Source organism: Sciurus vulgaris, assembly GCF_902686455.1.
Source record: "Sciurus vulgaris genome assembly, chromosome: 5".
Lineage (NCBI taxonomy): Eukaryota > Metazoa > Chordata > Mammalia > Rodentia > Sciuridae > Sciurus > Sciurus vulgaris.
The window spans coordinates 72,005,345-72,077,433 of NC_136465.1; the positions used below are offsets into that span (position 1 = coordinate 72,005,345).

Below are 72,089 nucleotides of genomic sequence, written 5' to 3' on the forward strand. Positions count from 1 at the left end.
AGGCAGGAGACTCTAGCAACCAGTAAAGAAGTGTCTCCAGTTAGCTGAAGGAGCATTTTCTGCCTGTTGACAAGCCTTCAGCAGTAGGTAGAGCCCCTGAGATTTTTGCTCTCCAAAGCAGCATAGAGGCAAGCTTCCCACTTTGCAGATTCCTTTTCCATCCTACTTATCCCCTTCAAGACCCACGGGACCAGACCTTACAGATTCTAGCAAAGAGTTTCTCAGGTGACTTTGCCAGGGAGAGAGAACATTAAAAACCAAACACAGACAGAGAGAGAAAGATTAGATTCTTACCCAGGCAGCCTGAGCTTGTGCCAAGAGAGCAATCACCTCACATCTGAAGCAGAGAAAGGTGTGCCCAGGTGACCCACTGGTCACAGGGCAATTTCCAGGTACACTCCCCACACCTGATGCTGTTCAGGGGAAGCCAGGCAGCTTGTGAATTTTCCCAGTCAGAAAATCTGGCTCAGCAGGCATTTTGCCATTCTTGCAGTCACCAGAGACAAAACTTGGTGGATTAGGATCCTTGGCTCCACTGGGCAGTGACTGCTCAGTCCTGCAGAGAGTGGAAGAGCCACAGGCACAAGATGATCCCCAGGAGAAACTTCCCCAAAGTCTTCTGCATTGGTCTGATTCTGGTCACTGTCATGAACATCCTTATGGTATTTTATACCAAGGAGAGTTTACAAAACTTGATTCTGGGGAATCTACACAAGGAGTTTCATTTGCCCCAACCAGAGTGGAACGGGGCCATGATTAAGAGACTCTCTCAGCTGGAGATGGATTTGGAGCATCTGAGTAAGTTCAGCATGCTAATTTGGAGGTGATAACGTGTGTGTGTGTGTGTGTGTGTGTGTGTGAGAGCATTCATGTGAGTGTGTGCTTAGGGACACTTAGCAAAAAGGGTTGTGGAGGGAAAATGGGTGAAAAGCCATATTCTCATCTTCCAGTTGTCCTTTCAGGCTTCAGATGTTGAATTCTATGCCTCCTGATGGGATGCATTGAGAAATAGGTGGGTAGAAGTGAGTGAGAATTTAGAGCAGATGATTTGGGGAACAGGAGAAGGGGGTGTATGAAAGTGGGGTGTGTGTATACATTTGTGCATATGCATGATCACATCTGCATACAGGCAGGCAGGGGGACTGAAGCTCAGAATAAGGAGCCCTGAGAAGTTCAGAAATCTAGGAATCTAGGCTCAGGAATCAGCCCTATCTTTAGGCCTATGTGGGACAGGGTTGTTAATGAGAGGTGGCAGTGTCTAGGGTCCCTTTTGCTGGGAGCTCCTGTCATGAGTGCATACAGGCATTGTTAGAGGGCCTCAGGCTCTTGATATGACTGCTATGGCTGTGTAACTTTGAATCAGTGCTTTTCTCTCTCAGCCTCAGATTTCCGATCTGTAAATGGAGACAATGAAAGTGAAAATGATAATGATAGATAGCTGCCTGACTTCACAGGGTTAGGAAACCTGTGGAAAGTGATATATGCCCAATGTTCACCTCTTCATTTAAAGTTCTGGGTAGGATTTCCACACATTCAGGGTTGGTTTCTAAATCCGGGTATCCCCTTTGAATTGTATGCACCCACACATCTGACTTCAGGGAGAGAAGGAACAATTTTCCCTGCTCCCCAGGTAACAGAGATCAAGTGCTTGAACCCTTAAGGGAGGCGCTGATGTGTGAGCAGGGAGGCACTTGGTGCTGGAGCTGGGAAGGTGTCTTTTTAAGTGGGAAATGAACGTCGCCAAGGCTCAGGCAGAGGGATGGAAGGAAGAAAGACAGGAAGAGAAAAAGAAAGGGAGAGAAGAAATCAGGGAGAGTCAGAGAGACAGGAGAAAAGCGATGAGGACAGGAGAGAGGGAAAAAAGTGGGAGAGAGAATGAGAGCTTATATGGGGACAAGAGGGAAAAAAGGGAAAGTGAGAAGTGGTGGGGGAGAGGCTAAAAGACGAATGGGGGCAGGAAACACCCAGAGCACCCTCTGCACCCTGCTCAGGGCACTCAGTGCATTTCGCTGTGATGCAATTTTCTGGAAAGCAAGTCTCCTAGGGGTTATTCTGTGACTGTCTTATTCACCACTTAGTTCTATTCACACATGGAAATTACCTAGATGAATAAATGAACCAGTGAGCATTAGAAAGAGAAAGGACAGGTGGACAGGGATGAAGGGAAGAGTGAGACAGGGTAGAGCGGGGGTGAAATAGAGACGACTATTGACTCAGAAGCTCTGGCTTCCCTGGCCGGGGGACAGCACACCTTCACTAGAAGCCTGTGGACCCAGACTTGTGACCCCAGAGCTGCTGCCACTCCTTGGTGGAGCACATAGATGACACCAGGACTCTTCCACCTGACTCCTGCTTCCTTCTACTCCTTGGTCCCCTGAACCTTAGCATGGCAGGAGTCTTTCCTCAGCAGGGACATGACCTGAGGTGAGGAGCCATCCAGAGCCACCTGCTTACTTTCCTTCACTTGTTTACAATGATGACTTCTTCCTTTCCTTCTTATCTTGTTGATTCCACATTTTTTTTTTTTCACTCTAAAAAAAAATGTCCGAGGTCACTCCCACCAGAGCTGAACCTGTCTTCTGGAATTGTTTCCAGATCACAAATGCTCTTCCTTCCCCATAGTTCATCCTGTAACGGAAAACCTGAACAATTGCCTATTATCCTGGTTGCTCACTGCCTTCAGGATTCCAGAAAGATTGAAGAAAACCATAAGTCAATAGGAACATTTGGGCAAATCTTATAGACTATATCAAGAGTAAAAGCAAACACATAATGATAATCATGTCCCTGTTGGTAGAGGGACCAGTGACTCTAAACCAGTTTTTGGACGCTCTCTTGGGGCTCTTAAAATTCCTGTCAGAGTAATATCATTGGGTGTGTCTCCTTTGTGGCTTAAAAATTTTTATGTCAATCATGGGAATGGTTTAGTGGCACTGTATGCATCTTGCTGGATTCTTTGCATTTCCTCAAATTGACTCTAGGGTGTCCAGGTCCAAACCAGTTCCCACTGACAGTAGTGAATGTCACTCCAAAGAGGAAAGTAGAGGAGTTTTGTATGAGGTAAGGAGAACCCAGTACCACCCTGTGACCCCTAAGTTCTTAACATAGAAAAGTATGAATAATAACACTATTCAATTGCAACACTTGAAAACACTTTGCTTTTATTTTCCACCTAAGCAAATATGTATGGTATTTACACAGCCCTTCTTTGGCAGACCTTACCATTTAGATCTCTTCCAAAGTTTGCTTCAATCGTTCTCATTTTGTCTTATATACTTCAGTTGATTCTCCTTCTCCTTTTCTTTTTTCTAGGGTCAATCTTCGGCCAAATACTTTCTCCTCAGTTATAGGACTTCCCTGTTTCCCTTTAGAAAGGTTATATATGGATCTGAAATACAGCCCATATTTTGTCACCAAGCCGTGTTCTGTGGCATGGGATTGCATCCACCCAGAGAAAATTCATACAGTGGAACCATTCCTTCACCAACCTGGTGACCCTGGGCTGCAGTTATTTAGGAATAAAGGGCACTCCATTCTAACGTGCAGGAAGATGCTAGATGGGCTGAAGGTGATTCCCTCAGTTTGGTTGACATTTAATGGGGGGCTTAGGGGAGGATTAGTGGAAACCAAGTGGGTCCTATGGCAGAAAGCCTTGATCACCAACCTGAGCTTTAATGCCTGGAGTATCATAATCACTAAGCACTGCAATTGTTGCCTTTTCACTCTTTTTCTGCTGCATTTGTAGATTGAATTCAAGGTATGTGTGTTCAGACTCTCCAGAACAAATCTTATAGAGTTGTTGTAAAGGGGGGATAAATAATGGATGGGAAAGAGCTTTGAAGTTTGTAGGCCATTTTTCAAACACAAAGCATCATTATTACTACTGGTATTGTGGATCCTGGAAGACCTCTTTTGTACAGAAGTGCTCTGCCTGGGTCTGTCACTCTCTGTTCATTCTTTTGAGTTAAGGCTGTGTTTCTCAATGAATAGGAACATTAGATCTATCTGCAGTCAGAAACTTCAGGGAAGTCCTGTGATTCTGTATTTTTAACAAGTCTTTGAAGACTTTCTTGTAGCCAACCAAACTGGACATTTCCAACCAAAAAGTTCTTGGTGAATCAAATAAGAAGTGAAGGGGTAGGTGGATGATGGTGGTGCTGGTTAGAATAGATTTGCTTTTGTCAGCCACTGATAGTGTAGTGCAATATGACTCAACCTTTCACCATACCAAGGAATTACTTCTTGATTTTGTTAAAATGCAAACTCTGGTAACTTCCCCTGCCCATATCCTCAGCCTAGCCCTGAGATTCTGATTTAGTAGATTTGGACACAGGCTTAGATCTCTACATTTTAAAAAACAAACACTGTTGATGATTCTGATGTAATTTCTTAGGCCTCATTCTGAGAAAACATTATCTGATTTTTATTTCTCAGATGGAGTTAGCGCCTCGAGTAGCCTTACATGTGAGGGACAGACACGTTTTGGTGGAGCTGAAGAGAGACATGGACCTAGCGTGTGCTTTGCCAGAACAGCCTTGCATGGCTCTGACAAGTTTACTTCACCCATCACATTCTCTGGGACAAGAGCTTGTAAAATTTTAAATCTGGAGAGTGTGTTAGCTTGCTGAAATCTGGAGAGTGTGTTAGCTTGCTGTTACTGTAACGAATAATTAGTTTATGAAGAGAAAAGTTTCATTTTGGCTCACAGTTTTGGGGGTTTCAGTCCATGGTCAACTTGGCCCTGTTGCTTTGGGGCCCGTGTTGAGACAGCATATCCTGGTGGGGAGGGTGGAAAGCAAGGAACTACTCAGCTCATGGCAGCTGTAAGTGGATTGGGGGGGGCGGGCAGTCAGGGTCTGTTCCCCTTAAGGGATCAGCCTCATATGACTGGAAGATTCCAACTGGGCCTCACTTCTTAAAGGCTCCACCACCTCTTAATAGTGTCACGGTTGAGGACCAAGCCTCTACACATGGGTTGTTTGGGTCATTTGGGATCCAAAATATAGCAAAGAGAAAATTGTTTTAAGGAAATTAGGATGGAAAGCAATGCCCAGGATAATCAGGATTAACTGAAATGTTTAATCTCCCCTCTCCCACCCCCATCCTCTTCATCTGCAGAAATTAGCATGCAACTGGTTATGGAGCAACAAGAAAATATGAACAACATTCAAAAGAGGATGAAAAATGAAGTTCACCCTGTTGGAAAGGCAGTAGAAACCATAGCCAGTAAGACAAAGAAGCAGAAGCGCAGACCCCCCAAGAAACTCTTCCCCAACTCACCACTCTTCAAGCAGTGGGGTAAGGGGCTTTCTCAAGCCCAGCAGAAAGAGGCTGAGGACCTGTTCCAGAAATTTGGTTACAACGCGTACCTCAGCAACAAGTTGCCTCACAATCGCACCATCATGGACACGCGAGATTCCAGGTGGGATGGACTAGAGTTGGTGGAAGGTTCTAGGGACCTCAGTCTAATTTGGGTCTGGGATTTGGGAGATATGGAAGTCCAGGGTTGAAAAGAGGTTTGGGGGAGTAAGGGATTGTTGGGGAAGGGGATAAGGAGAGTTCTTCTTTTTAATCCATTTAATCCATGATGAATGTTGGAGATGAACAGAGATATTAGAGAAACAGCGATCTTGGAGAATTCTGATACAATGGGTCTAACCAATAATTTTACAGATGAGGACACCAAGGCAGAGCAAAGACTTGAGCACGTTACAGCAAAGTTAGCAGCTCTGGTATTTTCCTCTGATTCTCTGCTTGGATTCTTTGTTATTTAATATAATCTGTGGAGACTTCCCTTTCTTTCCCCTTCTGTTTCTTTTTCCCATCGATTTTTTCCTTTCTGCCTTGCCCGTCTTCCTTCATAATTTTTTTTAAAGTAACAGCTTTGTCGAGATACGATTCACACACCATACAATTCACCCATTTAAAGTATGCAACTTAATTGTTTTTAGTATGTTCAGAGTTGTGCAGCACCCCCACAATCAATATTAATTTTTTTCATCACTACAAAAAGAAGCCCCATATCCATGTCAGCCTCTTTCTGTTTCCCCAAACTTCTTCCTCCCTCTGGGAGTATTGATGTACTTTCTGTCTCTACGAATTTGCCTATTCTGGGTCTTTCTCGAAAATGGGATCATGTAATATGGGGTCTTCTGTGACTGTTTTTTAAAAAAAACTTATTATTATTTATTATAATTTATTATTATTATTTAATATCATTATTAAATAATATTATTTAATTATTATTTTCAAGTGTTGTCCGTGTTTTAGCATGTATTGATGTTTCATTCCTTTTTATTGTTGAATGATGTTACTTCATCTGAATATACTGCATCTTATCTATTCATCAGTTGAAGGGCATTGTACTTGTTTCCACTTTTGAACTATTATGAAGAGTGTTGCTGTGAAAACTCATACAAGTGTTTGTATTGACCAATGCCTTCATTTTCTAGGGTGCAGTTTAGGAGTAGAATTGCTGGGTCATATGATAACCACATTTAACTGTCAGACTATTTTCTAAAGTAACTGCATAATTTTATATCCCATCCAACTGTGTATGAGAGTCTTGATCTTTCTACATGATCACTCACATTTGTTATTATTTGTGTTTTTGGTTTTTTTTTGGTACCAGGGATTGAATTCAGGGGCACTTGACTACTGAGCCACATCCCCATTCCTATTTTGTATTTTATTTAGAGATGGGGTCTCACTGAGTTGCTTAGCGCCTAACTTTTACTAAGGCTGCCTTTGAACTCACTATCCTTCTGACTCAGTCTCCTGAGCTGCTGGGATTACAGGCATGTGCCACTGCATCCAGCATTATTTTTGTTTTTAATTAGTCATTCTGATAACTGTGAAGTAGTATTTCATTGTGATTTTGTTTTAAACTTCTTGGAGGCCTAATGATGATAGACATCTTTTCCTGTGTTTATTTACCATTTGCATGTTTCCTTTGGAGAAATTCAGAGATGTCTCCTTTTCAAAGTTGGTTTATAAATCTTTTTATTATTGAATTGCAAGTGTTCTTTATATATTTCTCCTAGTGTGTGGATTGTCTATTCACTTTGCCAGTGGTCTTCTTTGAGGCTCAAATATTTTAAATTTTGATGATATCCAATTTATCCATTTTCTCTTTGGTTGTTTTTACTTTTGTTGTTATATCTAAGAGACTATTGCTGAAGGCAAGGTGATGAAGATTTATATCTATGTTTTCTTCCAAGAGGTCTATAGTTTTGGGCCGTTTTATGTGAAATTTTTTACATGGCAATGTGTACATATGAAATGAAATTCAACTTTATTCTTTTGAATGTGGTCATTATCCAGTTGTCTCACCACCCTCTGTTAAAGAGAGAAGTTTTTCCATGTTGCATTCTCTTGGTACTCTTGTTGAAATCAATTGGGCAGAATCATAAAGGTTTGTTTCTGGGTATCAATTCTGTTCCCCTGATGTTTAAGTTGACCCTTATGATAATGACACATTGCTGTGGTAACTCTAGTTTTGTGGTAAGTTACAGAATGTAGTAAAGTGAATTTTCAACATTTCTTCATTTTTAAGATTGTTTTGTCTATTCCGATACCTGAATTTCTGTGAATTTTAGAATTCATCTGTTAATTTCTGCAGAGAAACCATCAGAATTTTGATATGGATGGCCTTGAATCTGTAGATTAGTTTATAGAACATTTTAACCAATATTTCTGTTCATGAATATGAAAAATGTTCCCATTTATTTAGATCTTTTTAAATTTCTTCCAACAATGTTCTGAGTTTTCAAAATATAAGTTCTACATTTCTTTTGTTAAAATTATTACTAATCTTTTTGATGTTATCGGCAGGGTAATTGTTTGCTTTTTAAATTATTAGAGCATTATATTGAGATGGGGCTGTAGTTCAGTGGTAGAGCACTTGCTTAGCACATGTGAGGCACTGGGTTCTATCCTCAGCACTACATAAAAATAAATGAACAAAATAAAGGCATTGTGTCCATCTACAACTAAAAAAACATTTTAAAAAATGATTAGAGCATTATAGTCATACTATTTATATTATATCATACTATTATATATAATATAATGTATATAATATAATATAATCATACTATATTATATTATAGTCATATTATTTGGGTTCATTTTGACAAAATCATACATGAAGGAGTTTTATTTCAATCCCCATTCCTCATCTTTCCAATCCTCCTCCCTCCCCCTATTCTCCTTCCTCTACTCATCTTCCTTTCATTCCTTTATTTATTTTTGATTGGTACTTTCTACATATACATAAAGGGGAAATTCCCTTTGGCGCATTTATATAGGTATATAATACGATTTTGTTAAATTCATTCCGTATTTCCTCCCCTTTCCCATCCTTCCTCCCTCCCTCTCATTCTCCATCTCCTACTCCACTGATCTTCCCTATGTATTTATGATATCCAATCCCTTCCCCCACTGCCTTCTTTCCCTAGCTTTGCTCTAACTTCCACATAGGAGAGAAGAGTCTGGCTTATTTCACTTAGCGTGATGTTCTTCATTTCCATCCATTTACCAGCAAATGCCATTATTTCGTTCTTCTTTAAAGCTGAGTAAAACTCCCTCATGTATATATATAGCACATTTTCTTGATCCATTCATCTATTGAGGGGCATCTGGGTTGATTCCATAATTTGGCTACTGTGAATTGTGCTGCTGTAAACATTGAAAGTACAGTATCACTAGAGTATGCTGATTTTAGTTCTTTGGGATAAGTACAAAATGAGTGGAGCAGCTGGGTCATATGGTAGTTCTATTCCTAGTTTTTGAGAAATCTAGTGGATTGTTTTCTGAATTTCATTTTCAGTTTGTTCATTGTAAGCCTATAGAAACACAATTGATTTTTGTACAACCTTACTGATCCAATTTTTCCTAATAGCTTTTTAGTGAGTTTTAAGGGCTTTCTATATATAAAAATTATGCCGTCTGCAGAAAATGATAGTTGTATGTTTTCCTTTCCCACATGAAGCCTTTTATTTCATTTTCCTGTCTAACTGCTTGGCTGGAACTTCTATTGTGATGTTGAATATAATTAGTGAGAGGTTATTTTCTTATATTATTCCTCATTATAGGGGGGAAAAGCACTTACCATTTCATAAAAAGCCATGGACTTTTTACACATCCCCTTCGCCAGAAATTGTGCCTGGTTTGTTTAGTGTTTTCTCTCTCTTTTACCATAAAGGGATGCTAAATTTTGTCACATGTCTTTTATGTGTCTATTAAGATGTCCATGTGGTTTTTGTCCACTGCCTATTGATATGGTATATTACATTAAAATTTATTGATATGATTTTAGGTTGTCAGACCAATTTCAAATTCTTGGCATTAAATCCATGTGGTCATGGTGTATAATTCTTTCTGTATATTGCTGGATTTGGTTTGCTCCTATTTGTTTTTGAGGTTTTGTGTGTGTGTGTGTGTCTGTGTGTGTGTGTATTTGTATTCATAAGAGATAATGGTTTTTAGTTTTCTTATGACACTTTCATCTGATTTTGGTTTCTGGATAAGACTATTCTCATAGATTTGGAAGCTTTTCTTCCTGTTCTATGTTTTGGAGGAATAAATTCATCTGGATCTGGTCCTTTTGTAGTTAGCAATTTTTTTCTTTTTTGGTGGTAGTGGAGATGGAACCCAGGGCCTCATGCTTGCTGGGCAAGCACTTTCCCTGTAGTGAGTAGTATTTTTATTATTAATTTAATCTCTTTGCTTGATGTAGTTCTATGACAATTTCTAGTTCTTCCTTAGGCAGTTTTAATAATTTTTGTCTTCCAGAAATTTTTCCATTTCAGTTAAGTTACCTATTTTGTTGGCAGACAGTTGTTTAAAATATTCCTTTATAATCTTTTTCATTTCTATAAGGAGCATGATGAATTTTTATTACTATTTTAGTCGGTTGAGGATTGTTTTTTTCTCATTCAGTCTTGCTAATGTGTTAAGATTTTTTTGATCTCAAAAAAATCAATTTTCATCTGCTTTTTCTGTTACTATATATATCCATTCTCTAATTTATGTATTTCTATTCTCGTCTTTATTATTCTCCTTCCCTCTCCCTGCTCTGTATTTCAAAATGGAAAGGGCATTTCCTTACTCTTTCTTTGATAGTTGGTTAAAATGGAAGGTTAGTTAATAGAAGAAAAAGTAGGTCCAAACCTTCATTATGTTGGCTTAGGACTAGGCTTCCTTAACAGGACTCCCAAAGCACAAGAAATAAAACCAGGAATCAACAAATGGGATAGATTCAAACTGAAAAGCTTTTTCTCAGCAAAGGAAATGATCAACAATGTGAAGAAAGAGCCTACAGAGTGGGATAAAATCTTTGCCACATGCACTTCAGATAGAGCACTAATCTCCAGAATTTATAAAGAACTCAAAAAACTCTACACCAAGAATACAAATAACCCAATCAACAAATGGGCTAAGGAAATGAACAGACCCTTCACAGAAGAAGATGTACAAGCAATCAACAGATACATGAAAAAATGTTCAACATCTCTAGTAATAAGAGAAATGCAAATCAAAACTACCCTAAGATTCCATCTCACCCCAATTAGAATGGCGATTATCAAGAATACAAGCAACAATAGGTCTATAGATCACAGTAGTCTTGGAATTTGGGGAATTGACTTGGAATTTTTCTCTGAAGGAGATGGGAGCCATGGAAGAGTTCTGGGCAGAGGAGCAGCGTGATCAGACTTATTCCACAGAATCTGTCTGGCTTCTGAGTGCAGAATAGACTCTAGAAACAGGGATGGGTGGGCAGAGAGCCCAGCCAGGAGGCAGAGATCATGCAACAATCCCAGAAATGATGGGATAGGCCAGAGTGGTAGTAGGGGGCAGATATAGTGGAAAGATGTTCAAAATTCTTCTCCCTGCCACATCTAACATCATCTTAAATACTCACTGTGGTCTAGGCACCATAGTTTCAGAATTAATATGACATATTCAATATTTAAATTTCATGCCACAGACAAGAAGTGTGATTGAGTTCAAAGGAGAGATCTCTGGGGTAGGGTGATCTTCCTGTGCCAGTTTTCCTCCCAGCAACAGGCAGAATGGAAATACTATTATCATTGTGCAAGTGAGGAAACAGACTTTGAGTTCTCGTCAGGGAATCAGACAGGAAAAAAGAAAGATGAAAATGGCCATTTGTCAGAAAATTTATGAGCAAGGATAAAATGAAATTTCAACGAGTATTGAAAAGTGGGAAAATGTCGAGAAGAGGAAGTTAGCTAAGAGGAGACCAGAATGGGGGAGGGATTCTGATCAGGGTGTGGAAAGAGCAGGTGCAAAGGCCCAGAGGCAGAATGTGCAAGCTAGGCTGGAAGCCCTGAGGGAAGGGTTTGGGTTTGATTCCAGTCAGCTCCCTCTATTCATCTATTTCACATGCAACTGGCCCAGGTTCCAGTTCAGCTGTTTTATTGTTTGGGTAGAACGTGGAGATATTCCTTAATTGCTCTATATTTAACTTTGTTTAAAAATCTATAATTTAAAAACCTTCAAAGGCTGGGCTGGTAATTCAGCATCAGTGGTTCATTTAACCTTTGGCCTTCGCCACTGAGCCAGCTCACCAAGGTGACAACATGTGCCAGTCTTGATGGAAGTGTTTGTTAGCAGAACATCTGTTCCCCAAGAACTGACCTGGGTCCATTGCCAAACCCCAGAGCTAACCCTGGGTCCCTTAGTTTATTTTCCTGCAAAGGGAGGCTGGATGGAAGAACAGATGGGGTGTAGCAGGAAGGAGGTGAAGATTGGCATCCCGTATTGGGGATTGATTCATTTCTGTGGTATGTTATTTACAAGACACATCAATTTCTTTCTCTGAGCTTCAGTTTCCTCATCTGTCTAATGGATTTGATTCTATTGGGAGTTCCAGATCTAGAAAATAGAACATCCTTATTTAGTGTTAGGGAAACTGTCAGTTGGTACAGGACATATGGAGTCATTTATAATAGCTATTACAATTTAACAGATATATTCTCTTCAATATAGCAGTTCTACCTCTAAGACTTTTCCTTCCAGATGTATTTACACATAAGTATAGATTAGCATACATAAAGAATTCATATTAGCATTTTTGTGATAGAAAAAGAGTGCAAGCAACCTAAAAGTTCATCAGTGGGGACTTGGTTATATAAATTATGGGGCATCCTCACCATGGAATACTAAACAACCCTGAAAAGAATGAGACAGATTTCTGTGTATGGAGAATGTAAGATGCTTAAAATATATTCTTACAGAAAAGAGGAAAGTTAGATTATTAAATTGAGATCTCTCTTCTTTTTAATGTAGCTCTGCTGCAACTATATCCCATAAATTTTGTCATATTGTAAATTTGTTTCCAATTATTTTAAGGCGTCTTCTCATTTCCCTTCTGATTTCTTCTTTGGCCCATTAATCCTTTAAGAATGCATTTAATTTCCATTGTGATCAGAGAATCACATTTCGTGAGAGTTCGAGTCTTTTAAATTTACTGAGGACTGTTTTATGATGTGGCATATGGTCCTTTCCTGAGAATCTTGTTTCTATGGGTTTGAGAGGAATGTGTATTTGCTCTTGTTGGGTGGATGTCAGTCAGGTCTATTTAATTTGTGATATCGCTTCAGTCTTCCATTTCCTTGTTGTCTTTGGTGTGGTTGTCCTTCCCCCAGGTACAAGGGAAGTATTGAAACCACCCACTCTCCTTGTTGAATTCTCTATCCCTTCAATTCTGTCAGTTTTCCTTGTGTGTGTCTTGAGATGCTGTTGTCAGCAGTACATTTGTAATTGTTCCATCTTATTTACGAGTTGATCGTTTTGTCACTATAGAACCCCCGGTGTCACTAGCAGCGTTTTGTCTGATGTTAGTGTGCCTGTGCCAGCTCTCCTTATGCTTGCTGTTTGTAAGCCGCGTCATTTTCTACCCTTTCACTTCGATCTCTTTGTATCTTTCCATCTAAGGTGTGTTTCCTGCAGACTGCATGTGGTTGGACTTTTTAAAAAGATAACTTGGGGGCTTCCACTTTTTACCTAGGTCACCTCATTCACATTTCATATTTTTATTGCTATGCCTGCCATTTTATTTTCATTTTCTTTTTTTTTTTTTTTTTGCCTTTTCCCTTCATTCCTCCTTTACTGCTTATCATTTTTCTTTAAGCAAGCACTTTCTAATATCACAGTATGATCATTTCTATGATCTCCTCTATTTTTAGTGATTTTCTTAGTGGTTTCTGTGGGGTTTATCATTCTTAACTGATCAGAATTATCTTAGATTTATACTTGATTTCACTGAGATGTAGAGAGGCTACTCCTATGTTGCTCTATCCCTCTTCCTCTTTTGTTTTTGTGGTTCTTCTAACACATATTACATACTTGTATGGTACAGATCCCCAGATACAGTTATGATTGTATGATTTCTATCTATTGAAAAAGGTGAAAAAAAGAAAGAAAATATGAATTACAGACTTTCTTGTATTTACCTTCTTTTTACTATGTCTGATTCTTGACATTGGTTCCTTTGGATTCAGTTTAATATCTGGTGTATTTTCTTACTGTGACCTAGCTTTACTACCACCCACCTCCCTGGTGCTCCTATTTTCAAACACGTTATATTTCTGTGTGGTATAGACCCAACAATACAATATATATGTATACCCACACAGTGTTTTATACAATTTTAAATTACAATTAAAAGAAATTTGTCCAGTTTCTTTTATAATTACATAATTACTCTCGCTGGTGTTTCTTTTGCTCTCTGTGTGTACATGTGTGTATGTATGTGTGTATATGTGTGTATGTGTATATTTGAATTACTATGTGGGGTCACTTGCTTTCAACTTAAAGAACTTAGTATTTCTTGCAGGTGGGTCTGTTGGCAACACACTATCTCAGCATTTGTTTATTTTCCAGGGTCTTTCTTTTGCCTTCATATTTGAAAGCTAAAAGGCAAAACATGCTTGTTTACCACTTTTATTTGGTATTTTTAAAATGCCATCCCTCTGCCTTCTGGCCTCCGTTGATTTTTGTAAGCTGCCAACTGTCTTTGTTGGGTTTCCCTGTATGTGTGTCATTTTTCTTTTGCTTCTTTCAAGATTTTCTGTTTCTCTTTGGTTTTCAGCAGTAGGATTATGATGTGTCTTGGTGGATATTTCTGCATGTACTCTATCTACATGGATTTCATTGAGCTTCCTGAACGTGTCTCAGAAGTTTTGAGCATTAGCATTTCTCTGGGGGTTATGAAATCGTAAGTTGTGGCTTCTAAGTGCTAGAGTCTTATAGCTGATTTGAGTAGATATCAAATGAACAACCAATTGTGAGCAATTTAAATGTTTCTTTCCCTTTATACTCCTAATCATTAGCACCAAACAATCCTCATTTGAGATTTGACCTTTAACTCATGTGCGTGGCTAAGGCCCAAACCATGGTCTGACAGATGATGAATTGGTATTTTTCCACCATATCACCAGGAAGAGATTTCCTAGCATCCTGATTCTCTGAGTCAGAAGGCAAAGGTGAGTCTTAGAGGGAGAGTAGGGAAGCTACTTCTCCACTAAGGCTCCTTATTTCAAGATGGGCCTTGCCTGGGATCGATTACCTTACCTGGGATGTCCTGCACCTACGATATTTAGAGAAACCTTTCTGTCTTATTAGCTTGTGAAAGATGGTTAAAAAAAAAAAGTTTCCTTTGTTCATGACAACTCTTAATGACTGGTAGTGATTACAAAGTGTTATTATCTTGAGAAGACTTCTGAGTCCATATGGTCGAGTGCATGAATACCATGATCTATTAGCAATGTCTGCCATGGGCAAGGAAGGAGGAGAAGGTATCACATGTGTTAGTTTTTGCTCCTTGTGAGACAGGAGTCAAGTAGAACCTGACAAATTTTCTCCTGAATCCACTGCATAATTTTGGGCTCTAGGTATGAGAATGATATGCTAGGAGCTACTGGTGATTGAAGCTGCCTTATCCAAATTTAATCTTGGAGCATTCAGGTTCAATTTTATAGGGGTTAACTCATGAACCTGCTTGTCAGAAAGTATTACTGTGGTTAAAAAGTATGTATGGATGATGTATTCTATACCTGAATATCATCTGCGTTATACTGGATACTTATAAACCAAGTTAATAGTCTTTTTTCCTGCTCTTCATTAAAAAATATGTAACTCAGGTGTGTAAGAATTTTGGATTTAAAGCATCCTAGAAACCTGTATGGTTTAAGAACTACACTCCATTGACTCCACTACCACTCCATTGACTTCCTGTTTTTTTGGTAGTAAGGTAGTGGGAATTCCATCAGAGGTACTTTACCATTGAGCTACATCTTCAGCACTTTTTATTTTTTTATTTTAAGACAGGGTCTTAATAAGTTGCTTAGGGCCTTGTCAAGTTGCTGAGACTGACTTCAAACTTGCTGTCTTCCTGCCTCAGCCTCCCACGTTGCTGGGATTACAGTGTGTGCCACTATGCCTGGCTTCAGTGACTTTCTTTGAGAAAGAAATAACTTAGTAAATGAGAATTATCATTACATCTTGAATTTGGTATAGATGTTATGTGCCCTTTAGTCTAGCTTCCTGCCAAAAAGACATACCAAAGACATGATTATAGTTGATAGGTTTCACCAGTTTTCTGAATAGCTGTCTGATATCAGAAAAGATATCACAGTTCTTATGTTGTGGTGTCCTCTTTACCTTCCAGAGATCAGAAAAGCTGCTGGAGAGAGTGTTGTGTGGAATTGGTCTGGGACTTTATTGAGTTTGAGTAGATACTAATGCCAGCAAACTGTTAGGCATAGTCCACCAAAATGCTGTGGACAGGACCAGCTATATAACTTGTAAGGCCCAGAGCAAAATAAAAACGCAAAATCCTTTTGTTTAAAAAATAATTAAGAATTCTTCTGAATTCAGTGGCACATGCCTGCAATATAAGTTACTCAGGAGCCTGAGGCAGAAGGGTAAGTTTGAAGCTAGCCTCAGCAATCTAGCAAGGCCCTAAGCAGCTAAGTGAGACCCTGTCTCAAAATAAAAACAGTAAAATGACTGGGAATATAGCTTAGTGGTAAAGCATCCCTGGGTTCAATCCCTAGTACCAAAGCACATAAATAATAAAAATAAGAATTTCAATATGGGGCTGGTAAAGCATTAAATTAAGCGAGGAGACCCTCTAAGTGGGGGTTCTGGGCGTGACTGTACAGGCTGCATTGCCTACAGAGCTGACTGTGCTGCCTTAGGAAATCCCTCTGTAAGGGTGAAAGCCTGTTTGCCTGTGCACAAATCAGTTTATCTGTTTTATACCACAGTAGTTTGGGGTAAAATCAAGATGTGCATTAAATTTATCTTTCTACATCTAACACCTACAGCTTACTTTATTTATTTCTGTGATTGTCCCCTCTTGTTGCTTGGTGGGGGACATGCGTGTTTTCACAGCCATGACTATATTGGGAGGAGTTGCTTCTCAGTTCCTCTAGATGTCCTTCAATCGACAAATTAAAAAAAAATATATATATATATTTGTGGCTGCACCATCTAATGTAGTGTGGCTGTTAAAATTTAAGTTGATGAAAGTAAAGTGAATTTTTAGTTTTTTGTTTACATTAGTCACATTAGAAGTTCTTACCCAGCCACCCAGGCTAGTGGCTATCGTAATGTGCAGCAGAGACAATGAACATTGCTGTCACTGCACAGAATTCCATTGGAAAAGCACTGCTGTGATTCCAGGGAGGGGAGACCGTGCTCTTTGGAACCATAGGAGCCATGTTTTTTTGCCTTTCTTGATATAAAATGGGTAAGGGAAGGGGTGTGTGTGGATAAGAGAAGTGTTGTAAAGTCTTTAGAACATTTCCAAGAAAAAATTCAAAGCAGATGCATGGGAGGCAGGGTGGAGAAAAGAAAATTTAAATGTTTGATGATGCAGTTATGTGAATTAGAGGGAGGAGAAGTGGAACAGAGTTTTAATCAGTCCTCAATTCAACATAATTACCTATTCTTCCTCTCAATTACATACATATTTATTATATAACTATTCTGTACCAGACATTAAGAACTGCCACTGAGCTTTAAAGAATTTAAAGTTCTCTGTCAGGTTCTTCTGCCTCTGCTTTAAGTATTGATGAGCCTCAGGCCTTAACACAGGCTCCTTCCTGTTTGTAGCTTAGGTGGTTTTATCCAATGGGGAATTCAGCCAACACCTACATGGTGATGCCTCCTAAATCCACACATCTCTAATTCAATCTGTCCTGCTGAGATCCTGGAACCGTATATGCACTACCTGCTGGAAAAATCCATGGTGTGACTTAGGGTCACCCCACACTCAATGTAGCCAAATTTAAATGTGTCAGTTTCTTTTTCTGCTCTCATTGATTCTGGCTCAATAAAGGATCCTGTTGTTCAATAATTGCAGAAATAACAAAAATCATCAAAGTAGTAAGGATAGCAACTAACATTTATTGAACTTCTTTTATTACAAGCAATTTATGCACGTGACCACATTTGAACCTTATAATGATATTAAGATATGAGCATTATTATTCCTACTACTACCATTTTACAGGTAAGGAAAAGGAGGTATAAAAGATCATGCCTGCAGAAAATGACAGAGCTGACTTGGAGGAATGCCATATCCTTTCATTATTGTTATCATCTGGGAGCATGGTAGAAACTCTGGATCTCAGACTCCACCCAGACCTGTAGAATCAGACTCTGCATTTAGCAATTTCCCCAGGTGGTGGGTGTGCCCTTTAGGGTTTGAGAAGGAAACTCTTTTCACTCCTTTCTTTCTCCAGGGCAGGTGAGATAATCACACTTTTCTGGCCCCTGTATTGTGGCAGTCCCCTGTGGTTAATCACTTTCCGTGTTAGTCAGCTTTCTGTCACTAGGAACAGATACCTGAAAAATCAACTTATAAAGGTAAAAGGTTTATTTTGACTCACAGCTTTGGAGGGCCAGTCCATTGTTGGTTGATCCAGTTGCTTCTGCACGTGTGGTAAGGCAGCACATCATGGTGGGAGCACATGCTCACGTCCTGGCTGGGAAGTGAAAGAAAGGGAGGGGAAGGAGTTATGGCCCCTCAATCTGCTTTGAGGCTTGTCCTTCAATGTTCTAAAGAACTATCATTTCTCACCTTGTAAAGGATCCGCCTTCCCACAGTGCCACAGGGATCAAGCCTTTAACACATGGGCCTTTGTGGGACATTTAAGATCCAAATTGCTGTACTCATGGTGGCAGAATGAACTTCTAAAAATGTTAATTCGATCATACCAATTCTTTGTTTAAATTCCATCAGTACCTCTAGGATAAAGTCCAATCTTGTTAGCCTTTATGGCCTGTTCCCTGCTGGTCTGTGCAGTCCCACCTCTGGCCACGACTACTGAGCAGCACAGTTCTTCAAACAATGTGTGTGCTTTTGTGACCCCGTGCATTCATCTAGCTGCTGAAAATTCACTGACATCTCAGGGGCTGCAGCTAAATGCTGACAGACATCCAGCCTGCAAGGAGAGGTTTGGGTGGGCGCTGAGGTAAGCAGGGAGCATGTGCTGTGAGCATTTCCAACAACTCCGACTCTGGTCAGAGGAGGTGCTATCTTCTGGGAAAGAGGTTTCAGTGAGACAAATGTCTGCTTGTTAGAGACACCAGAAATCTGGATTTAAAACAAGAATATTGGCAACTACTTTAAATAAAAGTGAAGATTGAGGCTTCCTTCCAGAATGGCAGAATGTTGAGCACAGCATCTTTCCTCCCTAGCGAAACAACCATTCGACTGGAGAAAATTATAAAAAGGAATCACTCAGTATTTTCAGAATTTATCTTGAGGTTACACAGCAAATGCAGAAACATTCTTACAGGAAAATCTACTAAGTGTCAATAAGATCAGTGGGAATCTGTGGCATGTGAACCACCTGCTGTCCCCCAATACTCCCTCTACACCACCCCCAGTTCTGGCTGATGAAAACTCTACTAAAATTTCTCTGCTCTGGGAAAGTATGGTCAAGAGAAAGAGGGCTCCTTTTCCCTGCTGTTCCCAGCTCAGGGCAGCGGTTTCACCCGGGAAAGGCAGGTCAACCATATTTCACATCTGCTCTATTCTTGTGATGCAAGAGCTCTGTTCCTAGTCATCTGTGACTCCTAACCTCCACCTTGCCCTACTCCCTACTCCTAAGGTGGAATTTCAACTCTAGCTGCATCTGGCCAAGGATGCTGGGTTCTCCTTTCTCCTTCCCCAACTTGCTTGCACAGTGGAAGTTCCACTCTAGAATGTAAAAGTGAAGAAATCCAGGGGCTGCTACCTCCACCCCCAAACTTCCCCTCCTCAGTGTCTTTCTGCAAGAAGGGTGTCACTCCAGGATAAGTGGGGTCCTGTCCCCACCCTCAGCTCCTGAGCACTGCTGCCAAATTCTGGCCCAGGAGGAAAGGCAGGGTGAAGACCTCCAGCCCTGTTTAAGGAATTGGCCTTATTCCTTATTCCATGCCTAATTCCATGCGTTGTCTGAAACAATGGAAATCTTGGTGGAGAACATTTAAAAGGATGCTCATAACCCCCACAATATGAGCAGTAACCAGCAAAATGGGGTAGCATGTAGAAACTTAACAGAGAGAACCATGGAAAGAGATAGCCAGGAGAGCTGTCTTGGGATCACACCCATCCCTGGGTGGTCTACAAGGTTGGGTGCAAGCACTGGGCGGAAACCACCCAGAAACCACAGTAAGAGAAAGGAAAGACTTTCAACCATTTCTCAACCTGTCTGCAGAGCCATTGACAAATAGCTGAAACTTCAAAAGCAGTAGGGCCTTAAGCCCAACCATAAACACTGTAACCCAGGGGTAGGTCCTAGGATGCCAGGCTTAAAAATAAAATAAAATCATGTGCTATGTAATGATGCTTGGTCATTATTTCTTCAAAATATGTTTTTAAAATTTCCATCGTTTAGCTATTGTGAATTGAGCTGCTATAAACATCAATGTAACTGCATCATTGTAGTATGCTGACTTTGAGTCCTTTGGGTATAAACCAAGGAGAGGGATAGCTGAGTCAAATAGTGGTTCCATTCCAAGCTTTCTGAGGAATCTCCATATTGCTTTCCATAGTGGTTGCATTTCCTACCAGCAAGGTATGAGTGTGCCTTTTTTCCCCACATCCTGGCCAACATTTATTGTTGCCTACATTCTTGATGATTGCCATTCTGACTGGGGAAGACTCCTCAGTTTATACCCAAAGGACTTAAAATCAGCATACTACAGTGTCACGGCCATGTCAATGTTTATAGTAACCTAATTCACAATAGCTAAACTATGGAACCAACCTAGGTGCTCTTCAACAGATAAGTGGATAAAAAAAAAATGTGGTACATATACACAATAGAATAGTACTCAGCCTTAAAGAATGAAATTATGGTATTTGCCAGTAAATGGATGGAGTTGGAGAATATCATACTAAGTGAAATAGGCCAATCCCTCCCCCCCCCAAAAAAAAAAAAAAAAAAAAAAACCAAAGGCTGAATGTTTTTTTCTCATATGTGAATACTAATTCACAATAAGTAAGGTGGCACTAGGGAAGAACAGAGTTACTTTAGGTAGAGGGGAGTGATGGAAGGAGTGGGGATATGGGGATAGGAAAGATAGTAGAATGAAACAGACATTATTACCTATGTACATGTATGACTGCATGACCAATGTGATTCTATAACATGTACAATCAGAAAAGGGAGAAACTGTACCCCATTCATGTATGATATATCAAAGTGCATAAATGCATTTTACTGTCATGTATAACTAGTTAGAACAAGTAAAAAATTAAAAAACAACATTTCCAACATATTTTAGAATGCTGGATGCTTTAATTCCACTCAGTAAAATCTATGCCCCCAAATATTTTAATTGTAATATGCAGAATTCAAGAGGAAGTGGAAGATGGGGGGGATCAGAACAGCCTGGAACCTCAGGTCACCTGAGTGTGCCTCTCCATACAAGGGACCTCTTACAGACCTTTCCATAAGCAACACAGTAAAGCCAAGAAAGCATGATCTGCTCACACATTTCATTCAGAAAGAACTTGAACACTATCAGGGTTAAGTTCCCATTTCGAGTGCATAATTCTGATGTATAATTCCTCAAGATAACAATGATTCAGCAATATCTTTTAGTGTGTGCATATAGGGTTTAATTTCAGTAAGGAAAAAAATGTTCAATAGGTACAAATTTACAGTTATACAAGATGAGTAAATTCTAGACATCTGTTGTATAATAGTACCTATAGTTCATTATACAGCTTTATATACTTAAATATTTGTTAAGAGGATAGATTTCATGTTGTGTTCCTAGATACACATACAAAGCAAAGGAATACAAGGACATTTTTGTGGTGGACATGTTTATTACCTTGATTTGATAATTGTATCATAGGTGCACACATCTGTCCAAACCCATCAAATTTATATGCATTAAATGTGTGATGTTTTCAATATATCAATCACACTTCAATAAAGCTATAAAAATAAGAGTAAACTAGTGCCTAGCATATGGTAGGCATTCCATAAACATAGTGTATAACTTAAAAGATGCATCAAGTACAATTCTCTGGAGGATTTGCCTCCTGTCGATAGTGAAGAAGTGGAGGGTTGTGTTAAAGGTGATGAAAGGTCTGAGAACACGGGGAAAGGGTGGTGACAATGACAGAAAGAAGGCTGCTGGCAAGGAAGCTTATTTGAGCATGGGAGAAGAATGGGAATTCCTTGTGAGACTTGGGTATCTGAATAGAAATGTCTACAGAAGATTGATAAAAAGAAAAAATTGGACCATCTCAAAATAAAAGATAAACAGGGCTGGGAATACAGTAAAGTGGTAGAGGTTCAATCCCCAGTACCACACACACACACACACACACACACACACACACACACACAAGTGAAAAAAAAAAAAAAAAAAAAAGGAAAAAAGAAAAAGAAAAAAAGGAAATCGATTTTATCCATGTTGCAGACTAATTTTGGGTAAATAAATATAAAAGCTCCTTGCTATTGTGGTAAACAATTGTTTCCTTCTCTAATGTGTTTGGGGGATTGATGGGTTGATGTAAAATCATATGTAGTAAAGAGGAAGGTGGAGTATCAATGTTTAATTAAATATAATATGGTTGTAAAAATGGTCTCTTGTAGGTGTGTTCAGAAGACGTACCCTTCCCTACTCCCATCCCTCAGTGTCATCCTCATATTCATGGACGAATCTCTGTCCATTATACAACGGGCCATCACCAGTGTCATCAGCCGGACCCCGCCTCAGTTGCTGAAGGAGATCATTTTGGTGGATGACTTCAGCTCCAATGGTGAGCAACTCGAGCAAGGAATAGTCATAAAAATTTCCATTTGTCATCTGTACTTGGCTGGAAAGGGGTTGTTGATTAAGATTTGGGACACCTTAGGCTTCTCATGGAGGGAAAAGAAAAGGGAAATTTAATGAGGAGCTATTTGGGCTACCACATTTAGTTTTCACAAAGCCAAGAGAAGATCATTATCTCAATTGCACAGATGAGAACACTAAGACACAGACAGCTCATGCAGTGTGCCCAAATTGCATAGCAAGTCAGTGTGGAGTTGGCGTCAGTCCCAGGACGGTGTGACTCCCAAGTCACCTGTGCCTTTTCCATGCATCCTGAAGGAGACTTGACAGGGTGAGGTGGGTGGGGGTCTCAAAAAGAACCTCAGACACCAGGAAGGGATTCAGAGCTACTTTATGAGGAAAAGATCAATCTCTCCTGGTACTGAAGCCTGAGGTAAAAGAACTTTGGGTGCTGAAACTCTCCACAGTGGCAACAGTTCTTGCTCACAGGATGACTCTGCTGAGGTCTAGCCCACCCAAGGAGGACGCAGGGGGAAGAGTCAGAGAGTGGTCTTTGCTGAGTCCTTGATTCTAAATTCATAGTCCCAGCTCCTTCCTCCTGAGCACTATGTCCTTGCGTACCTTAACCTCTCCATGCTCTGGTTTTTTTACATGGAAAACATGGATGTTGATAATAATAACATCATAAACTACAGTGAGAATTAAATGGGATAATCATTTATAACATTATTTGTTCCAAACACCTTACATGTATTAACAGTTTTAATCATGATCATAACAATATGAGGAAGGAGCCACTTTTTTTTTTTTTACCATTTACATAGATGTAAAAAATTAAGGCACAGACTAACCAAGGAGCTTGCTCAACGTCACATAGCTGGTGATAGAATTAAGTTTTGACCATAAACTTTAGTCTAGATCCTCCATACTAACCACTATTTTCACTGATATAATACATGGATTATGTCCAGTTAGCTCTAGTTTTATTAATTTTGGGCACCAAATAAAATAAACTAGAAATAAGTTGTAAAGCCAGAAATTTGGGCTAGTGATGAAAATGGATTTTCTAGCTATGTAGGCTGTGAGGTGAGGTGGTGGTCCATCAGAGGCAGAATTTGGTTCTTCCCTCAGGATCTTTCAGTGCAGGTGGGTTATCATTGCTTCAAGGTCTCCCTAAGGAGAGAGTCACACACACAAAATGACAACTTAAACTTTCCCTTTTGGGTTTCCAGACACTGAAGAATATTTATTTTCTTCCATTACCTGCCTTCCTCTCTTGTCATTCCAATGTAACTAAATAAGAAATAAAAGGTTCCTTTTCTAGAGCAAAATTCCACTGAAAATCAAAGAAAAGAGAATGAGTAGTTTCACCCATTTTCAAATGTTAAACCTGATACCACGTTGTTCACCTGACTTTCTAACAAGAAGTAGGAAATTCAGTTGTTTACCCATGACAATTGAAGACAGCTGAAATTCCTTGCAACCTGAGATGATTTTATCCAAGTCCTTTTACCTCTGGGATTCTGCTTCTTCATGGGGGCAAATGTAAGCACTGAGCTGGAAGACCATTAATATTTAAATATATATACATATATATATATTAAAAAAATATATATATATACGTATATATATGTATGGTGGTTAGTATGAATATATTTGGGGGTGGGGAAAGAACTCTACAATGGCTGTATACTTCCATGCTCCATGGGGAGTGGCTAAGACTTAATTCAAGACTTTTTCCTAGCCTGGTGTGGTGGCACAAGCCTGTCATCCCACTGGCTCAGAAGGCTGAGGCAGGAGGATCACGAGTTCAAAGCCAACCTCAGCAAAAGCAAGGTACTAAGTAACTCAGTGAGATCCTATCTCTAAGTAAACTACAAAATAGGGCTGGGGATGTGGTTCAGTGGTCAAGTGTCCCTTAGTTCAATTCCTAGTACTCCCCGTCTGAGCCAAAAAGACTTTTTTCCTGTGAAACAATAAAATAGATAATACAAGATACCAACATAGGGCAGACAAAGACAATTCAAACAAAGTTTCCTATAGTCTAAGATACATTATCATCATACAATCCATCCCTCTCAACTTGAATTTGGAACCATTTTTGTTTTTCATAAAGAAAATTTGTTTGAAATGGCACAGAAAAGGGATCTGTTAGTCATTCCTTGACTGGTCAATGGAGCACGAGTCAACTTCTCATTAACCATGGAAACATCAGCTACACTGACATTCAGTGAGCGTATTTCAGAAATCTCTGGGGAGAATAATAGGAAGTCTCTACTGTGCATACTATAGAGAAATATACTACCCATGTGACTTTGGGAACAGGTCACTTAAGTACTTCATACCTCAGTTTCCACATCTGTAACATTGGGAAAATAATGGTGCCTACCTGCTAGGACCACATGGGGGACTAAATAATATGTGCCAAGTCCTTAGGACAAGGTTGCTCCCAATGAATGCTAGCAAGTGTTATTGCTCCTTGCTCAACTCAGTTTAATTTGTAATACTGTATTTCTTCCTTTCTTCCCTTTCTTTCTTTGTTTTGTACTTTCTTTCTCTAGATGTGAAGCTTTATTTGCATCAATCAAATATTTTAAGCATGATCGGAGCTGATCTAAGACTTTTTGGAATTATATCAATGTAATTGCAATCCTGAATTTTCTCCCCAGTTTTAGGCAAATTCCAAAATCAACAGCTATTATGTTTCTACCATGTGACAAGCACTGTATAGGGAAGAAGTTGTCAGAAATTTCAAGACGTTCCCATCTTAATGGGCAAGGCAAGACACACCATGGAGAGATACCTCAAAGTATGAAGAATGCTATCAAGTGAGCTATCAGTTAGCACGAGAAAGCCCAGAGAGGGAGCCGAGATGATGTAGGGAGCCTTCCCTGAGGAGCAGGGCTGACACTGGGATTTGAAATCTTGTTAGGTTTTGAAAATGAAAAGAAAGTAAGAAAAGACTCAGGGGCTAGGGTGAGGAGGGAATAGGGAGTTGGAGAAAAGAATAGTGTGAGCATAGATGCAGAAGTCAAAAGCACCCTGGAATAAATCTTTAATTCTTATGCTGCATGATATAAAAGATTATTATATAGACAATGTGGAGAATCACACAGGAAAGAGACACCATTTTGGAAACAGAGATACCCAAGAGATCATGTAAATTCTGGAAGAATACTGATGGTCTTGGTTCGCAATGGTCTGAGGGTGATACTTGGGTACTAATTTCAAATTTGCTTTTCAGAGTCTGTGGCTCATTAGAGTTTTGGAGTTGAAAAGGTCCTGATAGATTTTCTGGTATTTATAAGTTGAAGAAACCATTCCCAAATGGGAAGTGACATGGAATCAGATAGCAACCCAACTAGAGTTTAGACACCCACAGAAGAAGCTATCAGAGATTTCAAGAAGTTCCCATCTTAAAAGATAAGGCAAGACACACCTGGGAAAGTATACCTCCAGGTGTGGACTTAGACTCATTGGCTTTCTTTCTACACCTTCAATAATTCAATGAATTGCTTTTGAGTGTAACTAGGAAAGTTCTAAAATGGGGCAAGTTTTGGTGTCATATTCATGTAGGTATTGATTCCAGGTCCCGGCCATGCCAGGCCTCATAAGTATAGTCCTCTTTTGAGAAAAGAACCAGCGATAATCTCATTCCTGGGCTGTAAGGGAGAGGAGATGGGAGAGGACTTGATAAACTCCACGAGAGAGTCACAGCCCTTGAGGTAGTGTGACGTGGTGCTTAAAGAAAGCATGGGTTCACAGCCGAGGCGAGCCACTTACTGGAAGTGTGACCCCCTTTTTTTTCTCAATTTCTTCATCTGTAACCTAATGCCTATCTCATAGAAATTTTTGAGAATTAAAGGGTTAACATCAGTCAATAACTCAGTCATTTGGTTAGGTGTTTTCCACATGGCTTACCGATTTGCATGAAAGTTGTTTTCATACATGTAAAGAAAGCAGCTGTTAGGCTGAGTCAAAGAATAAAGGCACAGACAGGATTTACAAAAAGGAAGGGGAGGGAGGGAAGAAAAAAGCTTATAAACAGTCTGGGAATAGTGAATCTTGTTTGCATAATTTGGGGAGTAAACTCTTTAGCAAGAAGTTGGCAAAAAGATTAGTCTACACATTCTGGCCCATTTAGTCCTTGAGTAGGCCAACTAGGAATATGCAAAACAAATCGATCTCCATTGTTTATGGGTTCTCCAGAAAGTCCTGTGAGTTTAGCTGTGGAGAAGATGTTCCAGGCTGCCTCTGCAAAGTTGTCCATCACCATCTCCAATTTTGTAAGACCAGGTCTGTCCTACTCATTCTCAGAAGAATTTCTGAATATATAAAATACACTTCTAACAGTGACTGGCGCCTATTAAGTAGGATTGTCATGCTAAGATAATTTAATTGTGAGGTAAAGGAAATTAAGAATAATAAGTTTAAACCTCGGGGTGGAAGAGAGAAGAATTATGTGCAGGAAAATACTACCTATTTTTAGGTCAGGTTGCAGAATTACTTATCTTACACTGGTAATCCAACCACTATTATAAAATAGTATCAAATTTCTGTACCACAATGATTATTGCACTCTGTGGATGTGTGTTTGGTTGGCAGGAGAACTAAAGCTGTACTTGGATGAGAAGATTAAGCTTTATAACCAGACGTATCCTGGATTGTTGAAAATAATTCGGCATACTGAGAGAAAAGGTCTTGCTCAAGCACGCAACACCGGCTGGGAAGCCGCCACGGCTGATGTGGTTGCCATCTTGGATGCACATATTGAAGTGAATGTTGGGTGGTAAGGTTCTAGGAGGTTTCTTCTGAGTAAGGGCAGATCAGAGACATCACACATGTTCTGAATATAAGACAGGATATTGTAAAAATAAGAAAGTCAACACCAGTCCTTAAACCAAGGGATTCTCCAAAGACTCAGGAATTCTGGTTGGCTAAAAAACATGGAGCTATGTTAAAGAAAAAAATAATGGGCTGGAAGTATGGAAAGTTATGTTGGTAATTCATACAATTTTTCCAAGCCCTGAAAGTACATGATATAAAGATTACATGGAGCTTGGTACAGTGGGCTCACGCCTATAATTCCAGGGACTTTGGAGGCAGGAGGATCATGAGTTCAAAGTTAACCTCAGCAACTGAGTGAGGTCCTAAGCAACTTAGCAAGACCCTATCTCAAATTAAAAAATAAAAAGGGCTGGGGATGTTGCTCAGTGGTTAAGCATCCTTGAATTCAATCCCTGGTACCAAAAAAAAAAAAAAAAAAAAAAAAAATTACATGGAAAATATGGAGAATCACAATCACACAGGAAGTAGCATTTTGGACAAAGGGAGACTCAAGAGATCATATAAATTCTGGCAGAACACTGATAGTCCTGTTTCACAATGACCTGGGGTTAATATTTGGGTACTAATTTCAAATCTGCTCTTGACATGGGTCAGCTGTTAGTAGCCCTGGCTACCTTGAAAGTTGCATCAATTCTCTGTACTCAGGGAAGTCCTACTCATCAGCCAGCTCAGTCTAAATGAGAAGACACTCAATGTCAGGGCAAGGTGTGTGGTGCAGCTTTATGGGCTAACTCTTGCTGCTTGCCCTCACACCCAAGTTGGACTAATTATACGTTCTTCTAGGGCAGAGCCCATCCTGGCTAGGATTCAGGAAGACCGCACTGTGATTGTGTCTCCTGTATTTGACAAAATATGTTTTGATACTTTACAACTGGTAAAGTATGACTTGGCAGTGGATGGGTTTAACTGGGAACTGTGGTGCCGGTATGATGCACTGCCACAAGCCTGGATTGATCTGCACGATGTCACTGCTCCAGTGAAGTAAGTCTGAGTAGGCTCGGGGGACTTGTTTAGAACATGGGAAGGCAGTAGTGAACTGTGTGGGTTTTGTTTATCTTTGGTGCTAGTTATGGAAGTGGAATGGAAGAGTGGAGGGGCCAGGGTGAAGGATAAGGGATAAGAGAGAGAGGGAGAAAAACATGATGAGCTGACCCCAGATGAGAATGCTAGACACTTTGGGCTACTCAGGGCTTTCATATAAGAATCAAGCCAATTATTTAATGTTTTAGAAAACACTTGGTCCTTTTCAAGCATTATCAAGTTCTGAGGAAAGGAGACCAAGATGAAAAAGCTGTAATTTTAATATAATTTGAGAAGTTTGATAGCATAGTGTCTGAGGGAAACTTCCATGCCCTTAGTCCAGCCCAAGGATTTTAGGAAAGCTTCAGGATAAGAAGAGGCTTAGGTAGCATTCTTAGGTAGAGCCCATCATGGGCTTCCCACTCTTACCTCCCTCCTGACCTGTTCCTTATAGAGGAATGAGTGACTCTCTTGCTGTGTGCTCTACAGGAGTCCTTCCATCATGGGCATCATGGCTGCCAACAGACTGTTCTTGGGAGAGATTGGGGTTCTGGATGGTGGGATGCTGGTCTATGGAGGAGAAAACGTGGAACTTAGCCTGAGGGTGCGTACATTTCCCTCCTCTTTGTGCGACAAGGCCAAAGGGGAGTATGTTAGTCAGCTTTCCATTGCTGTGACAAAATACTTGAGGTAAGCAACTTGAAAGGAAGAAATGTTTATTTTGGCTTACAGTTTCAGTACATGGTTGCTTGACCCTGTTGCCTTTGGGCCCATAGCAAGGCAGTACATCATGTCATGGCATGTAGCATGTAGTGGAGAAAACTTCTCACTTCATGATACTGTGGAAGCAAAAACAGAGAAAGTGGCAGGGTCCCCACATCCCCTACAAGAGCACAGCCCAATCTAACTTCTTCCCATTCAACTCCACCCCTTAACAGTTCCATCACCTCCCTCTAAGGCCACAGAATGGCAACCAATATTACAGCAACATGACTTCTGGGGGACACTTATGATTGGGGGAGGAAGGAGGAAAGGGAAAACAGAAGCACTGGGCAATGAAATGGAGAAGATTGTGTTAGGTGCATATATTAATATGCCACAATGAAACACATTGTTATGTATGATCATAATGTACTAATAAAAAAAACAAAATGAAAGGGAGACAATAGGAAGGTAGCAAGATCTATGGAATCCTAAGTAAGGCTGAATGTTATTGTCTCAAGAGGTGGACACATTCTTATGTTTCTAGGTCACTAGGCCACTGAGAGGCAGGCAAGAGTATATCTGTAGTGCAGCTTTCTGGTTTTGGCCTATGATTGGGAAGGTATGATTGGGAAGGGGTAGAGCTGAGGCTAAGCAGATCTTGACCCTCTTTCCCCTGAGAACTCCAGGCATTTTTAAAGCATCTCCTGGATAAAACAACTTTGAGGACTCTGTAAGTCCAAAGATTGAAAAAACTTGAGTGGATAGAGGGACTAGGGAAAGTAGTTGAATGGGCAGCCTACCTGCTTCTACATGGGCAAGTGGAGCAATGGACATAGGATCTGTGTCTATGCTCAGGTGCAGTCTAATCCAGGAGAAATAGCTGGGAAGGGGAACAGCATTGGCATCCTCAATCCAACCCGAGTTCTTCCCCGTTTCTGTGTGTCAGCAATGATCCTAGCTTCATACCTCAACAGTGTTACCTCTTGCCTGCTCCTGACAACTTCCCCTACTTATTAGGTCAAATGCACAACCTGAATTTTTGGCTCTATAAGTGAATTCAAGGTGCAAACTGAGACAACCAGAGAAATTCCAAGTGCAGGTTCATATTTTATCAATGTATCAGCTATTGCCAAAAATGCTGCATAACAAACTTCCTCAAACTTGGTGATTTAAAGAAGTAATTATCGAGTCTTACAGATCTGCAGGTCCTGCTGGGGTTGGTGGGAGTGACTATGCTCTGCTCAGTAGCTATGTAGGGAAAGAAAGCTGCGCTCATGGCACACTAGAGGGCAAGTGGAACCATGTGGCTATTTCAAAGTAAGTCACATGGCCAAGTTCAAAGTGGTGTGAAGAATTGAAGACAATAAATTCAGTACATCACAATTGATTTAGAACAAGTTTCATGCATAAATATAGTCCTTCCACAGTATCCCTTTTACCTCTTCTGTATAATCTACAGGCCCTTGTTAGAAGATCCCGACCCTTGGGTTTGTTGAACAACATGAAGGTCTCTAGGTCATACATGCTCTGACAAATACCTGGAGTGGGGGCTGACACATAGTAAAAGCTCAATAAATTGTTAGTGATAAAAATAATAATAATGTTGGGGTGGAATTGTAAAAAAATGTTGGACCTAGGTTCTAATTCTGGCTCTGCCATGTCACTATGAACTGAGCTTCTAGAAAATGACTTTATTTTTCTCTCGTCTCAGCTGAAATTCTGTGCTTGAGACCAGGTGATCTCTGGCCCATTGCTGTATTGGGAGGAACAAGATAATTTCCTGTTTAGAATTTATTTAGTTCAACCTGCTTCAATATCTTTCTAATTGAAATGAATGACCCTACAGCCGGATGTTGTGCCCAACCAGGACTGATTCAGGACCCCATATATATGTTAGCATATGAACTGTGAATCTAGTCTGGGCCTTATCTTAATCCACAATCACTTCGGTAGAAGAAGCTAACATTTTGTTTGGAGGTCTTGATCAGTTTTCCCATTTGTGAAATGAAGAGAAGCATTCTCCTAAGAATAATGGTGCAATTAAAATGTAATAATGAGTTTGAGTTGGTTTTGTAAAGATATTAATTAGAATGCTCATTCAGCTTCTGTGATGGAGGGCAAAATAACAAAGACTTAAACAAGATAGAAATCAATTTCACTTTCCCATAACTCTGAACATAAGCAGTTTAAGACTGATGTTCCAACTCTAGGATGATAGGGAACAAGAATCTTCTATTCTGTGGGTCTGACCCACTCAACTCCATTTCTGTATTCTGGCCAGTGAAAAGGACATAAAGAGAGAACATGCCCTTTCTTCCAAAGGGTGGTGTCTAAAAGTTGGACATATTGCTTCCTCTCATATTCCATTGGCTACTACCTAATCACGTGTGTGCAGAGGAGTCTGGGAAATGTGGACCAGCTAGTTGGTCACATGCCTAGTTATTCTTTCTATAACTATTGATGTAGGAATAGATCTTAAAGGAACAATTTGACTCAAATGCAAAAAAAAAAAAAAAAAAATACAAATGAAAATAATTATTGCATGAATAATTAGCAAAGCCCTGAAGATGACCCCAATTCCATGGTGGCCAGGTGTTTCCTACCTACCAAAACTTTGAATGAATTTGACTGGAAAACCAATTCTCCATCTTTGGACTGAAGACCTTCATTGTTTCTGTGTTGGTAATGCTGGTTCTCTCTGTTTCCATTTTCCATCTCACATGTAGAACTCTGACTTTTTTTGAACACTGTGGCTTTTAAAAACAGTCTTATGAAAATATAAGTATTATCAAGAGAAGGATCACGCTTTCCTTTTATTGGATAAAACAATTCTCATATCTGTGTTCCTTGGTTTCTATGTATGTGACTTTCTTTCTTTCTTTCTTTCTTTCTTTCTTTCTTTCTTTCTTTCTTTCTTTCTTTCTTTCTTTCTCTCCTTCTTTCTTTCTTTCTTTCATACTGGGAATTGAACCCAAGGATGCTCTATCATGAGACTTTTTATTTTTTATTTTGAGACAGCGAAGCCAAGCCCTTGTCCTCAAGTCATGAAGTGGCTGCCCAGGCAGGCTGGGGAGTGGGCCACCAAGCAAAGGTTGAAGCTGCACAGAGCCCACCAAGCCAGTACAGGCCTGAGGTGTGGCAAGCCAGGGCTGGAGGTGAGCCAGGGTGAACCCACCTGTCACACCATAGCAGCCTGGCCCAGTCTGTGAGGATGCCCATTACACATGGCTGGAACTCCCCAGCACACACTATCCAACAACTCGACCTCCCAGTGGGAAAATGGAAGCTGGGCAGACCTGAATGGGATTGCAGGGCTAACCAATAGTGTTGGTACTTTTCCAAGCTCTGATTGGCATAAATTTGAATCATTAACATTGAGCAAAGTGCCATACAGTCCCCTAGACTAGCACATCCAGGGGACAACCCCTAGTGGGGGCCCCCTCTTGCCTCTGTGAGAATTGTTTCTATTCTTCTCACTTGAATAAATCCTATAGATTTCACTCTTGCCTTCCATTGTTCTGTGAATTTCATTCTTCAGATATGTGAGACAGGACTCTAGGAATAAGTTGGTGGTGAGCTGCTGGGTTCTGTTGCAACACTGCAGAGGATAGTCCACTATTTAGAGCTGCAACACACCACTTGATAGTACTGGAGAGGAATCCATCTTTGCTGGCTGCAACCCTCAGAAACAATGCCAGTAGGCATACCTTGCTGTGATTAGCTGCTAACACTAAAACAGGCTTTCTAGGTTGCAGAAGCCTGCAGCTTACACAGGTTCCAGCTCTCAATCAAAGCAGAGAAATGAGTTGTGTCTCAAACTTTGGTTTCAACAGGGTCTTCCTAAGTTGTTGAGGCTGGCCTCCAACTTGTGATCCTCCTGCCTCAACTTCCAGAGTCATTGGGATTACAGGCATATACAATTGCATTAAGCTTATTTGCCTTTTTTGTTTAATTTTTCTGCTTTGTTTTCATTTTTAACTCATTTTTTTCTCTTCATTATTTTTTTACTTTGCTAATGGATACATAATAATCATTACATACTTAAGGAGTTCAATATGATGTTTTGATTCAGGTGGATACAATATAATGATCAAATTAGGGTAGTTAGCATATCCATCATATTTTTATTGTTCATATTTTTATTTAAGGTTTTTAAAATTTTTGTTGGTTCTTTTAAGTTATACATAATGATAGGATTCATTTTTACACAGTTAAAAAAGCATGGAATATAATTGTCTAATTCAGTAACCAGTACTCTCATTTTCCTCCTCTCTTCCCACTCTGTGTCTCCTTCCCTCTACTGATCTTTCTGCTATTTACTTATGGTTGTGTTTTTTTTAAGTGTCTTGTGAATATACATGATGGTGAGATTCACTGTGGTGTATTCATATATGTATACAGGAAAGTTAGGTCAGACGCTTTCCAATCTTTCCCTATCCAATCCCTTCTCCTTTCCCTTCATTCCCCTTTGTCTACTCTTTTTTTTTTTTTTTTACCCCCCCGCCCCCTTATTTTAGAATAGCTTCTGCATATCAGAGAAAACATTTGAACTTTGGCTTTTTGGCACTGGGTTATGTCATTTAGCTCCATAGTCTCCAGTTCCATCCATTCACCAGCAAATGCCATAAAGTCATTCTTCTTTATGGCTGAAAATACTCCATTGTGTACATGTGCCATATTTTCTTTATCCATTTGTTGAAGGGTACCTAGATTGGCCCCATAGCTTGGCTGTTGTGAACTGTGCTGCTATAAACATTGATATGGCTTCATCACTGCAGAATGCTGATTTTAAGTCCTTTGAATATATACCAAGGAGCAGTAGAGCTGGGGCATATCTTGGTTCCATTCCTGGTTTATTGAGGAATCTCCCTACTGCTTTCCAGAGTGGTTGTACTAATTTGCAGTTGCACCAATAATGTATGAGTGTACCTTTCTCCCCACATTTTTTGTTGCTTGTATTCTTAATAATTGCCATTCAGACTGAAGTTAGATGAAATTTCAGTGTAGTTTTAATTTGAATTTCCCTACTTGCTAATGATGTTCAAATTTTTTTCATATATTTGTTGACCATTGGAATTTCTTCTTTAGAGAAATGTCTATTTAGTACCTTTCCCAATTATTGATTGGATTATTTGTTTTTTTGGTGTTGAGTTTTTTTAAAATTTTTTTTTTGGTGTGTGTGTGTATTCTGGATATTAATGCCCTATCTGAGGTGCAGGTGGCAAAGATTTTTTTCCCATTCTGTTTGTTCTCTCTTCATGCCATTGATTGTTTCCTTTGCTGTGCAGAAGCTTTGTCATTTGATGCCATTCCACTTACTGATTTTTTTTTTTTTTTTTTTTTTTTTTTTTTTTTTTTTTTTTACTTCTTGTGCTTTAGGAGTCTTGTTGAGGAATTCAGTTCCTGTGCTGACATATTGGAGTGTTGGGCTTACATTTTCTCCCAGAAGTTGCAAGGTTTCTGATCTAATTCCTAGGTCTTTGATCCACTTTGAGTTGAGTTTTGTGCAGGGTGAGAGACAGGGGTTAAATTCCATTCTCCTATGTATGGATTTCCAGTTTTCCCCACAGCATTTGTTTAAAAGGCTATCTTTACTCCAATGTATGTTTAAGGAGCCTTTGTCTAGTATGAGGTAACTGTATTTATACGAGTTTGTCTCTGTGTCTTCTATTCTATTACATTGTCTTCAGCTTGTTTTGGTGCCAGTACCATGTTGTTTTGTTACCATAGCTCTGTGGTAATAGTTTGGTATTGCGATTCTTTCTGCTTTGCTTTTCAGCTGAGGATTGCTTTAGCTATTATGGGTCTCTTATTTTTCCAAATGAATTTAATAACTGCTTTTCCTAGTTCTGTGAAGATCATCATTAACACTTTGAGGGAAGCTGCATTGAGTTTGTATAGAGCTTTTGGTAGCATAGCCATTTTGATAATATTAATTCTGCCTATCCAAGAACATGGGAGGTCTTCTCATCTTCTAAATCCTTCTTTGATTTCTTTCTTTTTTAAAAATTATTTATGATTTCTTTCTTTGGTGTTCTATAGTTTACATTGTAGAGATCCTTCACCTCTTTGTTAGATTGATTCCCAAATATTTGAGTTTTTGAGGGCATTGTGAATGGGATAGTTTTCCTAATTTCTTTTCCATTATTGAAGTTTAAGAAAATGATTGACTTATGGGTGTTGATCTTTTATCCTGCTACTTTGCTGAATTTACTTATGAGTTCTAGAAATATTCTGGTGGATTCTTTTTTTTTTTTTGGATCTTCTAAATATAGCATCATATCTTCAGAAAACAGGGATAATTTGAATTCTTCTTTTCCTATTCATATCCTTTTAATTTCCTTCTCTTGCCCGATTGTTCTGGCTTGAGTTTCAAGGACTATGTTGAATAGGAGTGGTGAAAATGGAAGTCCTTGTCTTTTTCCTATTTTTAGAGGACATGCTTTCATTTCTTCTCCATTCATACAAAGCCTTTACAAGATTAAGGTAAGTTCCTTCTATGTCTAGTTTTTCTAGTGTGTTTAAACATGAATGGGTGCTGTACTTTGTCAAATACTTTTTATGTATCTATTGGGATAATCATGTGATTCTTGTACCTAAGTCTATTTATGTGGCAAATTACATTTGTTGATTTCCATATGTTGTACCAATCTTGCATCCCTGGAATGAAACCCATTTGATCATAGTGCACTATCTTTTTAATGTGTTTTTGTACGTGGTTTGCCAAGTTGACATTAGAGTTGTTTATAGTATACCATGTCAAGGTGAAGAATATTCTTGTGAAATCTTATTTTGTATTGCATTGGGGTTTGGACATTTAGCAGATGCTCATAAATCTTTGGCTATGGATCTCTCCCCAGTTGCAGAGGTACAGGAGTCAATTCACTAGTTGCTTTGAACCTCCTGCCAGAAGCTTCTAGTTTGTCAGCTCAGGGGCCCGCAGCTGACTGTTCAGAGGGTGCAGTGTTGTGGCTTGGTTGTTTCTATTGTGTGCAGGGTTCAGGAGCAGGCTCTGGAATGTCAGTGTGATTGCGGTGGGTCACTGTGTACCTGCTCCTCTTGACAGAATACTTTTCTCAGTAGTGAAGATCCTGGTGGCTGTCTGTGAGCTCAGGAACTCTGTTTATGGATTTTTGGTGGGTATTCTGTGGTGCAGAAGTATTCCCTGGCCGACACTGGTCTCTGAGGTGCTGTAGTGAAGAGTCTCTGGTGGTTCACCTGGACTCTAGTTTGCACTACCCCAGGTTGTGAATGGTGGGCGTTGATTCCCTCTGTTTTCTAAGTCTGATGCCAGGTCCCAAGAGTATCAAAACAATGCCCTGTCACTTGCCAGTTGTGATCACTGGTCAGGCTGTGTGCTAGGTAATGTTGGGGTCAGGCCCATCCTGCCATGTAGACTCTGCTGGATCTCTATGTCACTGAACATTCAGGCAGCTGCAGTCCCAGAGACTTCACTAGGCTTCCCATGGTACCTCCTGTCAACGTCAGTGGTTAGGGCCTGGTGAATCAGGGCCAAAGTTACCTCCTTGCTGACTCTGTCTGAGTTCAGGAGGTAGACACTGAGCAGAGCTTTCCACCCTTGCCTGGGTCACAAGGCTGCACAGCCCTGCCCTTCCCTGGCTCCCTGGCGCAGGTCCTCAGCAGCCCATTCTGCTCCCCCCCCCCCCCCCCCCCCCGTGTTCTTGTAAGGGGGAAGGGCAGGGGACTTCAGAGATTTACTACTAGTAGTGGTCCATCTAGACTTCTTTCTGGCTGGATTCTTAAGGGTTCCCCCTGCAGGGGACGTCCCCCTGGTTTAATTTGCATGGGCATGGGAAGACGCTGTGAAGGGCGGGACTGGAGGGCTGAGGGCTCGACAGATGGCTGCGGACCTGGGTTCAGTTTTCCTTTCACAATTTGGTTTTAGGCTGTTTATGCTGCTTTAAGGACCATTCTGTTATGGTGGCACTTTAAATTTTGTCTGTCTCTACGAAAGTTTTTAAGTGGTTGAGCTGAGATGTTCACTCCCGCTTTCTCTCTCTGTTGCCCCTCCCCCCTCTCCCCCCTGCTTCAGGTTTGGGTTTAGGGCGCTCTGAGTTTGTGTTCTACTCTGGTAACCCATCTTCCAGCCTCTCCAGCTCCTAGACTTTGGAATATTGCATCTCAGAGCATTTATTTTGTCACACTCTCCATTCTGCTTTCTCTTGGCTGCCTCCCTTCTGTGTTGTGAGGACTTGCTGCCTCGATCACATCTGCCATCTTCCTGTCTAGCCATTGTCTTCAACTTTTATCATTTATGATAACATTGAAAATCCTCTCATCAGTTGTTGAGTCATATAATGCATCACTCTTAGCTCTGCGCATCCTAATGTGCCACAGAACACCAGACCTCATTGCTTCTGTGCAGCTGTGACATGGTACCCTATCCGTCCCCCAACTCTACTCAGATTCTGGTAACCACTAATCAACTCTGAGCTTCTATGCTCTTGATCTTTTTTTAGATTGCACATGAGTAAGCTCTGTTAGCTCTGTTAATTCTGCCAACAGTTAATCCCCCCTCCAAATTTCTGTTGGCATTCTGTACCTGGTTTGTTTCACTTAAAATCATGTCCTCCAAGTCCATTCACATTACCACAACTGACAGATTTCATCCTTCTTTAAGGACAAATAGTATTTCAATGTGTGTATGTACCACATTTTCTTTATCCACTCATCCAATGATGGATGCCTTGGTGAATTCCATTTCTTAGCTATTGTGAACGATGCTGCAGGTTTCTCTCTGATATTATGATTTCATTTCCTGTGGATATATACCTTGTAATGGGATTGTTGGATCACATGGTAGTTCTATTTTTAATTTTTTGAGGAAACTCTATACTGTTTTCAGTATATTTACATACCACAAAATTCATAAAAGTTTCCCTTCTTTGTATCCTTGTTAGATGACTCCTTTGTCTTTTTGATAATAAGTATTCTAAGTGAGGAGAGGTGATAGCTCATTATGTTTTTGGTTTGCATTTCCCTGATGATTGTTGATGCTAAGTATTTTCTTCTAAGTACTTGTTAGGTTTTTTTTTTTTTTTTTTTTTCCCTCTAATAACTGACCTTAGAGAACATTAGAGCTGCATGAAGCACTTTTTTTTTTTTTTTCTGACATCTAGTGGCCATAGCAGTGATGATGCTCATGGATATGTGTAAATGGAGATGATGGATGAAAAAGGAAAGCTAGTAAAAATTTATATTTCACTGTGCCAGAGATTCACATGTGAATTGCCTGAGTTCAGAATCCAGTTCTGTCATATGTTCACTGCTAAGTGTGGGAAAGTTACTTACATGAGGTTAACAGTAATGCTTGCATTATTGTTAAATTCGCAAAAAGACTAGAATAGTGTGTGACATGAAACTATCCATTATTATTATAAGCAGAAGTTTCATGTCTGTGTGTGTGGGGGGGATGGAGACAACTAGAGCAAGAGTGAGAATGAGAGAGAGAGAAGTGAAGTTTGGCAAGTGAGAATAAATTGGGACAGTAAAATTTTGAGAACTGTTGGGCAAGGATAATCAATAACACTATTTCATAAATGGAAATCAGTAATTTAAATTTAAAGTTTCTTGTTCCAATAGTTAATTTTATTACAGGATCACAAGACATAGTAGCTTTTGGTCAAGAAATACCTGAATTGGTTAAAATATTATCACAAATCTAGGATCTTAAAGCAAGATACATTCTTTTTCTCACAGTTTCTAGGAATCTAAGGTGTCTAGGCACAGCTTAGCTGGACCCTCTTCAAGAATGCATTCAAGGTGTGCAAGAAGGTTGGGTTCTCATATTAGCTTGTCTGGGGAAGGATCTGCTTCCAAGCTCACATGATTGTTGATTCCATCTGTTTCCCTAAAGTCTTACAGACTAAGGAAGCATTCAGAATTTATGCTGGCTATCAGTTGGAAACCACCCTTAGTTTCTTGTCAACTGTATCTCCCCATATGATAGCTCATAACATGGCAGCTTGCTTCTTCAAAGTCAATGAAAGAGAGCATCTCCTAGCAAGATGGATGCTACAGTCTTATGTCATGTAATCAAATACACATAATCAAGTACATCCTGTAACCCCTATCATGTTCTATCAGTCAGAGGAAGGTGGGAGGGCTGAGTGTGGTGGTGCATGCCTGTAATCCCAGCAGCTAGGGAGGCTGAGGCAGGAGGATCTCAAGTTCAAATCTAGCCTTAGCAACTTAGTGAGGCCCTGTCCCAAAATAAAAAATATAAAAGAGCTGACTCAGTGGTTGAGCATATACGAATTCAATCCCTGGAATAAGAAAGAAGAGAAGAGAAAAGAAAAGAAAAGGTGGGCGACTCAACGAGAAGGGATTAGTCAAAGGTGTGAGCACTGAGAGGAAGAATCATGGAAGCCACCTTAGCACCTGTCTGCCTATTGCCTTGTGTCTGGCATGCGGCAGAGAAGGGTCATGGGAAGCTAAGTCTAGTGTAAGGGTATGGTGCCTCTTAGGACTTGGGCCCTTTCCTTGGTGATAGGGGAGCAGAGGCAGCCCCTCCTCTGGTCCTTTCAGGAGGATTTCAGGAAGAAAGTAGGAGTTGAGGAGGGAAGCAGTTTGGTAGGCTTTTTAGGATGGATGATTTGAATAAGTCTGGGAGTCAACCTAGAGTTTGGAGTAGAAAGACTAAACTTGAAGTCTTTAAAAAATGGTCCTCGAATGCGGCCTTCTTGTGAATCACTGGGCCATGCAATTCACCGACTTCAGGGCCCAATCTATACAAGAGATTTTTTTTTTCTCCTTCTCTTGCAGGTGTGGCAGTGTGGAGGGAGGATTGAGATCTTACCCTGCTCCCGGATTGCTCATCTGGAGAGATATCACAAGCCCTATGCCTTGGACCTAGGCATTGTCTTGAAGCGCAATGCTCTGCGAGTGGCTGAAATCTGGATGGATGAGTACAAACACATGGTGTATTTGGCCTGGAACATACCTCTCCAGGTTTGCCACGGATTGAACAGAAGCAGGGGAAAGATAGGAGCAGGAAGTGGTGGTGATGGTGGAGAATGGGAAGCGACAGAATAAATATACTGTTGTGACCATAAAGAATTAGAGTAAGGTCCCAAGGTATGATAATGGTGACACTTAACGTTTATGTGACAATATCATGTTCTAGACAGTGTTTTATGTACTAACACATTAACCATCAGAGCCACCTATGGGGTGTGTTTCACAGGTGAGGAAGCCAAGGCATCTAGAATTGGAAGAAACTTGTTTAAGATAACACAGGAACAGACAGTAATTAGACCACATAAGGCTCAATGCAAGGAAATCTGGCTTCTAGATTCTTCTATACTGGGGGAATCCTTGCAGAGTAAAATTGGACATCAGGAATTGGTTAAGAGGACATGAGCATAGCCAGCGATACATGGGGTAGTAAGAGGAGCTCCTTTAGTCTTGTTGGATGCACATACCTGAGGACAACCTTCTTGGCTGAGCCCCTGACACCTGAGGTTGGTGTGATATGCTATCTTCTGTCCCAGAGCTCTGGCTCTGGGTTCAAGCATGGTGAGCTTATTTTGTACACAGACTCTTCTTCTACCACAGTGGGTCCTAAAGTAGCCTCCAGAAACCAGAGAGTTAGGATGGTTGGGAGACTGTGGAACAAATCTAGGAGGAAAAGTCCAAGACAAGGTGAGATAAGGGGCCAGGTTAAACAATGGAAGTGCTATTTCTGAAGAATGTAAAATTGGGCAGAGAAGCCTGAGCCTTCTTTAGAATTCAAAGTCATGAAAATCATTCTTTTAACAACTCAAGGTGCCGATAATCTAAAGTTAGTTCATGGTTCATACAAATTTCTTCTGTATGCCACAGTATGATGGGAAAACAAATACCCTTTAGGATATCCTTAGCTCTTTTATCTCTACAGAGTCCTATTGCGACTGTGCCAAGCTATAAAGGGAACTGCCCCCAAACAAATGAACTTCTGCAAGGATGATCTGAAATGAACCGCAGAGGAACATTCTGGGAGGAGGGCAGATACACATGTGGGTTCTGCATTTCTTTCTCGATTTTGTCTCTTTAGTATTCTATTGCTTTGATTCCTCACAAATATCACTTTTAGAAAGTCTCCAAATCTTAGTGCCAGAACTTTTAAAAATGCTTTGTACTTTATTGATAGAAATATCATCCCAAACAGGAGCAGTCTGCTTCAGCTTGCTATGATGAGAAATGAACTGTGATACCCCTTCTCACTCCATGCAGACTTTGCAAATGTCTTTGAAAACCAGCAGAGGTTCCCAAGGTTGCTTTTTTACTTTCCCTGGAAATATAAAATATCAAGGTTACCTCCAGGCTGCCAAGAAAATCCTTAGTTCCTTCATGTAAGGTCCATACTCATTAGTGTAGTCAGGAAGGTCTCATGAACCAAGGCATAGAAATCTTGGTGTTTTATTTGCAGAACTCTGGAATTGATTATGGAGACATTTCTTCCAGAATTTCACTCCGGGAGAAATTGAAATGTAAAACTTTTGACTGGTACCTGAAAAATGTTTATCCAGTCCTGAAGCCAACCCTCAACATTGTGGGCTATGGAAGAGTATGTACTGTGAAATGGATTTTTTAGACTTTGAAAGCTTGTTTGTGGAAGACAATGAAACCCAAATCATATGGCTACCCAGCCAAGGGTTTTCCTGCCCAGTGTGTCCCCTTTCTGCCATGCCTTCCTCAGCTCTCTGCCCTTGAGAGACTTCCTTTCCTCTTGTTCCCAACCCCTGTTTCCCCCCCCCACCCCCCCGCCCCCTGCTGTCTGTCTCTAGTCTTTTGCAAATTGCAACCTTGCCTGACACTCTTGGTTCTTCCTTCCGTGTCTGCTGTGAGGGTCTGCAGGGGGTGATGTTCCCAGGACATGGGCAGCACAGCCACACCTCACCTAAGCTTTAGCTTGTTTCCCAGTGCTCAGCACATGGCTGCCAGGGTCCCAGTTTCTACTCCTTTTTGCTGTTGGCTTCTGGTGTTCATGGTGTTTGTGGAAAATGCAGGTCCTGGGGAAGCTTTGGTTTCATCTTTCCAACTGTGTGGTCATGTTGTTTTCCCTTCAGATGAAAAACTCATTGGATAAGAATATCTGCTTGGATCAAGGATCTGGGCCAGGCAATGCCCCCATCATGTATCCCTGCCATGAATTCAGTCCACAGGTAACTTCCATAGTCTTTCCTGCTTGACATTGTGAGTCTGTTTTGGCTTAGCTCCTGGTAACCTCTGTCAGATTTAAGCTTGGTGTTAGATGATGGGGACACAAGAGTAGAGTATCCTGGGTGACAAGGAAGGGCAAAACTCAAACTTTTAAATAGTTTTTTTTTTTTTTTTCATGTAAAATGGTTTATCATTTTAGTATTAAAATCAATAGTGAAGCTATTATATTATTTTTGGATGCCACAGCATGGACATATATTGACATTAAGGGCCAAAGGGAAGCTATTAATTTCACATGCTGCACGCTGATATTCAATTGGACTAAATCCAGAAGAATCTGTTATATTAATTTTACATACCGTAGTATGACTATAACATTAATATTAGAGCCACAGGGCAACTATTTTATTAGTCTTGCATTCTTTAGCATGAATAATACATTAATACTGAGGTTCATGTAGGGGATATAATATTACATTGAGAGACCACCATATGGATATAATGTTGATGGCCAAATGCCCCCATTTTAGCTACTACATTAGGGCGTTCTTTTGCTTTTTTTGGTTTGTTTGGTTTTTTTTTTTTTTTTTTTTTTTTTTTTTTGCAGTACCGGGGATTGGACCCAGGGTCTAAAAGCTATGTCCCCAGCTCATTAGTTTTGTTTTTGTTTTTTTTTTAATTGTAAACAAATGGGGTACAACTTGTTTCTCTGTTTGTACATGAAGTAGAGGAATACCGTTTGTGTAATCATACATTTACATAGAGTAATGGTGTTTGATTCATTCTGTTATTTTTCCCTCCCCCCCACCCCTCTTTTCCCTCTGTATAGTCCCTCCTTCCTCCATTCTTGCTTCCCTCCCACCCCCCCTCCATTATGTATCATCATCCGCTTATCAGTGAGATCATTGTCCTTTGGTTTTTTGACATTGGCTTATCTCACTTAGCATGATATTCTTCAATTTCATCCATTTTCCTGAAAATGCCATAATTTTTTTATTCTTTATGGCCGAGTAATATTCCATTGTATATATACCACAGTTTCTTTCTTTTTTTAAATTTTTTTTAATTTTTATCTTTATTTATTTTTATTTTATTTTATTTTATTTTATGGTGTTGGGGATTGAACTCAGGACCTTGTACTTGCAAGGCAAGCACTCTACCAACTGAGCTATCTCCCCAGCCCTATACCATAGTTTCTTTATCCATTCATCAATTAAAGGGCATCTAGGTTGGTTCCACAATCTGGCTATTGTGAATTGAGCAGCTATGAACATCGATGTGGCTGCATCACTGTAGTATGCTGATTTTAAGTCCTTTGGGTTTAGGCCAAGGAGTGGGATAGCTGGGTCAAATGGTGGTTCCATTCCAAGTTTTCTAAGGAATTTCCACACTGCTTTCCAGAGTGGCTGCACTAGTTTGCAACCCTACCAGTAGTGTATGAGTGTATGTTTTGGTTTTTTGTTTGTTCTTGGGGATGGAACCCAGGGCCTCCTGGATGCTAGGATCATTATACCACTGAGCTATATCTCTAGTCTTTAAGTAAGTACTTTCTGTTTCATTCAAAATGTCACAGCAAGGCAGCTCAGTTTCAGGAACAGGTAGAATGGCTTTGCTCTGTTGTGGTCATTCTTCAGAAGATGTTTTCATTGGCAATTGCTTTCAATCCCTTTCTTTCCCTCTTGTCCTACTGTCCCTCCATCTTCCCTGCTCCTGTGCAGCTCAGAAACTTGACAGGTGAAGCCACCAGTTCTTCTCTTGCAAAGAAAGAAGCAGGGAGCTAAAGAAAAGAGAGGTGGAATGGGAGTCCTCTGCAGCATAGAAGTGGGTTGGCACCAAGCTAGGGAACGTTTTTTTTTAATTGGAGAATATTCAGATCTGTCATCTTACTTTGCACAATGCCCCACAGGAACATTTTAAGGTACACCCGGTAGACATCATTCCTGCTTAAGAGGTGAAAAACTTGAGACATGAAAACAACCTACTTGTCCAAGCTCACTGAGCCAGTCAATATCAGATGAGAAATTTGAAAAGTTTCTTGACAACAAGCTCAGAGTTGGGGCTTACAGTTCTTTCTTCAAAGAACAGCTCCCTCATCCACACACACCATGATTCTGTTGGAGAACTTGTAGGAAAGGGGGTGTTCCAAGTGCCCATCCGTAAGCCTGGACTTCTCCCTGGGATCTACTAGTGTGAGGAAAAAAGGCAGAGGTTACTCTTTGCAGCCAGGAATTCCACGTTCCCTGAGCGTGGAGGGCATGAGAGCCATCCTTGGGTTCCTATATTGCTGAGGCCTCCTGCTGACTATGCCATGGCAGGTCCCTTGGTCTTTTCCAGAATACCTACTACCACCAAACTGGGGAATTCTACGTGGGATCTCTGATTGCAGAGGCAGACATTGATGACCGCTGCCTCACAGACCCTGGCAAAGGGGAAAAGCCTACTTTGGAGCCATGTTCCAAGGCAGCCAAAAGTGGGCTACACATATATTGGGATTTTAAGCAGGTGAGTCATATGCCTTTTAAAGGGGAAGTAGATTCAAATACAGTTTGAAAGGTGTGACGTGATTTGGTAACATTTCAGAAAATTAATTTTTGTGGCAGCACGTAGGGGAAAGACTGAAGCTGGGAACTGGGTGTGAAACATGGAGGTTTTTAACTAAGGCAGGGGTGGTTGAGGAGGAGAAATACTGGAACTGCTACAGCTTCATAAAGTTTGGGCTCAAATCCTAGCTTAGTCATCTTTAGCAAGTTTCTCACCCTCTCTGATGTTCAGCTTCCTCGTCTGTAATACCAAGATAATAGTATCTACTTTGTGGGCCTGTTGGGAGGATTAAATGAGAGAGGATCGTGAAGCATTTGGCATGTTTCCTGGCACATAGGAGTTTTGGATGAATATTAGTCATTGCCATTAGTTTTATTTTTAATGATTGTTGGAGTGTAGAGGATTAGGCTGAAATCCAACAGGGACTAAAGCAAAAGCCCTGGCCTTAAATTCAACATCAAATGACCAGGAACAGGGTAGAGGGAATTTGGCAGAATTCATGTGACAATGACATAAAGGACTGGGCTCACCACATCTATGTGTGACCTGCCCCATGTTGGGGCTGCTTCAAAATCATATGTGTTCTTCAGCCACTTTCATTAGACTGTGATGTCCTGATGGAGGGAGGTAATGATTTGTGATGGGTAACTGCATTAGGTTCAGGTGTGACATTTTTAAAAACATGAACAATCTAATTCAGCAATTCCTATCTTTTTAAAGCCAATGACCCTTTTGAGAATTTGCTGCTAGCTAATGAACTTTCCAAGAAAAAATATATGGTCACCTATGTGCAAAATTTTGGTTATGATTTCAGAAAGGTTTTGCATCCAAGTCTCCTTGAACTAGATAATATCAATTAAAGGGAGGCGGAGGGCAATGCCTTCCCGTTCCTCTTACCTCCATCTAAGTTACAATTTCGAGGAACTGCAGGCACTGCAGCCTGAGGCATGCTCACTCTACCTTAGGCCCATTTGCAGATGTCATTCCCTCTTCTCTGACTTCTTCACCAGAATAACCTCATGGTGCTTCCCTGGCTTCAGACAGTCTCTCCTTGGGAAGCCTTCCATGACCCTGCAGGAGTAGGATGGGTTCTTCTTCTGTGCTCTCACTGCCCCTCTTGTCTCATTATCTCTTTGAACTCTTTGCTCTCTTGCTTCTTTTCACCACTCAGCTGAGAACTGGAGGGCAGGGTCTGGATTTTGCTTGTTGTTTTCTCTCTAGCATCTGTTATAACATCTGGAACATTTCAGGCACTCAATAACTGGTTGTGGAACAAGTGAAAGATTGGCAGACTTGGGGTATTAGCTTGGAGAGCTGAGCTTAAAGAAAAGAGGATGCTTCTTTCCTAAGGAAGAAGAGCATGCTACTCAATTTTCTGTCATTACATCAAGTACCTGAGATAATCGACCTATAAACAGAGGTTTATTCTGAATCACAGTTTTGGAGATTCCAGTTCATAATTGATTGGTTCATTTGATTTGGGTCTGTGGTGAGGCAGTACATCAGGGTGGGAGCATGTGGTATAGCACTTCTATAATAAGTCAAGAAGCAAAAGAGAAAAAGGAAGAGACTTGGGTGTTACAATCCCCCTTGAGGGCACATCGTCAATGACCTAGAGACCTTCTGCTAGACCCCTCCTCTTAAAAGTTCCACAATCTCCCAGTAGTGCCAAACTGGGGACTAAGACTTTCACACATGAGTCTTTGGGGGACATTCAAAATCAAAACTATAGCAAGGAGTCACAGGAGAGCAGAACTGAAGCCAGCAGTTGAAGATTATGGAGGCAGATGTAGATTTAGCACAAGGAGCAGAGGGGGGTCTTCCCAACAGCCCAGCGGCTTAGCTGTTCTGCAACAGCACAGGCTGCCTCGGACAGTGTTGAGTTCTCGGTCAATTTAAGTCACCAAGCACAGCACATCTGAGCATCTGGTGGGCCTGGTGTGCTAAATGTGAGTTTTAGATTTCCTCAATGATCTTATTACTTTAAGTCTAGCAGGTTTTAATAATTTTAATAGGGCATTTTTTTTTACAACTTAATAAATTTCTTTAACTGTTGCAGGCTATATTTTATAAATTTAATACATCAAATTTCCTTTCTCAAGGACTTTGATTATCTGACTTTACATTTAGTGATCCTTAATCTTGTAAATGTTTTCCAAAGTGCTTACAAAGTCAGTGAAATCTCAACATGCACTCAGGAATTTAATTTGTTACACATTTAAAAATTGGTATCACAGGTTAATTTGTAAGATGCTGATTTTCCTTAAACATAACAAGTTCTTAAAAAGAGCAAATAGACACGGAATCTTTAGCAAATATTATGTGTTGATTCTCTTAGTATCTACACTTCATCCTAAATCTCTTGGGAATTAAATTACTACTTACTCTTAAGGGCTGGTTTGGAGGTTCTAGCAGGGGAGGGCAACTACTCATATATCCTTGACCAAACAATGGTCCTCCTCTATTGTGGAAGGTCGTCCTCTTCAACAGAACAGGAACTTCAGGAGGAACATACTCGGAACGGAAAGAAGGAAGGAGACTCCTGCTTAGCCAGCAAGATCAGTTGAATCAGTGGGGTGACAGGTGTTGTAGCCAGATTAGCCTCACTATTTATCCAAAAGAAATAATTATGCATCCCAAACATTTGAAAAGTTGTATTCCTAAGAGAAATTTGGAAGATCGCATTCGCAACTGACTGAGGTCAGTAACAGAACAAAGATTCTGAAAAAAAAAAAAAAAAAAAAAAAAGAATAAAGATTCTGGCTGTGTGTGAGGTCTGCACTGTGGCACATTCAGGAATGGGCTGCCAGATGCTCTGGTGTTCAGGCTGGGTCCCTTTTTATGGTTGTTAGGCCAAGTATTCAAAAGTTAAGAGAGAGGTGATCAGGTATTTCCTGGTATATTGTCTAATTTGAGGTTCATCTTGAAATTTGGGGTCCTGTCTTGTCCTTCCTATTCACCTTATATCTGAACCAAAATACTTTTAGATATGAAAATAATATTTGGTTGAACTTTGGGTCCCTCTTGTTCTCTATTTACTTTGTAGCACAACTTGCAAATTCATTCTACTAAAAAATTACCAAAGTAAAGTAAAAGCAGAATCTCTATTATTTCTTATATAGGCATGGAAATCTTGAGAATAAATGCTGAGCATGAAAAAAAAAGTTACTAAAGATATTTTCTGGAATTGAGAGGGTGATGAGACTAGATAATCCCTTTGTTTCTTCCAATCTGTGTTTTAAATCAATCAAAGGAGGTTACACTCTCTGGGGAGCACAAGGGAGTCAAAGCCAGTGGGGGCCTAATTCAGAGAGATGTGGTGTTTAGAGACACATGGATTTCGGAATGAGGAGCCCACCATTGGGAGTAGCGATGCAGTTGAAATAAGGGGGGATTTGGGTGAACGTCAAAACAGAGGGACAGCTCATGATACAAAGAGGATCTCTGGAGTTGGTAGTGAGGAGAACAACCATTGTAAGTGTTTCAGTAAGCACAGGGAAGCGCCCTGAGGGTGCTCACACACCTTGCTGGTGGGCCTATGTACTGAAAAGCTTCCAATAGCAATCTGCCCATACATATCTGTTATAGTTTGAATCTGAAAGATTCCCCCAGGCTCATGTTGAAGGCTTGGTCCCCAGTGCAGCCATGTTTAGAGGTGGGGCTTCTGGGAAGTTATTAGATCATGAGGGCTCTGATTTCATCAGTGGATGAAGCCACTGATGGATTTATGCTTTGATGGGTTATTGGGAGGTTATGGAAACTTAGGAGGTAGGACCTAGTTAAAAGGAGTGGGTCCTTGGGGCATGACCTTGGGTACTATATAGCCCTGGATTTTGTTCTCTCTTTGCTTCCTTGCTACTGTAAGGTGAGCAGCTCTTTTCTATCACATGCTCTCTGCCATGATCTTCTTCCTCATCACAGGTCCACAAACAACAGAGCCAAGTAATCACAAACAAGTCTCTAAAACAATGAGCCAAAATAAACCTTTCTTCCTTTTGAGTTGTTTATCTCAAACATTTTATTTTAGTGATGGGAAGCTGACTAACACAATAGGAAACTCTGACACTAACAAAACTTCCTAACTAATTATGACTCTTTTAAAGCTACTAATTATTTTTAGGACAATATCTTAACTTAAGAAATGACACAGAATGAAGGCCAAGAATAATGAGAATATATCCTGATATTTATCATAGTAAAAGTTAGGAAAAATTAAAATAGTAGGGATTTTTTGCTCATTGCTTGAGCTGAATATCATATAGTTATTCAAATGATATTCCAAAAGTTATTTTAAAATGATGAGATGACAAAATATACATAATATTACAATTTAAGCTGGTGGTGGTGGCGCATGCCTGTAATTCCAGCATCTTAGGAGGCTGAGGTAGGAGGATCACGGGTTCAAAGCCAGCCTCAGCAATAGCAAGGTGCTAAACAACTCAGTGAGACCCTGACTCTAAATAAAATACAAAATAGGGCTGAGGATGTGGTTCAGTGGTCCAGTGTCTCTGAGTTCAATCCCTGGTATCCCCCCCCCCAAAAAAATTTAAAAGCAGGATATGAAAACCATAAGTACAGAGTTATCCCATTATGAGTGGTTCTAATTTTAAAAAATATTTTTTCTGCATTAAAATAAGCATATGTTCCTTTTGTAAAAGTGAAAATGAAACAAAAACAAAATCCTTTAAAAATTTTGGTAGGCTCTGTTCCTAAATAAACACAAGAGCAAAAGTGCGTAAGATCCAGATGAACACAATTAAAAGAAGCCAGGTGCGGTAAGGAGTGCTGTCAAAGCACAAGTCACATGAAAGTTGAGAGAAAATAGAAAATAGGCCACTGAGTTTGCCTAAAACATCACAGTAGAATAGCCAAGAGTTATTGAGTGTATGTTATAAACCAGGCATTATGTTAGATAATTTAGTCCTTGTTAGACAAAAATCTTAGAAGTGTTACTGTCAGTTCTGTCTGAACTATGAAGGACAGAGAAGTCAGCTATGGACTATGGAACTATGAACAGAGAAGTCAAGCAATTTCCCCAAGATTACAGAAAATAGTAATTGTTCAGCACTGAAGCAGAGAATGTTAATCACTGTGTGTTATTTCTTGGTTGCTTAGGTATCTGATTCTTTTGTTTTTCTGTATTTTTTATTGGTGCATTATGGTTGTACAAAATGGTGGGATTTCTTGTTGCATATCCTACACACACAATATAACAATATAATTTGACCAACATCACTCCCCAGTAATGCCCCTTTCCCTACCCATGGTCCCTTTCCTCTACTGATCTCTGTTTTTCATACAACTCCCCAACCCCATGCTTTTTCTGTTCCTTTTTCCTTTCTAGCCTCCACATACAAGAGACAATATTGGCCCCTGGCTTTCAGAGTTTTGTTTATTTAACTTAACATGATGTTCTCAAGTTCTATCCATTTTTCTGCAAATGACATAATTTCATTCTTTATTATGGCTGAATAAAACTTCATTGTGTGTATATAACACATTTTCTTTATCCATTCACCCATTGATAGATACCTATCCTGGTTTCATAATTTGGCTACTGTGAATTGTGCTGTTTTGAACATAAGTATGCATGTGTCACTATAGTATGATGACTTTAATTCTATAAAAAGGACAAAAGCATTAAATATTGGTGAAGAAGGAGAGCTTTGGGTTTGTGGTCCTCCCCACCTTCTAATATCATGACATATTTAAAGTTAGTAGAAAAGAAATGTGAAAAGAGGGAAAAATAAAATGAGGATATTAGACTGGAAGGATATTTGCTAGCATCAAGGGTTGCTGGACTCAGAGCACAAACAGGCTATGTGACTGGTGAGACAGAGACTGGCAGCTCTTCTAAGCTCATCCATGAGGCAGCATCCTGTGGATCACGGGTGGTTTTCAGGTGAAGATATAGATGGAGCAGCCGTGTGATCTTCCTGACGTTTGCTGAAAGTGTCAGGAATGGGGATCCAGGGGCAAAGTGTGCTGCAGAGACCTATACGAGTGACTCAGAGGGGTAAGCCAAGCCTGAAGCCAGGCTGCTGCAGATGCCTTGCTGAGCTGGGTTGGTGCACCCTGTCCAGGAGCTCTCCGTAGTCTGGAAGCAGGGGCCAAGGGCAGGGAGGCGTGGGGGCATGGAGAAGTTCAGAATCTGGAAAGTAGCCCTGCACAGCTGACACTTGGAAGAATCCCCTGAGAGTGGGGGGCAGGGAACAGAGTGGGGGAGCCAGGGAGTCTAGGACAGGGGGATTTGGGGGGCCAGGGGTTTTGGGGGGCAGTTTGTGATTATAAGAGAGGGGAGGCAGGGAGGCGGTGAGTAGAGGAGGCAGAGGTATTGGGATCTTCAAGCTGCATCTTTTGGTGCTAAAAGCCCTGGTGATGGTGTACCTGGAGGGATAGTGTGATCAGGGTTTCTCACCAGACCTTCACTGAAGGCATGAACTCTGGCGATGATAGCAGAAGGTGGTGGATGAAGGGAGAAGTTGCTGACCTGGGAACTGACATAGATTAGGAAGGGATTCTAACAAAGGCTTGGAGAGGGGTGTGGGGGTTAGAGGGGTAGGAGCAGATGCAGGCCCATCTGGGACAGATGGCACGATTGCCAGCCGCTGAGATGTGGAGATCAGAAAGAGCTGTGTGTGTGGTGGTGGGGCATCTTGGAGAGAGAACATGGGAGCAAGGAGGAGGAGGAGGACCCTTCCTTCTCTTCCCCTATGAGAAGGGGCAGTGGTCAAGATGAACTCAGATTTGTTGCACATCTTTCATGTGTCAGGCACCCGAATCTCAATCAACATTAACCCAAATTTTTAACTTTAAAATTAACTCAAAACCTATTCAAGATGAGGGAATGGAGACTTAGGGAGGTTAGGTAGACTGCCCAAGGCCACATGGTTTATATATGGGGAGCAAGGAATCACCCCTGACTCTTTAGCCCCAATGCCCATAGTGCTCACAGGAATGAACTTTGGCAAAGCCCCCAAGACAAGAGGCAGGAAGTTACCACCCAGACTGGTGAAGAAGGTAGGCTGAGTTCCTCCAAGGTGGCCTCTGCTCCAGGTCCTTGACGGAGCCCAACTGAGGAGGGCAAGCCTGAGGGGTTCCATGGGCTCAGGTCTGGAGAGATGGAAAAGAGGGATGAATTGCAAACAAGATGTCATGGTGCCATGCCAGTCAGGACTGACCTCCTGCTTCAGTCTCAGGGGAGACCCATGATGGTAATGAACCCAGCACCACATGGCTTAGCTGGCTGCAGAGCTTTTGCAGAAAGAAATGGAGGTTTTACTTCTTCACAGGGCTTCTCAGTTTTGCTGGGTAACTTGCAAAGGGTCAAGGGTTCCTCTCTGACTACAACCGGGAGAGCAGGACCAGGGGGGATACTGTGCTAAAGGGCCATTTCATTACCTCGACTCTTCCTCCTCCCACCCAGGGAAGAGCCGTCATGAACAGGGACACCAAACGGTGTCTGGAGATCAGGAAGGACCCTTCAGGTACCTACATACCTGTGCTGCAGAACTGTACAACGCAAATGTGGGAAATACAGTACATCATCAGAAACTGGGATCAGACCGATGTCCAGTGAGCCTGCGAGAATCTGGGTTTGGGACACCAGTTCTCACAACTGGAATGGCTTCTATCCACAAGGCTGCTCAATGTGAGAGAGGGTGAGGAAAAGAAGGAGAGTGTGTGTGTTTACTGTGACGTCAGCGTGCAAGACCCAGGACGCAGGGTGCTGTGCACGTGTCAGGGCGCCACTGCTGGGGACCAGAGCAGAAACTGATGCCTCATGCTCAGCTTCCCATGGAAGATCGTGATGTCTATCAAATGCCATTCTCGGAAACTTCTTGAAATAGCCCGTCTCATCTGCTTGTCTGTGGGGAGAGAAGGGGGCGGATGGAAGTTTATCTGTGACTTCTGCCAATGCTGTTTAGCCTTCATTCCAACAGCTACTATCGCCACCTGTCCCACACCACATCCCAGGCTCATCTGCTCAGAGACTCCCAGACTGTTCCACGTGAGAGGCTGGGTCCTGCTCATGTGGGCAGCACGATAAACATTCAGGTGGCATCACTTCCCTCTGCTTTCCAGACTGAAAGACACAAGGAGTAGACCAGTAACTAACAAATTGTGCCCCCGCCCCCTGCCCATGGCAGCTTTATTTGAATTACCAGTCTCTCCCATGAAAAAGAGATTGCAGAGGCTGAGGAGAGGAGGGAAAGAACCCCACCCAATCATAGCTTTTCAAGGGACAGTTCACGGAAAATGGTAGAAAAGTCCAGTTCCCTGTGAATCTGGCCATAATGTCTGATGATTAGATATCACCTATTTTGTCCTATTGCCCCTGCCGGTTTTGGAGAAAATGAAGATTAAAACAGATGACCGTCACCCATTGGGGCACAAAGACTGGATTTGCAGTCAAAAACTTAAAACCAGGATTCTCATGTCGTCCATTGGGTAAATCCTTCTCCATCCTAGTCATCCAGGGCGGTCAATTTTTGGTGAGATCTTGGGGCCTGGGGTGTGTGCTGTGTTGTGGGCTCATCCATTAAGTATGGGCTCCTGGATCCCCTTTCTCAGAAGGCTGCTTTTACCTTAGTCCCATGTCAGGGGTACCTGGGAATCATCAGGTTTCCTCTAGGTACTAGGCAGGAAATACACTGGTAATTGGGCACAGAATTAAATTGACTAAGACTTTTAAAACTAAGCTTATAGAAGTTTAAAGTCATAAATACACAGCTTGATTAAAACTTTACAGTGAACGTATCCCTATTAACAACTAAAATTATTGTGAATGAGATTTTATTGTCAAAAAATTAAAGAACTGGATAAATGTTAAACAAATATATAACTCCTAGCTCCTTCCTGGCAAACTGAAGGGAAAATAAAATTGAGAGCAAAGTTTTTAAAAAGCATGTACACAATGGAAAAAGACACGTTAGGCTTAGACATATAAAGACATTTGACCTTGTTCACAAAGAAATGCAAATTTAAAGTGTACTGAGATAATTTTTCACTTAAATTGGCAAAAGTTTATAAAGCATGACATCACATTCCATGGGAGGAACGTCGAGAAGGGCAGCCTTGTGTTGATGGGAGGATGTAAACTGGCACAATCTTAGATGGTATTTGGCAATATCTAAAAATACTATATATGTGTTTTCTATTTGTGCCAGTAATTTTACTTTTAAAATTTTACCTTCAAAACTAAGAAACGGCTCATGCACAAACTATTTCTTTGCAGTACTGAGTGTAAGCGAAACATGTTGGAAATAAACTGTATGTCTAAGCTTCAGAGGGTGGCTAAATAAATCCACATACAGGGTTCTTAGGTGGCTATAAAAAAGAACCAGGAGCATCTCTTTGAACTGATATGGAGTGATTTTCTGTATATTTTATTCCATGAAAAAAGAAAACTAGCACCCATAGTATGTATCTTTTCGGTAGAAAATAAGGGGAAAATATACATGTGTTTGTTCTTTTCTGCAAAATAAAACCTGAGAAGGAAAAACCACAAACTAACGAGATTGTCATGATGGATGATGGTGGTTGGAAATAGGGTGCAAAGGACTGGGGAACAGGATAGAAGGGATGCGGGGGGAGTGGCATTCTCTAAGGAGACTTTTTTCTTCCTTATGGTTTTGACATTTAGAATCATGTTTCATATGTTCAAAATACAAATACATAAAAATCAAAGATAGAAACCAAAAATGGATTATAAACAAAAATGAGTGAACCTAGCCATATATCTGTACTTTAGATGAACACATCCCTGCACACACACACATGCACCGAGCATACCTAGCAGTCAGCAACCAGACCTTGGTTTCTAAATACTGAGAATTAGGACTCCTAGTGAAAGAGTTAATTTTAAGGCTGTGGCTCTAACATATTCCTGTATTGAAAGAAAGGAACTTCTCAAAGAATGGTGAGGCATGTTACAACCCACAGTAATCAAGTTGAACGGTTTTCCATTGGCCAAATTTGAGACAATTTGAGCATTAAAATTAGTATTGATCACAATGGCCAAAGAATAAGATGAGAATCCATGAGTTCTTTCAAATGAATTAATGAATGAATGAGGAGAAGGGAAAGCTCTTCCTTACAATAGAATGCCAACTTATAATTGTTGAAGGGATTGTGAAATTAGGAAATCACAACTTGGCACCCACTTAGTCAAAATTGTTTCAGGCAAGAATCATCAATGAATATTAAAACTAGTGGGTGATGAGAAATTGGATAAGTATATACCACATACATTAGTATACACCATATACATATCTATGCATACAGATACATGCATATATAAATCTCATCAAAGTGACTTTCCAGAAGATATTTATCCATTACAGATGGAAAACAGTAATTTTATGGGGGAGAAACCTGGCAGATGCTATGTTATTTGAGCAGGCAACATCAACATCAGCGGCTGGACAAATGGACAGCTTGTGCCTTGTGATATGATATGCCAAGAACATAGCATTACTTCTAGGCTATTCCTGCCCCAAATGAAGAGCCCAAACTTATAATCTTCGGGGAACATCAATTTACCCAAATTGAGAGACATTCTTCAAAAGAAATAGTTTGTATCCTTCAAAAACTTTAAAGTCATGAAAGATGAAGAAGTACTGAGAGACTGTTTCAGACTAGAAGAGATGAATGAGACATGGCAGCTGGAAGTGATCTGTGCTCCTGGACCTGAGGGGATTTTTCTCCCCTTCTGGTTATAAAGAACAGCAGTAGATACTTGCTGAAATTGGAATCAGGTTGGGTGATGAGATAATAGTACCATATCTATGTTATTTTCCTGATATTGCTCATTGTACACTGGCTATATAAGAGAATGTCCTTGATTTTATGAAACAGTCACAGAATGGATTTAGGGGTAGGACATGATTAGATTTTACATTTGTGGATAAAATATAGAGCAGCGGATGATAAAACAAATGTAGGTAAGTGAAACTGACTGGACCGTGGTAAAGGGTAAGCAGGAATTCTTTTCTGGAAGTCTGAAATTGTTTTAAAATAAAACAAATTTTAAAAAAACTCAAGCCAAAATTACCTATCTAGATAAACTGTAGAAAGCAAAACCTCATCCATGGTTTTGCTTTCTACCATTTCAATTATCTGTATCAGAGGTCTATAGGGATCCAAAAGTATTGAATGGAAAATTCTGCAAATAAAAATTCATAAGTATAATAATACAATGTAATAACTTTTTAAAATTGTATTATTATACTTCTATTTTGTTATTAGTTATTATTGCTAATCTCTTACATACATAGTTTTAAAATTAAACTTTATCATAGGCTGTATAGGAAAGAAATGTCTGTGTATCTCTTGGTACTATCCACAGTTCCAGGCATCCACTGAGGGGTTTGGAATGGATCCCCCTTGGATCAGGGAGGACTATTGTACATCAGTTATCTCTCTCTGCCTGCTAACTGCAGCATCATCTAAGAAATAGCAGCTTACTCTAACTTTGGCATCCTTCATTCTTAAGGGGAAATTTGTAATTCTCTCACATATGCAATTAGATGGACAGACAGATTCTGAGGCCCCCACTTTCCAGAAGCTCTGATCCAGCAGGGCAGCCCACCAGCTATGATGAGGAGGGTGTGGGCTTGCTTCCTTCACTCTAAGGTCTGACCATCACTTGCCTGAAGTTCTTTGTGGACTTCTGCTCCTGTGGTCACTATCTACCTCCAGCCTTCATTGGTCAAGACTCATGAGGGCCATCTCTGTGATGGACTTTAGTCTAGTCAGGAAACCGTTCCCTTGGTAACCATGCTAATTTTTCACTTCTCTCTCTCTCTCTCTTTCTCTTTTTCTCTCTCTCTCTCATTTACTAGGATGATGGAGCTCTACCTAAGTTAGCATTACCTTGTAGACAATAGTAAACATGACAGGTGATAACTCGTTGATGACTCTGGGGTACCAAGGGTCACCAAAGCCCCACAGAGAAGCAATTCTGTGTTTGTTACTAGGAGTTGGATTTCTGGAACCATGATCCTGCCCATTCCCTCCCTCTGGCCCAGATAGTGATAATCCCTGGGGGGGGGTCTTATAAATCCCATTTTTCTCTACATCCTCCTTTACCTCTGGATTTCCTGAAACCTGTGCCTCAAGTATTGGTCATGGGCCACAGGGGTTCGCCATGCCTGGCAGCCTTAGGGAACCACAGTTCACTTTACATGTCTCTCTCTTCTTGCCCCCAAAGTGAAAGGCTTGTTTCCTCTTTTCGTTCCATCTGTCCCAAACCAGTGTGACAATGCAGTTCTTTTTGGTCCTCCCCAACCCAGCTTTAAGTGGGAACCCCATGAGTACAATTTGGATCTGCCTTTCTCTTTATAGTAGTAGCTACTTCCCCAGGATTCTGCTACTTTTCCAAAGGGGGCCTGGAGACAAAGGTCACTGCCCTCATTGCCTGATTGTCCTTCTTTGGGTCCTATGCATCATCTGCACCAGGCTTGAGTATCTCAACTTCAGGGTGCACAACTTCCCATCCACGTGAGACCAAAGAGTGAAAGGCCCAAAGGCTGAGCCGTAACGAATGGAGATTCTAGCAGTTTTAATCTCTTACAGAGTCCCTCTATTTTACTTATAATACATTGGACTTCAGCTAATTTCCTAAATTCAAGAAAATTTGTAAAGTACTTTTATAGGTATTACCTAAAATAGTTAGGTCAATAATACCATAGAGAGTTAATTATTATCTGAATTTGTGGGTAAAATTATAACTCATGACTGTAAGTTATAATTTCAAAAATACAGTTTTCTCCTACAAACATTTTAGCAAATATAATTTCAAGGAGTGAATTTATCTCAAGATTACAAGTCTAGCTAGGTGCAATAGTGCATGCCTGTAATCCCAGCAACTTGGGAGGCTGAGGCAGGAGGAACGCAAGTTTGAGGTAATCCTTGGCAGTGTAGTGAGACTAGTTAAAAATAAAAAAAGAAGGTCAGAGAATGCAGAGATCTCTGGGTTCAATCCCTAATATTTCACCCCCCAAAAGATTACGGGTTGCAAGTTATCATCCTTGAGCTATAAAAACCAAATTGTTCAATATTGCCAGAAAGCTGTTTGCCCTCCATAGAAAACAAACACCAAAAACAACAACAAAAAAACCAGGCAGAAGAGTCAAAGTTATAACAAGAAATACGTACAATTTAATTGATGAAAGCAGTTCTGTCAATATTCCCTATTATTTTCCCTTCTCTAACAGATCATGCTGGCTTGCCCTTTGAAAATAACTTGTTGATCTTTCCATTCTTTAAAGTTTCTTCATTAATCATTAGCTGAACTGGCAGCTCTGCTTTGAATGCACTTTCTAATCACAGGTGGGTAGAAGAGATGGGGCTCTCCTGTTTACACAACAACTTTGTTCCCCAGTCCCACTGTTCCCCCTTAACAAGCTCCCTGCCTCCCCTCCAGAGCCTTTGGAGTGGCCTTCCTATGGGCCTGCAGCACATCCTGCTGGTCTTTCCCTATAAAAAGTCCTTCCCAGTTTTTGCAGGAAATGCCTCTTTTTCCAAATCCCAAATTCCAAGAAAAATCAGTTGAAGATTCGAGAGGACAGGAAAAAGCTTTATGATCTCCTGAGAATTAAAGCTTTGCAAGTGACATAGAGATGTCACCAGTGTGAAGGAATCCATCGATGTCAAATCGAACACAAGAGTAGGACACAGGTGCATTTCTAGATTAAGGTCAATATTTTTGGAAACCAGGACAGGAGCACAAAGAGAAAAGCAGTCACGAACTCATCAGTTGGTCATCCTTGGGCATGGCAATTGCCATGTTATAAATGTGTGTTTGAATCTGTCTGTTCTAATGGTAGCTGTGACAAATAAATTTCATATTAGTAAATTTTTAAACAGTAAACTTCATACACATCTTCATACAAATTCTTACAAATGGTGTTCAAAGAAATAGATTTTGAAAACAAAATATGTCTTTGAATTGACATTTTCAACCTTTCACTCATCAGTTACATATTTGAATATACATAATAACCCTGTTGGCTTTTTCCAGAGTGTGAATATTTGCTATAAGCCACCGTTTATGTAAATATTACAAAGTTAACAGTTTTTATTTTATGAAACAACTTTACAGGTATCCTTAAAAATGAATAAAGAGTATAATTAATATTAGAACTACTAAAAGAATACCTTACATTTAGGGAATTATTGAGAGTTTGAAGTGTTTATTCCCGAAGCCTAAAGATGATATCTGGTAGAAATCTGTTGAGAATCTCTTGGGAATACTACCCTAATATTGCTTAAATCTCACAGGTGATGTACCCCAATTTATTCTGGATTATCTATTTAACAATCAATAAAGAGGAATCTTCTAAGAGTTCTTCATTAAAAAATTAGGATTTTTTTTCTTTTCTTAAATCCAAACATTTTAAAATGTTTTGAAAAACATTAGTTTCCCAGAGTCATCAGCAGCCTTCAAATCCATGTGTGTGTGTCCTGCAGTTGGCTATGAGAGGTCTGGCTGGGTGGGCTTCACCCTGCCCAGTGTCTGGTGGGCCCCTGAAGGGTCACAGTGGTTCTTAATGTGATAGCAATCTCCAGCAGTGAGTTCCAAGTGAATTTTTAAAATTTTAAGATCTTCCCTCCAGAATAGGAGTCCTTTGCTGCAGATCAATACTGTAAGATGGAGTGGAGACCATACATGCCCCGCTTCCACTGGTATGGGGGAAGGAGAATCTAGAGGTACATGTTGCAGTAGCAATGGCAATAAAAGGCATCCAAGAGTACCTTGAACTACACTATCACAACCCATGGGACCCCTTTCTTCTCCAATCCCTCCCCAGGCTTCTTCATGGATCCTTTCTCTGCCTGCTATACCTCTTTCTGGACAGGCTGCCCCAGAGTACAGGGTAGGTGCCACAGGCTGCTCTTGGGTACTGGGTAGGTGCTACTGATTCCAGGGTGCAGCCACTGTAGGCACAGATGCTCTGTTTTCTAAATTTAGATTCTGACACTACCATGGAGGCTCTCTTGCCCACATTGCATCAGGTGCAGAGGAAAGGGGGGGCCCTGGCCCTGGGTAGGGCTGCTACCCTAACTCTGGTTGCAGCCAGGCTTTGTTTGCTCTTCTGAACTGGAATGCTTCATTCCTGAGTTCCTCAGCATGGTTTGGGCTACAGGGGAGGTTGACACAGAGGACAGACAAGTACTGGCTTGGGGACTACATATAGAGTGGCCCATGCAAAGCCAATGTGGGGGCTGTAGGTCACAGAAGAATGGATGTGATTGGGGGTGCAGCTGTGTGGGGACCAGTAGGGCCAGCAAAAGTACCTGTACACCCTACAACAGGTAGCAGGGTGATGGAAGAGGAGGGGTGGATCCTGTGGCCTGACGTCACTCTCACGGAGCTTGGGCAGCAGCAGAGAATGGTTCTGTGTGAAAAAGGCCATAGCTAAGTCTGGGCATTAGTCAGGCAGGGAGGACTGTATCTGGGGCAGTCATTATTATTCCTCTCCCTGCCGGACAGCTCTGGTGGCTGTCTTCCTGTGCCTGAGCTTTCCCTAGTCCTACCCCTCCTTCAAATGTCAAGGCCTTTGTATCCAGGATTACCTGAGCTCCAGGGGAGCACTGCTGTGTACTGATCAATGGGATAGTCCACTCTTTGCATCTTTCAGCAGGAACAATAGGGGGTCTTAAGTCATGAACACTTTGTCCAATGGAACTTCAGTCACAAACAGGCTATTTCTCACAGGGGATTCTTCTTTGGGGTCCTACTGCAGCCTTGAGATCCTTAAAAGGAGTAAGGTTCCCACTTACAAAACTCACGTGTTTCTCTGATCCCTTTGGGAATAGGGATCTTAAGGGCCTATAAGAAACATCCACATGAAAATAGAAGAGAGACCAAAAGAGTAGTGGAAGGAAGCAGGGGAAGGGGAGAAGAGAAGAGGGGAGGTACAGGGAATGAAACAGACCAAATTTTGCAGGTATGAACACATCACAGTGACTCCCACTATTATAAATAATCATAATGCACAATAAAATTTAATTTAAAAAGAAATAAATGTAGTACAGTTTAATAAAAGTGAATGCAACTTGTCTACCTCACCTCTACCAATATGAACTTCTGTAGCCAATCCAAATTCAGAGAGAGAGAGAGAGAGAGAGAGATTCAAAGAAAGAGTGTGATTGGCTTGAGCAATCTGAACAGTCTGGGCAGTCTCCTGAGCCTGTGGAAGCAGTTTTGGAGAAGTTACCACACCTGCTGTCCAAGTAAGAGTCAATAGCCAACATAGCCAACCCTGGCATCTTGATCTTTTCCAAGCATCCTGTATATTCACAGAGGAGTTTGTGGGGAAGCAAAAAGCCTTCCATAGTTGCTTCCAAAAGTCAAGGAGTGGAGGTTCTTAACAGAGCAGCCAAGGGACCCAGGGAGAATGACTCTGCCTGGGCTGGGTCTCTTTGGGCAAGTAGACCAGTTGGGCAATCTCCTGCTAAATGCAGTGCGCTCCAATCCACAGGCAACAGTTCTGAAACCCAGCTCACCCCAGCTGTGGACTGTAGTGCTCTGGCAAGTCCAGCAGTGGAGAGACCCGTGTTGGACCAGCTCAGCAGGCTGAGCTCTTGGCTGGCACCCTTGTCTGTCTCCACACCATCTCAGATCCTTTTGGCTCCAGACAACATCAAAGCTTTCCACTGTAGTTGGCCAGAGGCCTCAGGGAGAAACATTTGTAGGAGTCTTTTCATAATGGGCTCCTGGTTACTGGAATTCGAAAATCTGGCTGTGAACACTTATTTCAGGCCAACTGTTGGCACTGATGTTAAAATAAGGATCGACTTCTGCCCCTGCCCCCTTTTAAGTCAAATACAGAAAAACTCCATTTGGCAGCTCTTTTCCCTGAAATAGCAATAAGAGAGGCAAATATCCCAGGTTTAAAAAATAAAACCTTGTACGGAATTAGGGATTCTCTTCAAATGTTGTTGAGTAAGTAAGGCCTTTCATGCTGTCATGCCCCTGATTTTTAGGATTATAAACAGGCCTCTAGACTGGGTGGTGTGCAGGTCAGTTCTAAAGCCACAGCTGGTATTATTAATAAAAAAGAGTGTATTAAAAGACACATAAAAAGTTTAATTAAACCCATGAGTCAGACAACGTGAAAGGCCAAGGCAAATACACTCACCGCAGGTGTGGCTCCAGGGACAGGAAAGAATCATTGCCTGTCTTGAGGCTGGATGTTCTCCTCCTGTCAGAGAGGACCTTGAAGTACAGTTTTTCTGTGAAGACTCTGTTTACCCTCAGACACACACTCTCCTGTCTCCAATTACAGGGACAAAAAAAAAAAAAAAAACAAAGTGAGAGAGCGAGATAGAGAGAACCACTTGAATTCCTTCGAGTTGCCATCGGAGTTGCTGGAAGAGTGGCCTAGATACACCAAGGTTATGCAAATTTAGTTGTGCTTCTTTTGAATGTTATAGGTTTCCTTGTTATAGGTTTCCTTTTTTTTTTTTTTTTTCTTCTTCCCACCTACTGTCCTAATTTTCATTTTTTTATCTCACTTTTGGCAGAATCCAGTTGAATGATGCACAAAGGGAAGCAGGACCCATGGGAATCAGGGATGGAGTTGGCAGGGGGTGGAAGAAGATTCCCATTTTAGGCCTCAGCCTCGGAGGCCTCCTGATGAAGAGGGGGTTTAGAGGAAGTGAAAGAGGAGAAATGGCTGCTTCTTGCTCAAGAGCCCCAAGACCATTCTAAGGGGGTGACTATGAATGAACAGATATGTGGAATTGGAGCAGAGAGCCAAAATGAATTTGCCAGGATGGAATAAAAAGCCAAGCAAGAAATGAGGGTGGGTCCCAGGAGAGAGGGACGTTGGGCCTACAAGTAAGCAGTGCAGCCACTTGAATTGTTTTCCATGGTGTCTTCTCTCTGAGGAATACACAGACAAGCAAGTCTTCTTATATTTGTCACTGTAAATTTAACACATGCAAATTTTAAACATTTCCAAAACACATAAGCACAAAATCAATCAGTAGAAACTATGCATACTCTTACCACAGTGAGATGATAATTACACATTGGTTTTTTTCCCCATTTTTTTCGCTTTGAACCTGTGTATCAGGATATATTTACATGTTTATAAGATTAGAAACATACTTTATATATAGTTGCAGCTTGATTTATTAGTTTAACATTTCAAAATGTCAAAATCCAGCCTCACTCATGACTCTATTATATATTGATACAGGAAGTCAACTGCTGAGAGACAGGAAATTCCTGCACTTTAGAAGTTTATCTTTGCAGATCAATGGCTGGTGAATCTCTTTCAGGTACAGGCTTCAGGTGGAGCAGGGCACTCCCTCAGCTGATCATGACAGCAAAGTTAGCTGCAGCTTCAAGCAGGAGGGTGGAAGGTGACTTCTGTTCTTGCAGCATGTACCAGAGGGACCCTGGCAAGTTAGAGCAGCTCCGTAATGATAGAGTCAGTGCTTTCCAGCTGAGAGCAAAGGGGGGTACTCCAATCTAGGATATTCAGAAGGTTTATCATTTACTGAGCATCTACTGTGTGTTAGGGCACTGGGGGACTGTGCAAATATTTGAAAATATCTTATAAAATAGGTTCTATTATCCACACTTTTCAGATGAAGACAGTAAACCTCTCAACAATTAACATACCACTACAAGGTCACACAACTGGTAAGGAACTGGATGAGGAGCACAACTTGGGTTTCCAGGAATGTAGCGAATAGGAAAATATAGTTTTTGAAATAAACAAAAAGCATGGCTTTGAATCATTTTTGTTAAACTGAACTTTCTTTTGTATGATAAATAAATATTTACTGAAGAAAAATGCTATTACTCTCTCTTTTCTCAATTTGGGAAGTCTATTTATCTAATTTTTCCTATTAGGATCTTACATCCATTCATCCAACAAATGTTCATTTTTCGATTACTGTCACTGCTAACGGGAGTAAAAGAATGGATCAGATTTAACTGCTGCCTTTGATAAATGAACAGTTCAATGGATTAGGCAGCCACACACACACTAAGTATGACGCTGGTGATGATTGCCACCACAGAGATTGAATCAAGGACTGAGGGGACATGGCCTTTGAAATGAAGGTGAGATTCCTATTTCTTAGCTTTGATCATCCATCTGTAGAATAATGGGATTAGACAAGAGCGACTTTGGTTTTACCAATTCCATAATCCTCATTTCCTTGTCTTCTGCAGATTTGTCACTGGTAAGACAGCTCCTTTCCATATGTAAGATGCTCTGGGCTCCCCAGATAGCCTGATTCAGAGCCCACACTGGATGGCTGCCTTCAAGGCATCTTCTACAGAAGGGGAAAGTGGCCTCCTTAACTGTTTCTCTGTGCTTGTGTTTGTCAAGAGAGGCCTTCTCAGCAACAAGTTTCAAGTTCTCTTTCCTTTCTATGTAGCTCCTTCCCTCTTTCAATGTTTTCTATTATCTTTTTTAAAAAAGTTTTTTAATTTGTTCTAATTTGTTGTATATGACAGTAGAATGCATTCATACATTTTTGATAGGTCATACATAAATGGAGTGTAATAGTGACAGATAACACTGCCCCAACCCCCCCACTCCAATTCCTTGGAAAGACAGACCTCAAGGTCGGGATTTGTTCTGATTCAGCTCTGTATCCATACAGGTCCTAGCACGGCTCTTTGCACACAGACGTTCAGTTGATGTGAACAAATGAACAGCAGCTGTCTCCTTTGGAAACTCACAAACAGTTTGAAAGGGCCTAGCTTAGTTTTGATTGCATGTGTTACAAATGACCACAAACAGTGGCTTAAAATGAGTCCATCATCTTACAGTTATATTTATTCATTAAATATATCATCTCACAGTTTTGGAGTTAAGAAGTCTAAAGTGGATCTCACTTGGGTAAAATCAAGGTATCAGCAGGTCAATATTCCTTTCTGGAAGCCCCTCCCATGAGAATCATTTGTATGTTAGTTTTTGCCTTTTGCAGCTTCTTGAGGCTGCCTGCTTTCCTGGCTGTGTGGCCCTCATCCATCTTTAACGCAGGTAGTAGCTCATCAAATTGTTCTCACATTTCATTATTCCGACTTTGAGCATTGGCCTCCCTCTTCCATCTTTTAGTATCCTTGTGATTACATTGGGCTTGTCTGGATAATCCAGGATCATCCCCTTGTCTTAAGGTCAGTTGATCAGCATGTAACATAGTTCCAGGGATCAAGATGTTGACATTTTTGGAGAGCCTACTATTCTGCCTCCATAATGCCAACAACTTTTCTTTAGGATCCTGCTTATTCTACCATGTACCCATGCACACATACAGCATTTGTTGAACTGCTACTGTATTCCATGTGCTATGATAGGTTCTGGGCAGTAAGATATAAACATTGCATAGACTGGTAGGAGGCAAGAATGAACCATGGCAACGCATTCTGATCAACACTGCAACATAGGAACACAGAAGGATCTGTGGGGTACAGAGAATGGCATCAAATCCAGACTGGAGACAGAGATGTTCATGGACCTGAGCTTTTTGGAGGATGGGACTGGGGATTGGAGTCTATGCAGAGGAAACAGCATTTACAAAGAGCTGGATCATGGTGTGCCCTAAGAGTAAAGATCGTTGAGATTATTGGAGCATAACATGCCTCCCCCATCCTCTTCTGTGCCATTCTTAAAGAAGAGAATTGAAACTGCAAACATAGGAGTGGGGATTATGGAGGAGTTTGTGTGCAAATTAAGGAGGTTTTTTTTTTTTTTTTTTTTTTTTTTTTTTTTTTTTTTTTTTAATGCTACAGCAATTGGGAAGCAATTGAAATTTTTCAAATAGAACAGTGGGTTACCAAGGGTTGATATGCTGACTGTGCATGATGATTTCCCTAGTGCTACAGTTTGTATCTTGCATTTCCCCCAAAAGCTCACATATTAATGACTTGCTCCCCAGGATGAAGATATTGAAGGTGATGGAACCTTTAAGGATAAGGACTTATCCTCCTTACAGGAGGTCTTTAGGTCATTGGAGGTGTGCCCTTGAAGGGGATAATGTGACCCCAGCTCCTCTTCTCTCTTGCTTCTGGACTACTAACTCGGTGAGCAGTTTTGCTCTGCCATGTGCTCCCACCATGATGTGCTATATCACCACAGGCCCAAAACAACAGGACCACATGATAATGGACTGCATGTTCTAAAACTGTGAGCCAAAGTATACCTGTTATGGTTTGGATGTGAGGTGTCCCCCAAAAGGTCACATGTGAGACAATGTCAGAAGGTTCAGGGGAGGAATGGTTGGGTTATAAGAGTCTTAACCCAATGAGTGAATTAATCCCCTGATAGGGATTAACTGAGAGGTAATTGAAGTATTAGGGTGTGGCTGGAGAAGGTGGGAATTGGGGTGTGGCTTTGGGGTATATATCTGTATCCAGTAAGTGGAGTCTCTCTCTCTCTCTCTCTCTGCTTTCTGATCATCATGTGAGCTGTTTTCCTCTGCCACACTCTTCCACCATGATGTCCTCCCTCATCTTAAGCCCAAAGGAATGGAACCTGCTGTCTATGGATTGTGACCTCAGGAACTCCTAAATAAGCCTTTTCTCCTCTACAATTGTTCTGGTCAGATCCTTTAGTCACAGCAGTGAAAAAGGTAACTAAAACAATACCTTTTCTCTTTATAAGCTGACTATCTAAAGTTATCTGTAAGAGTGATGGAAAGCTGACACAATATGGGTTCTTCCTTGCATATTCACAGTTTCCTTCCTTCCAGTGGTCACATTTGTTCTACTTTTTTCTAATAGGAGTAATGTAGCCATTTTCTACGCCTGTTGTCAACCTCTGTGGGCTTTCATTTTCCCTCTTAGCTGAGGCTGCTTTGAGGTCCTCAAAGGTGACTTTGTAACATCTCTTCTCATATTATGCCCAGGATCTGGCCCTGATTACCTCCCTGCTTTAGGTTTCTTTTCCCCAGAGCCATCTTCATTAAGGTCCTAATTAGGACAGCATCAATGAACTGTAAATGCACTCGTATAAAATGATCACTTGTCTCAGCAGATTTTTTTGGTCCCTTGAAAGCAACAGAGCAATTATGTAGCAGCTGTGGTATGATGGCAAAGTAGTGGTTTCAGTTCAAAGATCTGGCTGTGAATTCCAGCTCTGCCATTTAATAGCCTGCTGACCTTGGGAGAATCACATAAATTCTTGGTGTCTCAATTTTATAGAGTAGGGGTTGTAGAGGTTAGGTAGACTAACTGCTGTAACCAAAATTTTAGTAGTGTTAAACAATAAAAACTTATTCCTTGTTCATACCACAGTCTAACCTGGGTGTTCCTGGCCTGGTGGCTTTTAAGCATAACCCTCACCTAACTGTGATTTGGGGGACTCAGGATCTCTCCATCTTGTGGCTCTCTCAGTCCCTTCCCATCATGTAGTCCCAAATGATAGAGAATATTAAGGTTTTTTGTAGTTTAAGGTTCAAACCACAAGGTGACCCATAATACTTTGGGAAGAACTTCAGGCATATGGCCAAACCCAATTAGATACAAGAGAGGCTGGGAAATGTAGTCTGACTGTGTGTCCTGGAGGAAAAAGAAAAATGTTTTACTGAACAACTGGTCTGACTACCAACTATCTGACTATAAGGATAAAATTATTTCCAGACTTAAATTAGATAAGTAATTTCTAGTGCTTAGAGAAGGGTCTTGTGTGTGGTAGGTATTCAGTGTGTGGGGGTGTGTGTGTTGCCTTGCAAAGACTGTTTCAGGAAGGAAACATAAATTGTGGGTTGTGAGAGCAGTTCTCCTTAATGATTTCATCTACAGTGTAGTGTATCAGAAAAAAAAAAAAAAAAAAAACTTAGTAAGAAATAGACCATTAGCATCCGTATAAAATACTCCACAAAAATATATAGTCCATTAGCCCTCAGCACCCTTAGGAAAAAGCTCCCTCCGACAGACGATTGCTGTCTCCATGCTTACGCTGGATGAGCACAGCCCCTGGCCTTCCTTATTTTCCTTTGCTCCTTCTTTTCCTGCTAATTGCTCCCTCCACCCCCAGCCCTGACTCGAAAACACTAATTCCTCTCATTGAGGATTACAATGGGAGCTGAATCAGCAGTGATTAAAGGGGACGGATTAGATCAGACAAGATAATTTAGACGAATAAATAGGGCAACATAGATCATAAGGGGAATTAAATGGAATCTGACCTGAAAGTAAGGTCCAGACTCATTCAAACACTCGTGCAAGTTAGTATGCAAATGGACTAACACAGCGTAGGGGATACACTAATACCAATCTTTATAATCAAGTAATGCTTTGCCTGTCCCCAGCATTAAGGCCCTTATGCTTCCAATCCACTTCAAGTTCCTGTCCCCTCCAACCCTCCAAATGATGGGATCAAAAACAGGAATGAAAACCCCAACCTCCCTTCCTGTACATTTCAGGGACGATGATTTTATATGAACAAGTATTTATTATTTTAGAACATAATAAAGAGATTATTTTTTCTTCCTTTCACCAGTTGAATCCCTACCTTGGAAAAAACAGCAGAAAGAAACTATTAACTGTGTGCTGCTTTTAGAGCCATCCCGGGGGAAGGCTAGATCTCCATTAAATGTCCAGTTGCTGAGAGCTGCTGTAGGCTTAGTAATGAATCCTGTGATTAGAACACGGGGGCTCTAATGGTGGCCCAGGAAGCAAGTCCCTCTCTGAAGATGTCCAAGAATGGGTCATTAGAAGATAGCCCCTGCCATGAGCGAGGGACAGAGGGCAGGCTGCAGAGAGCCAATAGGGGTCATTTGAAAGAAGGGACATGACAAGCTAAAGTGAAATAATGACTGCGGCTCTGGACACAGTGCTTTTATGGAGCCATGAGCTATTCCTGTTCTCCTGGGGGGAGGGAGGACCGCAGGTTTCCTCTGGCTCAGAGTAAAAGCATAAAAATGGTCTATAAGGGGGCAGGAGGAAAACCGGAGGTTGGGGCTTTGCTCAGGAGCCAGGAGAGCTGGAGGTGGAAGAGGTGGACCGGGCACCAGGCATGCCAGTGCACGAAGCACAGGACTCAGGATTCCAGAGTGGTTCAGAGCCCTTGCTTCAGAAAGGAGAGGGGTAAGGACCAAGGCATAGCTTTCTTCCCCACTAGGGTGAGGGAGAACTCTATGGATGTTCTTTCCTTTGACCAGTTTTGCTTCTTCTTGTGGAGAAGGGAACTTATAATGGGGATCTTCTCATGGGAAAGAGTGGTTGCTATAAACTGGGATTTGAGTCCCAACTCTATTCTTTACTAGCTGGGTGGCCTTGGGGAAGTCTGTTAACTTCTCTGAGCCTCAGAAATCACTTAAGATTAGAAGAATAATATATGTAAAATGGTGCAGTGTCTGGTACATAGCAACAACTTATCAAAAGTTAACAGATATAATAAAAATGCTTAGTTTGACAGGAGAGGACTAGAAATTTGGGTAGGCATGCAGAGAGTATAATACAATTGTCCTCTTGCAAAGAAAAATCTGAAGAACTTTGCTAATGAGAATTGCTCCTGTTTGGAGCCAGAAGATCTGGGTCCTGATCATGGTGTTATCATCAACAAGTTGTGGGACCTGCAGGCAGCTTGAGTACATCTTTTAGGATTCAGGTCCACATATAAAAAATACTGATAACTCCAAGAGCTGAACAACCTTGTAGGGATTTAATGGTAATCTCTAAGGCACCTGGTGAAAAGTCAGAATCTAGGTGACCCTCTGTGGTCACGAAGGTGGTGGATCCATTAGTATCCAGCATAGGTGATCCCTGGAGGCTAGAGTGGCTCAGGGATGGGAAGCTCCAGAAGAAGATGAGAAAGTGGGGAGGGCAGAGAGGGGGAGAACAAGTACTTGGAAGCCCGCAGACAGTCGGTGGAAGGGTTGAAACGACCCGAAGATCATTTGCAGACTGGGGTTATAACAAGGAAGAACCAAACCCAGGAAGAAGAGTGAAGGTAGGAAGCATTTGAGAGATTGTTTAGTCTTAGGAATGTTAAGCCAATGGAGCTGAAGGCCCTAGGAGATACTAGATCACATTTGTTGAGTTAATTATCATTCATTTATTCAACAGATATTGAAAGCCTGCTATGTGTCAGGCAGTTTTACATGCTGGGGATAGATACATCATTGAACAAAACTGAAAAAAAAAAAAAATCCTTCTCTTTATGGAGTTTATGACCTAAACAGAAATCGAGAAGTTTTAAAAAATAAATATCTAGGCTGAGATGACATTTGGGTCCGTACTGTACCTCAAACCGTGTACAAAATTTAACTCAAAATGGATCAAAACCCTAAGTGTAACAGCAACTATAACACTCTTAGAAGACAACATGGGTAAAATCTTTGGAACTTGGACTTGGCAATGGATTCTTAGCTATAACATTAAAAGCACACTCTCTCTCTCTCTCTCTCTCTCTCTCTCTCTCTCTCTCTCTCTCTCTCACACACACACACACACACACACACACACACAAAGATAAATTTTAGTTCATCAAATTAAAAGCATTTATGTTTCAAATGTGTATCTAGAAAGTAAAGAGGCAACTCTTAATTATTCTGTAAACCTAAAACTGCTATTAAAATAGTGCATTAATCTAAAAAAGACAACACAAAAAAATGGAAGAAGACACTGCAAATTATATAATCTATTAGAGTATTCTTGTACCTAGAATATATAAATAACTCTAAAAGTGGGCAAAGGATCCAAATCAAAAGAAGATCCACAAATGGTTAATAAGCATATGAAAAATGCTTCAATATTATTAACCACTAGGGGAAATACAAATTGAACCACAAATGAGAATCCACTTCATACTCACTAACAATGGTGATAATTTTCAAAATGGAAAATAACAATTGTTGATGAAGATATAAAGACTGGACTCTTTATACACTGGTGGTAGGAATGTAAAATGGCATAGCCACTTTGGCAAAGAATCTGACAGTTCCTCACATGTTAAGCACATTGCCACCATACAACCCAGCAATTCCACTCCTGGGCACACAAAAAGTTCTATATGAGTGCTCCATGTACTAATGCTAGCACCGTAATTTGTAAGAGCTAAAAGGTGGAAGTAACCCAATTTTCCATCAACGAATGAACCGGTAAATAAAATGTGATATATTTTGTGCCGGAATGTTATTTGGCCTTAAGAAGAAATGAAGTATTGATGTAATGTAGATGCATCTTGAAAACATATAAAGTGAAAAATGTTAGTCCCAGGAGACTGCATACTGTATGATTTCATTTATATGAAATATCCAGAATAGGCAAACATATAGAGATAGAACTAGAAGTTGCTTAGGGCAGGTCAAAATAGGGGTGCAGTGGGAGACATTGGGAGTGGTAACTAAGGGATTTTTCTTTTTTTCTTTTTTTTTTTTTTTTTTTTTTTTTTTTTTTTGGTGCTGGGGATTGAACCCAGGGTCTTGTGCATGTGAGGCAAACACTCTACCAACTGAGTTACATCCCCAGCCCAGGGATTTCTTTTGGAGGTAATGAAAATGTTCCAAAACTGAGTGTGGGAATGGTCGCACAACTCTGTACAAAGACTAAAAACCATTGAACTGCACACTTTAAACAGGTGAATTTATGGTATGTTAATAATAACTCAATAAACTGTTAAAATGCATACATATTATGTTAAGTAGTGATAACTGCTGTGAAGAACAAGACATTGGCAAAGCATAGGTGGAAACAAGAAAGGAGGGAGCAATGCAGATGACGTCATGCACCGTATAATGACATTTTAGTCAATGACAAGCCACATATATGACAGTGGTCCCATAAGATTATAATGGATCTGAAAAATTCCTGTCACCTGGTGACGTTGTGGCTGTTGTAATGTTGTAACGTAACACGATGTCCATGTGCTTGTGGGGTGCTGGTGTGAAGAAAGCTACTGTGCTGCCAATCATACAAGAGTAGCATGTACAATTCTATATGGTACATGATACCCAATGCTACCTGATGACGGTTACCGGTTATTGGCTTATGTATTTACTATGCTATGCCTTTTGCCTTCATGTTAGAGCATACTATTTCACTTACAGAAAAATGATTTATTGTAAAATAATGTTCTGTGTCATGCCGCCAGCAGCCTCAATGTGAGTATGGCATTACTTACTCTCTCTCTTTTTTTTTTTTTTTTTGGTACAAGAGGTTAAATCCAGGGGCGCTTAACCACTGAGCCATATCTCCAGTCCTTTTCCTTTTTTATTTTGAGACAGGGTCTTGCTAAGTTGCTTAGGGTCTTCTTAAGTGGATGAGGCGGGCCTTGAACTTGTGCTCCTCCTGCCTCAACCTCGTGAGTTGCTGGGATTACAGGCATGCATGAGAGTGCACTGCTAAAATTTTTGTTATAATTTTAACACAGAAAATATCAGTAGATAAAACCTACTTCATCAAGAAGTTCTTTGGTTCCTCAGTAATTTTTAAGTATAAAGAGTTCTGGAGACCAAAAAGTCTGAAGAATATTACCCCTTTTGTTTGAAAAATAAAAGCAAATTAACAA

The 72,089-nt window shown here is 40.7% G+C and overlaps 1 protein-coding gene across 1 annotated transcript; it reads left to right on the plus strand.

Annotated features, from left to right (window-relative positions):
- Positions 1-587: 587 nt before the first annotated feature.
- Positions 588-52,417, plus strand: GALNT8 (polypeptide N-acetylgalactosaminyltransferase 8; the record flags this gene model as incomplete). Its single annotated transcript, XM_079139878.1, has 11 exons — positions 588-798; positions 5,119-5,422; positions 22,140-22,306; positions 26,926-27,109; positions 27,952-28,149; positions 28,678-28,792; positions 39,679-39,864; positions 41,324-41,461; positions 41,964-42,059; positions 44,392-44,559; positions 52,025-52,417. The coding sequence occupies 11 exons, from the start codon at positions 588-590 to the stop codon at positions 52,175-52,177; spliced, it is 1,920 nt and encodes a 639-aa protein (XP_078996004.1). The 3' UTR covers positions 52,178-52,417.
- Positions 52,418-72,089: the final 19,672 nt, after the last annotated feature.